The sequence below is a fragment of the Lampris incognitus genome, chromosome 9 (genome assembly GCF_029633865.1).
Source record: "Lampris incognitus isolate fLamInc1 chromosome 9, fLamInc1.hap2, whole genome shotgun sequence".
NCBI classification, from domain to species: Eukaryota; Metazoa; Chordata; class Actinopteri; order Lampriformes; family Lampridae; genus Lampris; species Lampris incognitus.
In genome coordinates this window covers 49,221,072-49,293,160 of record NC_079219.1, presented here as the reverse complement: position 1 = coordinate 49,293,160, position 72,089 = coordinate 49,221,072, and the positions used below count along the sequence as shown (strand labels likewise).

The following is a 72,089-nucleotide window of genomic DNA, read 5'->3' as shown; positions in this document are numbered from 1 at the left end:
CCGTTTTAACATTTCCGAACCATGTTCTGTCGAATGTATGGTCGCATTATGTGTGTGCAGATATGCACACACATTTTGTTGTGTGCATACATATTTTTGTGTGTGCATGTGTTCCCCTTACCTCCCAGACAGAGGGCTCTCAGCCGGCTGTGTGCCAGCTGCACATCGGCAGGCGAAGGCATGTCATCACCCAATTCCACCACCACGCAGAGAGACGACTGGCCCCCAAACAGGATCATCTCAAGGTTCCTACAGGATAAGGAACACACAGACAAGACAGTTGTTAGTACAATGTTACACCGAAACTGGGCTTCATCTAGCAACATGCAAATAATGATAGTCACAGAATGCAGATAAGGATAGACAATTGCCAACTGTACTTAGCTTTAGCCTTTTGGCTAATTTTGGAGGAATACATTTTGAAGAACATTTTCAATGTGACCCATAGATAATGTACTCAATCTTCTAATATATAGGTACAAAAATATGTTTTAATTTGCATCTTAAAAGGTTTACATACACACACACATATATATATAGCAGAGAGAGGGGATGTGGGTCATGGGAGAGCAGACACTTTTGTTAGTAGGAAGACTGATTGACTGATTAGCGATCAGCCTCAGTTGTGCTTTACTGATAGCCTATGCTTTTATAACCAGTGAAGCTTGGTCCTGGGATGACATACAAATATTGACATTGACACAGGAGTGCCACAGAGATTGACAGGAAGAGCCAGACACGACTCTCCAGCCGAGAGAGAGAGAGAGAGAGAGAGAGAGAGAGAGAGAGAGAGAGAGAGAGAGAGAGAGAGAGAGAGAGAGAGAGAGAGAGAGAGAGAGAGAGAGAGAGAGAGAGAGAGAGAGAGAGAGAAAGAGAAAGAGAGAGAGAGCGAGCGCGAGGAGTGAGAGCGATGCTACAAACGGCTCCAGCACCTGAGCATACCAGCTGAAACAGAAAGTCAAGAGTCATTATAAATAAAGAGCTTGTGTTGAATCACCTAAACCGTGTCTGCTTTGCACTCATTCATTTAACCATCTCTCATATGCATACACACAAACGGAAGAACACACACCTGATGTCATCTTTCTCATGGTATATGTTGTTCTGAAAGCTGGCCATCCGTAGCAAGTCACTGCCTCTGGGGTGTCGCCAGCACCAACGCTGCAACACAGAAAGCATCAACGTTTTAACCAATAACACTCCATTTGGACCCTCTATAACAGCAGGTTTCACATATTTGGGATCTTCCAAAGTTATTGAGCCTGAAGTGTGATTAATGCCATGAGAATGATAATTAACAGGGAACACTGTCTCTTTGTGTTTCATTTTCATTCAGTGTAGTCACTCAGTGTTTCATTCAGTGTTTTACTTGGTTAAACAAGGATAATGGTGTAGCACGTTTAATTGAGGCAGTCCCTCCCAATTTTTAATTTATTAGTGTTGTAAGAGATGTGGTGGAGTAGCTCTTATATTCAAGGATGAATTCCTATGCAAACAGACATCTTTTGGAAATTTTACTTCTTTTGAATACCTTTCTGTTTTATTGAGGTGCTCCCCTCAAGTTTTATTATTCAATATCTACAGCCCACCGAAATATTCTGCAAGTTTTTCTGAAGCCCTTGCTGAATAGTTGTCTGTCATCTGCACTGACTATGACTATGACTAACATTCATATTATACAACAGAGGTGACGCCAACTCGGACCGTGAGGACTCTGGGTGTGATCCTGGATGACCAACTGTCATTTGCTGAAAATGTTGCATCAGTTGCTTGCTCCTCTTGCTCCTGCAGATTTCTCCTCTATAACATCAGGAGGATTCGCCCATTCCTCACCGACGAGACAGCACAGGTGCTCATCCAGGCTCTGGTCATCTCCCGGCTGGACTACGGCAACTCCCTCCTTGCTGGTGCCCCGGCGTCGGCCATCAGACCTCTGGAGCTTGTTCAGAAAGCTGCAGCTCATCTGGTGTTCAACCGCCCTAAGTTCTCCCACACAACTCCCCTTCTCATGTCCCTACACTGGCTCCCAGTAGCTGCTCGCATCCAGTTTAAGACTCTGGTGCTAGCCTACAGGGCAGTGAAAGGAACAGCTCCTTCCCATCTCCAGGCCATGGTCAAGCCCTACACCCCCGCCTGACCACTTCGCTCTGCTGCCTCGGGACACCTGGATGCCCCGTCGCTCAGAGGCCCTTGCTGCCGATCGACCCGGTCATGGCTCTTTTCTGTCCTGGCCCCACAGTGGTGGAATGAACTCCCCACTGACGTCAGGTCAGCGGAGTCGCTGCCCATCTTTCGGCGCAGGTTGAAAACTCACCTCTTTAAGAACTACTAGCCTGTTACTTGTTCTTAGCACTTATTGTATTCACTCATTTAAAAAATAATATTAAAATCTCTTCCTTGCACTTTTACTTTAGCACTGGTTTTGCTCTTAGAATGCTTGTTTAGATGCCCTGTAGCGCCGCATTATGTAATAATGTAATAAATTTTCACATCATTATGTAATAACGCCATGTTTTTTTCAAATCAAGACATACATTTTGGTGGTTTATTACATAATGCACCAAATTATTAAATTTTCTTCATAAAAAAGTGTAACATCCGCATTTTTTAATAAGTTGTTACATATTGCACCGGTTATTACAAAATGCGGATGTTACACTTTTTTATGAAGAAAATGTAATAATTTGGTGCATTATGTAATAAACCACCAAAATTTATGTCTTGATTTGAAAAAAAAAACGTGGCGTTATTACATAATGATGTGACAATTTATTACATTATTACATAATGCGGCGTTGTTACATAATGCGGCGCTACATGCACTTATGACCTCTGATGACTAGTAGTTCTCCTGATTTCCTACGTTAAATGATGCACCTATTGTAAGTCACTTTGGATAAAAGCGTCGGCTAAATGATTGTAATGTAATGTAATGTAATGTAATTAACAGTTAGTCCCAACCAAGTCATTTGATTGGACAAGAGGCATACCATGAGTGCTGATATTCAGTATAACAGCACTGGGACTTTTAACTATATGTATCACTCCGCCGCACAGGTGTTCTATTAATAACCATTAATTAGGCTACATTAAAGGTCGTTATCAATATCAGATTGCGGAACATAAAAATCTAAACAAAAAACATATGTGTGTTGCAGGTCTGAAAGCTCGTTTAAAAAGTTACTGGAGACCATCGAGACCACTGAGAGCAGGAAATGATGGCGCAACGTAACGTCTGAATGTTCATCAGAATCACACATGCCACCCAAGCAACTGTCAGTGTCAACAGACTCTTATTTCATTGGTTGCACAATAAATGGAAACATCCAGATTAATGTACATGATACAAAGTAGCTAGCCAGCAGTAATGTGTGTAAATCTATACAAAGTAGCAAGTTGTGCAGGGAAATGTTTGTGTTCAGGTTGCCTGGCAATGGTCAAAGTTCAAGGGCGCAGATGTGGAACTATTTGTTGGCGGAGCTAAATAAATGATTAAATAAAAAACAAATCATAATCTGTTGTTGCTTATTACTGTTAACTAATAAATGGCGATTGTAGAACTGTTGTATAAAAGTGTCTGTGAATATTCTCATTCATCCAGGTCATGGCTACCAAAGGAATTGAATCAAGTGCAACTGGACTTGGTATATATCCGTGAAGACGTTTCGCCTCTCATCCAAGAGGCTTCATCAGTCCGTGCCTTTCTGACTAGACCAAACTAGTCTGACTGGCTGGTGATGAGACTCAGATCTTTATCCTCTTTGGAGTCGTTATCAGAGCTATTGATGTCCATGGCTCTTTGTGTTCCGATGTTTAGCAACGCCCGTCGTTATCCAAGGTATTGATATGCGTGGCTCTGTTGTATAAAAGCAATATCACACTCGAGGTCGTGCTGTTATACTGAATATCAGCACGGCTGTGGTTATCTTCGGTACTTGGCCTGCAGCCTCGTACCTACAACTGAATCACAGCCGTGCTGATATTCAGTATAACAGCACGACCTCGAGTGTGATATTGCTTAATTGACAACCTCAATGACAATCGCACCAAGGAACTTTTTGCCATTCTGTAACCTTTGGATTGGCTCAGCATGTCAAAGTGCCCACACATAGCAAAGGTCATACATCTTGGACTTAATTATCTCTAAGGACCTGTTGATCTCAAAGACTGACATGATGGACCTTGTTCTATCTGACCACTCCTGTGTTTTTTTTCCCCCTGATATGCCTTTTCAGTTAAGAAGGGTTTTATCAATGAAAATACTAATATTTTGTCTTCATCTAGGCAATGTCTATGTTACCAGCACTCGCTTCGACTTCTCTTAATGAGCTCCTATATCATTTTAATTTTAAAACTGAAAGCACGATTGATGCCACTGCACCAGTCAAGGCGACAAATTTCTCTGGCAAGCAAAAGCATTTTGGAGAAATGTTCCCTATGCACCCTTGGAGAAATACTCCCTATTCAAAAAAGGGAGTGCAGAAAGGCTGAGTGTAGATGATGGGAAACAACTTCAAATACACCGTGACATTTATATGGAAAGACGGTGCATACATAACCTAGAACTGAGAATTGCTGGTCCATGCTTTTCCACTAACATCATTAACAAAAATATTAAGCTGACAAATCCCCTAACAACAATACTGCCCGAGTTTCTTTCCATCGAGGAACGGATTTGACACTTGTTATAGTGACAAAGTTGAGAACATTAGACAGGTCATCAGTATCTGCTATGACAGGCAAAAACATTAGGCCACCTGTACATTTGTATAACAATAGCTTGGCATCCATGTCTCTATTTGATGCCATTAGCTACAAATCTCTCAAGGAAATTGTTCTTTCTCTCCACCCCTCCACCTGCTGTCTTAGTCCTATTCCATCAAGTCTTTTTAAAAATGTTTTTAGCTGCCTGGTAACAGAACTATTGCAAATAGTTAATACGTCTCTTCCCTATGGTAATTTTCCAAAGGCCTTAGAAACTGCTGTCATTAAGTCTCTCTTAAAAAGTGTAACCTGGATGCCTCAGTAATTTGCAACTGCAGTCCAATTTCAAATATGTCTTTCATAAGTACAACCACTGAAAAGGTTGTTCTTTAACAAGTCAGCAGCATTTTAATGTCAAATGGATTGCTGGAAAATTTCCAGTTAGGATTTCCGGCCCACCACAGCTCTGAAACTTCACTTATTTAGGTTTTAAATGACATTCATCTAAACACCAACTCTGGCAAAACTTCTGTCCACTTTGTTTTAATTGGCTGCTTTGTATCTGACTGCAAGAAAATGACTTACACGGTCCCCCAAAGCCAGTGCTACTTAACCTGTTAGGTTACGTTCTGTGGCACAGTAAAGTCCCTTATCACAACTATGCAGACAATACTAGAATAAACATAGCTCTCTGGCAGAGTGATTATGGTCTCTTAGAAACATGTTGTTGCTGCTTGGAGTGAATTAATGACTCGATGTCCCAGAATTGTCTGCAATTAAACAAAGACAAAAGTGAGACCATTGTGTTCGGCCCTAGGAAAGAGAGGATGAAAGGTATTGCTCACCTTGAATCTGTCAATCAAGACTGCAAGCCAAGCTAGAAATCTGGGTGTAGTTATACTCGGAACTACATTTTGATAGCCACATAAAGACAGTAACAAAGTCGGCTTATTACCATCTTAAAAACATAGCATGAATAAGAGCATTTGTGTCTAAAGAAGACTTGGAAAAAACATATCCCTGCCTTTATTTCCAGTAGATTAAACTATAAGTCTTTTTTTTTGGTTTCCCAAAAAAGCCATCAACTCATGCAGAACGCTGCTGCTAGAGTTCTGACAAGGACTCAGATCCAGTTCTCAGATCCCATCATTGGCTTCCAGCAAATCACAGAATCCATTTTAAAATACTGCTTCTTGTTTATAAATCTTCTGTATCTTTTTCAATGTCTTTTTATGCCTTTATGTAAAGCACTTGGAGTTGCCTTTGTGTAAGAAATGTACTATATATAAATAAACTTGCCTTGCCTTTTATTTCTAAACATGTTACCACATTGTCTACTCTGCCCACCCAACACTTACTACACGCCTATCTGTCCTGGGACGAGGAGGTTTTCCTCACCCGAATTGAAGGTTTAAGGGTTGAGCGTGTTGTCTGCTATCATTTACTGTAACTACCTGTTTCTCCCTGTGTGAATGTAAGCTTCTGAGACTGAAGATTTGCAGATATTTAAATAAACTCGACTCTGAGATGACTGTAGTTGAGAGGCCGCAAATTGTGAGAGGAACGCTGCCTGTTTTAAAAGCTTTTAAGTCATTTGTGTGTTCTGGGAGAGTCCCCCCATCATTTTGGAGTGTCAAAATCTCTATCCTAAAGGGAGCACCAACACTCAAACTTGTGATGTCAGGGAGTGAAGCATGGGACTTTCAGTAAACAGCATCCAGGATATAATGGTATTATTCTGGTTGATGAAGGACTTCAATTGCGTGTACTCACAGGGATGCGGCCTTCATTGAAATGGGCAAAGGTTTTCTTCAGCTCAGTGTCCAGGACCTTCTGTGGAACCATGTTGAACCTGGGCAGGCTGACAGAACACAAAACCACATGACGGTTGATTTTAAAAGATATGTCAGCTTCATAATAAACTGATACAGAGGAAATGGAGACAGAAGGAAGTGAGAGGTACTGTATAAGAGGGAGAGCAGATGAGGTGAAATGGCGATCAACACTTTTTCTGATTAAATTCCATGATGTTTTTGAGTATGGGAGCGAGCCTCAATTCTGTGACATAACAAGACATATTACAATGTCTTTTTATACTTGACTCTTCCGTCCTTACTATTAGCATTTTTCGTGATTCAGTAGGGTTCCCATCTTTTTAGGAAATCATTTTCCATGACTTTTTATTGGTTTTATATATATATATGATAGCCATTGCTCTCAGAAGGTCATATTAGTCAGTATTACAATAAATGGAAGCCTAAACAGTCTAAATGGACGGTGTAGCTTTCAGCTGGTCCCTGAACAGACCACCTGAACTTCAAGCACTAATGTGACTTTTCAACTGCTAAAAAAAAATGGATAAAATATGCCCTCTCATTGGTTGAAGATACAATTCTATAACCTAACTTTAAAAATTTCATTGACATTTGCTCAATTTTATCACTTTCCAGGTGTTTTTCATGACTGGAAAACAAGTCTATGAATTTCCAGGTTTTCCAGGACGTGCAGAAATTATGTTAATACCGAGATAATAATAAAATAATAATAATAATAGTAATACATCAGATTTATATAGTGCTTTTCTAAATACTTAAAGACAGTACTTTACATCATAGGCAAAAACAACTGAAATAATGATAAGAAATGGTAATAAACTTAGGCAATAAAAACATAGGGGGAGGCAGGGATGGAGGTGAGCTGTGTAGTCTGAAGAGGTGAGTTTTGAAGGTCCTTTTGAATGCAGACAGAGTGGGGGCAACTTTGATGTGGTTTGGAAGAGCTCAACAGAGAGGGGGCTACTGAAAAGGCCCTGTCATCCCAGGTCCAGCGCTTGGTCTTGATGACTTGCACAAGAGGTTGACCTTAGTGGACCTGAGGCAATGGGATGGGGTGTGGTGGTGGAGGAGCCGTCGATATTAAAGGAGAAATCCTGGGTGGTGCGGGTGAGGGAGTCTGGACCAATGATTAAGAAGATACCCAAGGGTTTTAGTCTGAAAGACACCTAGATGGGCATTCAGCAACCAATCCAGCATAAGGTTATTTTTCAGGGCTTTCTGACAGGCTTTTTGGTTTGCACATTATTTGGCAAGTAGAATGTTTCCATGTCTTTCTATGCTTTTAGTGGGGATTTCATGATCAGGCATTGTTATATATTGCAGTACCTAATCTGGTTGAATCATATCAATCCAAAGAGGGAAACTCTAAAAATATATTTGTTCCATTTTTGAGGACCATCCACAGCACAACATAAAGGAAATCCCAGTGGCTGAAGGAAAGACACAAGCTTAGACAGTCTCAGATGGGGTCATTTACTACACAAACACATTGTGGACAAAAACAAAATGGTGTTCTGGGTCTGTGTTGACTGTAAATGTACCTGGTGGCCATCTCAAAACGATCGTTGACCGAGCTGACCCTCCAGCCAGTAGACCCGCACCTCTCCAGTTCCTGCTCCCAGTCGGCCTGTGACTCAAACCAGTTCATATCTGTGTCTCGGCGACGGTTGCTTAGGAACTGCTTCATCTCTGGAGGCAGGAAACGACACAAGAGATTTGTTGAGAAGAGCTACAACTAAGGCTGATGTAAAAAAACTGGTAAAACGATGGAGAAAGATTACTGCTTCATTGATTATTACAGTGGGCCAAGGTAGGATGAAGTGTGGTTTGTTTTGGTTTTTCACTACTATAGGGACTTTAATCAAGAGTGTCTTGTATGATGGAACTGGATTTGAATTCTCATGTGACCATATGCTAGATAGCCCTGTTGCTTGCTCTTGAGATACAAAGTACTAATTTCATATTCTAGTAAACCATGTATGGTAACATGTAGTATATCTGTTGCTGATTTTCACCCCATCCATCCAGCCATCCATTATCCGAACCGCTTATCCTGCTCCCAGGGTCGCGGGGATGCTGGAGCCTATCCCAGCTGTCATACACACACACACACACACACACACACACACACACACACACACACACACACACACACACACACACACACACACACACATTCATACCTAGGGGCAATTTAGTACAGCCGATTCACCTGACCTACATGGTGCACGGACTGTGGGAGGAAACCGGAGCACCCACAGCAAACTCACGCAGACACAGGGAGAACATTCAAACTCCACACAGAGGATGACCCGGGACGATCCCCAAGGTTGGACTACCCCGGGGCTCGAACCCAGAACCTTCTTGCTGTGAGGCAGCTGTGCTAACCACTGTGCCACCGTGCCGCCCTGATTTTCACACACCTACTAATTATCTAAAAATTATAAAATTACCTTTTAGAATGTAACTGTGTTGTAAAAAAAATATTAATATGTCGTAGTCAGCTTCCCTTTTTTAACCTTATTTTAGTCACAGCAGGTATCTCATTCATCTCATAGTGAATATCTCAGTTTAGAATGGATCTAAATGTAAAAATATAAAAAGATATTGGTGGACTGTAAGCAGATTTTTGTTATTAAATGTAGTTTCCATACAATATAGAAAAATGTCAATAAAACAGTAGAACAGTATACCGATTTATGAAAACCAAACGCATGCTCGTGTTCTTTCTTCTTTTAAATCTAATATGGAGATAGATCTCAAACATAACAGAACATCAGGCAGAATCTTTTTTTGGGGGGGGAATTTTCCCCCCTTTTTCTCCCCAATTGTACTTGGCCAATTACCCCACTCTTCCAGGCCATCCCGGTTGCTGCTCCACCCCCTCTGCCGATCCGGGGAGGGCTGCAGACTACCACATGTATCGGAGGAGACATGTGGAGACCACATGTCTCCTCCGATACATGTGGAGTCGCCAGCCACTTCTTTTCACCTGACAGTGAGGAGTTTCACCAGAGGGATGTAGTGTGTGGGGGATCACGCTATTCCCCCCCAGTTTCCCCTCCCCCATGAACAGGTGCCCCAACTGACCAGAGAAGGCGCTAGTGCAGTGACCAGGACACATAACCACATCTAGCTTCCTACCTGCAAACACAGCCAATTGTGTCTGTAGGGACGCCCGACCAAGCTGGAGACAAGCCGGGGATGCAAACCAGCGATTCCCATATTGGTAGGCAACGGAATAGACCGCTATGCTACTCGGACACCCTCTATCAGGTAGAATCATTTTGGCTGCAATTTCTTCACTAGGAACAAGGTTTCACTGATGAACAAACGTTTGTTACATTGGCACGGATACATACTGGCATTTGCCACAGTTTGTGACGCTTACTAACAAAACATTGTCTCATGGCATGTCCCAGAAAGCTGAATCAGTTCATCTGGACACAACGTTTAGTGGGAGAAATATTTCATCACTCATCTAAGTGACCTCGTTGGTCTCAGCTGACTGCAGGTTTGACGGCATACAGTGCTGGACCTGACATGGGCAGTTGACTGTGCGGATCCTTATGCCTGCAACAGTGCTGACTGCACACCATCATGTGGGAACAAATTACTGACCAACAAAGTAACCTCTGAAGTGCTTGTTTCTCTCAGTCTGGGAGATACTATAAGGTATTACAATGATATGGTATCATATTCAGTAGAACAGCAGATAAAGCACTGGCATTATGTCTACACTTGACCCTGAGGGTAAAGTTGAATGGGAGGTCATACGGTGACACCTTTCACAGAGAACTTGCATTATTTATCTGACAGCTGACAGTCACCGGAGGCCTGGCCAACCTAGCATGGACTTACCATAGCATAATGTATTGTACAGGAAGGCTCATGTTTCGCTATATGGTTGCAGTGAAAAGCCAGCCATGTGCTGAAGGCTGTTGTTAAATATTGTAAGCCTTGTGGATAAAACAGAGTAGTAGCGAAAAGTCGTTTCTCGGCTGATGTTTAGCATGTTTTGTGTAATGCAAATGAAAAGTTAAATGCAATATATGTCATTTGTTCACTTAAAACAAGACCTGGTCTGAGCCAAGACAATATTAAAACAAAAAAATGGCACATTTTAAAGACTAACACGTGACTTATTGGGTCTTTGTTCAGTACTATGAAAACCACTTTTCCACCAACTGGATCATTTATAATGCAGAGGATACTAAATGACTCCTTAGAAAATTATTTCCCCCTCAAACTGAGGCCCCCAGCTATTGTCAAGACAGGCCACTGCCTTTTTTTCCACAGAGTCTGGATTTCATACCGCTGAACAAATAAATATTTCACCACATCTGGCCACGGTTTCATTCCAGGAGAACATTTTTATGCCGTCATCACGGCGGAAAATGGTTCTAATTTTGCCAGTTTAAGAAGGGGGTACTCTCTACATCTCATTATGGTCAGCACACAAACCGAAAGACTTCCTGTTGTATTTCCTTCACCCAGCTTCACAGTTTCAGACTGTTTGCTAGAGACCGGAAAGAATGAGAGGAGAGATAAAGACAGGGTGACACAGGGACAAAAATAGACAAGCGAGTAGTATCATGGCTAAGGGAAAGGATGAGCTCAGTTAATGACAGGTCCTGTCAGATGAGCGGGAAGAAACTTCTGAAAGCAGACTTAGCGAAGGCCTGGCCAAGCAGAAAGAGTCATTCTGAGTTAAATAAAAGGTGTTTTTGGAGCATGAAGTCCGTAGTGGAATATGCTGTAGAATGTTATCATTGATGAATGAATGTGATCAGACCCATCCTACAGCTCTGGCCCATGTCGATACTTCATTCAAATATTCAACATAAACACTGTTACCTCTTGGGAATATAGTTTTATAATAGATAACATAGAGGTTAAGTCAGAGAGACAGACTGACAGTCTAACAGACCCCATTTCCACCTGGTTTTGAGTTGCAATCTGTATTTCGATGTCTTAACCACAGATTGTGAGAAACACATGTTAATGCAAGGTTTGCTGGAAGGAAATGTGACTGGAATATAGTCAGACTGGACAGACTACTTCAAGAGGTGGTCTGGGTTGCTTTGCAATTTCAGCCAGAGTCAGCAAGCGTTAAATGAAATCCCTGCAGTGAGAAATACCACACTGGGTGTGGTATTTCTCACTGCAGGTATTTCTCACTGCAGGGATTTCAGCGTCATGACCACAGCAAAATGTAATTAAATACGCTGTGATCCTTTCTAAAGTTTAAGGTACAAAGGGCAAAGGAACGGATCACTAGTCAGCAAGTCACCGTTCCTTCATTCACACAGACCGAGTCCCTCCAGCGACAGTCACAGCAGACTTAAGCATGAAAGCGCCACGAAAGACTTGTAATTTCTATTGCCTCTGATCACAGATGTAAAATACAACACTACAGCGCTAGTCCCACATTTGGTTTTGCTGACAAAATTTCAACAAGACCACCCACTCACCTACCCTCCAGTGTGCATGAAAGAAAACTGGATTCAATTATGTGAGCAGATTTCACACGACAGTAATCAGATTACTCATTAACCAGACAGATACAGACTGCATCTTAATAGCAGGTGAGAAACAGACAAATAGAAAGACAGATGGAGAAATATTTGGACAAAGGGATAAAAAAAAGAAAAGAATAGTAAATAACAATAGATAAACCAGCAAAGAGCAGATGGAAAGACAGACAGACAGACAGACAGATAGAGAGACAGGTAGACTGGTACGCAGATAGAAGGTAAATTCGCCAGGTGGGATGGATTGGTTTGTGTGTGCATACATACATTAAGCTGCTTACCCACACTGCCTAGGGCGGCGTTCTGGAAGGCCAGGACAGTGCCTGGCTTGAGAGGCTGATAGGTCTTGGCGATGGTGTGGGTTATCTGAGGAGAGACAACAACAGGCTGATCAACATGACAGTTGCTGGCTCTCAGCTCTAATCATCTCCTCCAGGCGGACAGCTTCCAGCTACCTGAGGACTGACGTGTGATAGCCACCAAAGCCTTGTATTTCAATCTTGAAAATGTACACAGACAGATACATTTCTTCGCGAGTGTGCGCACACACACACACACAAACACACACACACACACACACACACACACAGATGTAATAGATCCATGCAAGCTCAAAACTGAAACGAAATGTTGAATTTTTTTTCTTTTTCTTTTTTTTTGCACATTTAGAAATGTGAAAAAACGCTCGATTAAAAACCGGGGCACATCGAAATCATTACATAAAATTAAGATTGGACAGTGAATGATGAGGTAGTTCTTTAGATGGAGCGTTAAAAAGCTCCATTTACCCCTACATTTACACAATGGCACAGCCAAGGACTCTGAGGCTGCACTGTGGCTCATGGGAGATGACAAAAGTCTGCGATGTAGTTAGGAATGATCCATGCCCTGTACATGATGGAGATAACATGTCCAAACCAGTGAAGAGACACACACCTCGATGGCCTGTGTTTCTGGGGTGAGACGGTCGAAGAGGAAGCAGATGACCCGTAGGTCGCGGCAGTAGAGCACCAGCTCTTCAGGGGTGAACTTCAGGGAGGAGTTGGGGGTCACTAGCTTGGTCCGCGATGGGCCCACTACAAACCACAACAGAACCAACAGAACCAGTATTACTCATCAAAAAAAATGACACCTCTGGAGGAAGACCAGACGGCGACCAGGTAGGCTTCCATCAACTTGGAGCAACCAAAGTAATTCTCACTGGAGTATTTGAACATCTGTGTGTTTACTGCTTAACTTAACTTAATTTTAGCCACGCTTTGAGCAAAGTGTTTTCATTACTGTCAGTCCCAGCAAGAGATTTAATTTGACATATGACCTTTTTTAGCATCAAAATGCCACCCGAGTCCACTTGATTTAGATCCTCTGCGTTGTTAATCCACACAATCAAAAGCATTCCAGTCTGGATTTTATTTCATCAAGTCTGAAAACACCAAGCCTTTTTATTTTGAACCTTTGGCTCATTATTCCAGCACATTCTCCAGAACTTTACAGAAATATTGGTCAAAGAAGTTGAGAGAGGTCACATAAATTGATCTGAGTGGATAAACTGCTCGGTGACACAAAGTGACGTGTGTCCAGCCGGATGACGGTTTAAGAGATTGCTCACTGCAGCACTAATGGCATTGCTGCAATGTTGCACGAAAGCTCGGCTGACGCCACTTTGTTCCCTTCAGTCAAACAGGCAAACTTTGATAGGTCTTATTCTCTCTGGAAGCCACTGATTTAATGTGTTTCTATGGTGGTGCCATAAAAACCGGGCTTGGGCCGGCCTGGGTGAACGAATACCTTGCGGCTTGCCCGCCACATACACAGCCAGCAGTTACCCAACCTCATTAAGCCCAAAAAGACCACTAAAATGGCTCAGATGCTAATATAGTAGTTATTCTTTTATTTATTTACTTGCTTCTTTATTTTATTTTACTTTATTTATTTATTTATTTATTTATTTTGCTTATCTAATTTTTTTCTTTTGTTTTCTTTTTCGTGTTTATATTTAACCTACTGTCATGTGATTTAATTCTGTTCTGAGAAGGGGCCTGCGGGACGGCGTAGGAGTAGATAGAGGGGAGCAGGATGTGGGTAAATGGGATTTGGGGATGTTAAAATGTTAAAAAATATCATGGAGTCTTTCAACCGTATTTGTTCAGTTCGATTTGCTTTCCTTGAAAAAAAAATAATAAAAAAAAAAATAGGCAAACTTTGGTTGAAATTACACAGCATCCAGTCTTTACAAGCGACGGGTTTAAACGGTATATTTGAAGCCTTAGCTCAGCATTGCAGTATCTTTCAATCACGACAACAAAAACAATAACTGAACCTGATGAAGTACTGAGACTGTAAATGTATTTATTAACTGAGCGTAGGAGTTTAGGCTATCGGTCTTTACTGTTGAGGCATCTAAAACCACGCTTAGCATGTTGTTGTACTTTTGGGCCATTTGAGCTTGCTTATAGCTGCAGAACCGACGGTACTGCAGCAATAACCAAACGGAAAAGCAGCAAAATTAAATGACAGACTACCAACAGGCTGAGAAGCTGGAGCCAACTTCTGCAGCAAGCAAGGACATGGGCCAATATAAGCTGACGTATCTCTGGTCACAGAATGGATGATGTGGCTCCCTGAATTGCTTGCACAGTTGAATTGCTTGCATAGCTGACTACACAGTAAGAAGAGGTACAGTGGAAGATTTTAAAAGCTGCTTACCAGCCACAACCTTCTCAATGGAGGCCAGAGCCACATCGTGGTCCCCAATAAGAACCGGGTCTGCATTGTCCTGCATTGGGAGCATAAGATGATCCCTTTATTGTCCATTCACATGAAAATTTGATTTGCATCACATGCTCCAACATCAATAGAGACAAAAAGTATAGTAAACACACTTAGCAGCATTTGAGAAGATCACATAAAGGTCATATGAAACAGAATAGGGGGAAAAAAAAACGAGAAACATAAACGGAATAAGACAAAACGCCTCTTATTGCACAATGTGTAACCTGGAGGATAGGACAGACAGGGTTTTTTTTTCTTACATGCTTGTGTCCAGATGAACCGATTCAGCTTTCTGTGATACGCACGTGACCATACTGCATTGAATTAACTGGACATATAGCTTATAGGTTGTGTAAGTGTCAGATGACTCACGTCAGGTTTGGAGCTGTCCTGGGGGACGAAGGCCACTCTGAAGTGGGTACAGAAGAGAGTACCGGCCAGCCAGCCTCCTCCCTCCCTGGTGGTCAGCTTCTTCCTCACCAAAACAGCCCTCTGAAGTACACACTCACCTGTGTGTTTGTGTGTGTGTGTGTATGTGTGGAGGGGGGGAGGGGCAGAGAGACAAATGGGACATGAAGTAAGTGGGTGAAGGGTTTTGATTTAGTGCATAGTTCAGGCCTATTCAGACATGTTTAAATAAAGCTGAATCTAACATGGCTGATGATGTACAAAACTTCAAGTCCAGTGACTCCCACAAGACGAGTCTGAAGGACCGAAACATGAGATGACAGCTCCTTCAAGCGACCATCTTCTGTAGACGAAAGAGACTTGGTGACTGACTGATTCTTCTTCATTTAACGGTCTGTCTCGAATGCAAACGTTGGTCAGGTGAGTGTTGTTTGAGAGCCATTCACAATAAACCAGTCACCAGTGCTGTTGTATCAGCACCTTCCCCACCGCCAAACTGAGAAAAAAAAATGGCTGAACCTGAGTTTTATTTACTTACTGATGTTGTACTATCTGTTGGGAAAGGATTTCTACCTGCTTCTTCTGTCATATCTGTTTGTTAGACACGACAACTTCATTTCCTCAAACTCTCCAGGACGCGCCTTCTTTTTTCTCATTTGGCTACAATGACGAAAATGTAAAACGCCATGAGCAGTGTCATTTCTTTCCTGGGAAAGTCGTACCTGACAGTAATCATTAAAATGAACAACTAGAGAAGCAGCACGGTGGCACAGCGGTTAGCGTGGTCACCTCAAAACAAGAAAGTCCTGGGTTCGAACCCCAGGGTAGTCCAACCTTGGGGGCTCATCCCGGGGCATCCTCTGTGTGGAGTTCGCATGTTCTCCCCGTGTCTGCGAGGGTTTCCTCCGGGGGCTCCGGCTTCCCCCCACAGGCCAAAGACATGTAGGTCAGGTGAATTGGCATTACTAAACTGTCCCTAGGTGTTGATGATGATGATGATGTGTGTGTGTGTGTGTGTCAGCCCTGTGATGGACTGGCGGCCTATCCAGGGTGTCTCCCCGCCCGCCACCCAGTGACTGCTGGGATAGGCTCCAGCATCCCGAGACCCGAATTCGGATAAGCAGCTTGGATGATGGATGGGACTACAAAAGCATTTGTGATTTGTGGCTACCATCTTCAGTATGTCAGCGATGGGGAAAGGTTGTTTGTTTGCACACGAATCTTCAGGAGCGTAGCATCAGTATACCTTCATTTGATAAGTTGGTAAATACAGACACATGCAGGTAATCTGTTGGTCAACACGGCATACACTGATAAATCATGATCTTTGCTGAACTGGAAAACAAACGACGAAGAGGGTTTTGAAATTCCCAAATACAACGCCTCCAAACCCAAACCTCCTCCCGTCCTGCACACAAACACAGATGTGCATGAACATTCCCAAAGTAAAAAAAAAAAAATCACAACCCAGTGCCTGCAAAAGCATGCACACGCACACACACGCACACGACTCAAGAATACCACACAGGCATGAGACAGCACATTTGCAAACGGTCTCCCCCACTGGTAACACAAAGCCTTCGCCAGCGAGACAGCGGTTGTCATGGGAACAGAGTGTGGCCTTCAGCGGCGCTGGAGAAAAGGGTCTTTTTGTCCCCAATGGGAGGGGAGAAGTGCTTTACCAGACACACGGCAAAGCCGAGGTTTTCATTTTCCACCGAGAAGTCCACACAGAAGAAAGTGAGCGAGGCCGACGGCACCAGAGCCTCCAAAACTAAAACAACATCCACACGGCACGGCGGGTTCCTGCAAGCCAGATGTGTAAAGGTACTCGAATTTATGTCCTTCCACTGAAAATGACAACTACGAAGCCTCAAAACTGTGATTTTGAAACCGAGTTACATAACTGTTGTGTAACGCCGTGTTTCACCATTACACACTAAACAAGCCCGTCTACAGAAGTAGCCGATTTTAAACGACCGAGTCTTAAAACCCCATGCTGCATAAAAACCCTGATAGATGGTGGCATCATCACTGCCAATTTCCAAAGCAATTTCAACTATTTTGAAAAAGAGTTTCATTATATCTTCATGCCTATTTCCACTTGGTTGCTGCCCGACGCGTCCTGAATTTTCTCTCCAGTCAGCTAAAATGTTCCACTTGTTTCACAGGAAGGAACATTTTGAGAGTGAATTAGACTAAATCCCTTCTTCACCGGGACATTTACTTTTTATTAATGATTTACAGAAGCACTGCAAAAAGCAGCTTCACAACAAGCACGGCCGTATCAGTCTTTGCTTCTCCTCTTCCTGGTTTCTTCACCGTGCGAGAAGAGCGAGGGCAGACGTTGACCATACAGGCCGACATGAGCCACAAGCTCATCCTCCTCACTGAACAGGGATTTGGTCGTGCACTGTCATTTCCCTCTTCCGGCCTGGGTCTAGCTTCAGCTGCACATCACGCACCACACAACACAGAAGCAGGGCCTGGAGACGCTCGGAGCTGGCGACAGGGGAGCCGTGTTCAGCTGGCTTCTCCCGCAGGATTTGCGAGCTTCGCATTTTTGATGCCTCCGCTGGGAACAACGGCTCCGAAAACATTCCTGCGGCTCGCAGATGGGAGCGTCTTCAGAGACGTGAGGCGGCGGACGGAAAAGGGAGTGCTTTTGTGGAGGAGGGAGAAAGGAGTGATTTTGTGGGGGACCTCTGCAGAGCTCGCTCTGCGAGGTAGTTCATGTCCAGCACAGCGAGAGTCTGTGAGAAAACTGAGGGTGTTTACAAGACAGTGGTCCCTTAACGGTCTAAAGCTGTTTTATGAGAGGTACACGTATCATAAATCCCCCCCAAATCATACACACAAACACAAACACATGCACACACACACGCACACACTTCACTGGTTGCCCAGATTGTATTCAGCTCTTGCCCAGAAATGACAGAACAGACAGGACGAATAAGCGGACGACAATTACTCTTCTAGTTTTCCGATGTCATGAGACTGGAATTGGCTTGTATGTGGTTGTGTTTCTTACCGGGATATTCAGATCCACGTTCTAAGGACCCTACGCCGGTATACTAACCTGTGTGTTAACCAACTAAAACATACTGTCCTTGCAACGTGATGTGCTTACAAGGGTGAAACAGACACAGCATCAATCTCTATATAGGGATGATACACTTCCTTTTTTTTGGGGGGGGGCAATTTTTCCCCTTTTTTCTCCCCAATTGTATCCGGCCAATTACCCCACTCTTCCAAGGTGTCCCGGTCTCTGCTCCACCCCTCTCTGCCAATCCGGGGAGGGCTGCAGACTACAACACACCTCCTCTGATACACGTGGAGTCGCCAGCCGCTTCTTTTCACCTGACAGTGAGGAGTTTCGCCAGGGGCACGTAGCGCGTGGGAGGATGATGCTACCCCCCGCCAGTTCCCCCTCCCCCCTGAACAGGTGCCCTGACCGACCAGAGGAGGCGCTAGTGCAGCGACCATGACACATACCCACATCAGGCTTTCCAGCCCGCAGACACGGCCAATTGTGTCTGTAGGGACGCCCGACCAAGCCGGAGGTAACACGGGGACTCGACCAGGGGTGATATACTTCTAAGAGCCCATTTAAAATGTGAGCACACCTGATCAGCAAGTGGTCACATAAGGAACAGTTAAACTACCTTCAGGAACAGTTAAACTACCTTCCCCTGGTGCTAGTGGAAGTTCAGTTGGCATGTCAAAACAACCAACTTAAGCAGTTAACTAAGTACGAGCTGCCCAATAAGATCGACATTATTTGGATGCCATCTTACCCCGCCTACAAAGAAGACCGGAGACACAGCAAATACAAAACACTCTGGCATGATTTGACAGTATTGTCATCACGATTCTCCATCGCCTATCTAAATAAATAAACCTTTTCTCTGTGACTGATGAGTTTAAATTTGCTCGTCTCACTTTTTGTTTCAGCTTCTTGTCGTTGTGGTTGTTGACCGTTTGAGACGAGGAGTGAGCATTTTGGGAAGATCGGCCCAGTGTGATATGAACCACATGCTCTCAGATTCTCTCCTGTTTTTTTTTTTGTTTTGTTTTTTTTTTTCATCCACATTTGGTCCTCATTTTCAGCTAGGATGCGTGCAGAGCCGACGGATTCTGCCCTCCTAAACCTAAAACCAGGAAGGGGTCAAGTTTGGGAATTCACACAGTCCAACCGCAAATGTTTCCATCCTGGACTTTGTCTTATAATATTGTTTTTCAGAACTCTAGAGGAAAAAGTATCGTTAAAAGATTGTAAATTTTGAAAACTGCAGTGCAAAACATCCAGTTCATGTTTTTAAACCACAAATCTTTGGTAAAACGCAATGGTCCAATGCCCCCTGCGCGCACTCCACAGTTACTCACGCAGTGTGCAGGCAGGGGGCAATGTGTTTTGTTTTGCTGTGTTGCAATGCAAATTAAAATATACTCCAATGGGATCTTCTTCTACTTCCTGAAATCATTCTCCACAATGGCAAACTGAAATAAAGTTTTTAGACATCTTCAGAATTATCACAAAATAAAAATCTGAAAACTGCAAAAGCTGCAGAAGCTTGTAAAAAGACTGACAAAGCTTTGAACCTTCTTACAAGCACCATAAAGTCAACTGGAATAACATGGAAAATGACGGCCTGACAGATCCCTGTCGAGGGAGCCTGCAGCAGAAACGCTAGCCATTTAAAACTGCATTTGGAGGAACAAGTGTGTGTCCTTTCCTCTTCCTCACTGCATATTTCTTCGTCTTTGGTCAGCTCCTCAATAAAGATAAGGTGTGTGTTTTCCTCGTCTTTTCTTTTTTTTACAACCCAGAAACTACCAAGCTCACACCATCCTACCAAACTTCACCAACCAAAAAGAGAAACTGTCAGAGAAGTGACCAAAGACCAGCCACAACACACAGCTGCAGACCTCATTGTCTGAAATGAGACAAACTGTCCAGATATGCAATCTCTACAGCACTTCACAGGTTCAGTCTCGCTAGGATAGTGGATAGAAGGAAGACCCTTCTTTTTTTGGGAGGGGGGGGATTTTTCTCCCTTTTCTCCCCAATTGTACTCGGCGAATTACCCCACTCTTTCCAGCTGTCCCGGTCTCTGCTCCACCCCCTCTGCCAATCCAGGGAGGGCCGCAGGCTACCACATGCCTCCTCCGATACTTGTGGAGTCGCCAGCCACTTCTTTTCACCTGACAGCGAGAAGTTTCTCCAGGGGGACGTAGCACGTGGAAGGATCACGCCATTCCCCCCAGTTCCCCCTCCCCCTGAACAGGTGCCTCGACAGACAGAGGAGGTGCTAGTGCAGCGACCAGGACACTTGCCCACATCTAGCTTCCTGCCTGCAGACATGGCCAATTGTGTCTGTAGGGATGTCCGACCAAGCTGGAGGTAACACGGGGAATCGAGCCAGCGATCCCCGTGAGGAAGACCCTTCTGAGAAAGATCAACATTAAGTCAGGCTTGCAGATTACTAGAAACCATATGACAAAATCCGAGACCTTCTGGAAGAATTTGTGATCTAATAAGAAAAAAATTTGAGCTCTGGCTTGAAAGCAAATCATCACAAATCAAACACAACCCAACATCAGATAACACAATTCATACTGTCAAGCATGTTATGGGGTTACTTTTCAGGGCTGGAAAGCGTGTTCCCATCAAGAACAAGATGGATGAAGTCAAATAGAGACAAATCATCACAGAGAACCTGTTTCAGTCACCAAGAGATCTGCGTTCAGGACACAGAGTCATATTGCAACAGAACAACGACCCAAAGCACACAGCAAAAACAACTAATGAATGGCTTAAATACAGATAGTTAATATTCTAGAATGGCCAAACCAAAGCCGAGACTTAAATCCCATTGAAAGTCAGTGGTATGACCTGAAAATTGGTGTCCACTCATGCTTTCCATCTGGTTTGGCAGAGTTTGGACAAATTTGCAGGGAGGAATAGGCCAAAAATCTAAAATCTGTGTAAAACTCCTGGGGACAAACCCGAGAACACTCATACTTTAAATTAATGCGAAGGCCCATCAACAATCCTCCTTGAGAGGATAAATACTATGAGGATGAATATTATGAGACATCTAAGCCTTTCATTTTCAAAAAACCAAATGTTATTGAGTAAATATCGTTTGCTTCATAAATGTGTTGAATTTATTTCACATTTCCATTAATGTGTTGAATTTATTGTTCAACATATTAAAATTTGGACAACAGCAAAAGGAGAAAAAGTTTCTTATGATGTCCATTACTTGACCCACCTGGCAGATAGCTGACAGCTCCCTGATCTCTGGGTAACATAAGACAGTGGACAGAGGGGATTATGACAGTGCTCCGAAGGGGTCCCGGCCACTTAGCATTGTGTGCAGACGGACGGCATCAAGTCCCGCTTTCATACACGCCATTCAAAAAGGTACATGATCCACCTATGGCTTCCTCTCCCCACAGCAGCCCGGCTCTGTTTCTGCGGTCCTGTGTCCCGCTGTCACCCGAGAACCTGCGCGCACACAGCGCTGCACCCGCGGACGTCAGGAGAACGGCACCATGGTCCAAACCCACATGTTCGCTAGGCTACACATGGATGTGTCGCTGTTACCGCACCTGGACATCAGCGTTTGAGAAGACACACTGCTGGGTGCCCTCTCAACACAAAACATGGTGACAGTGACAAATGCTACCGAACTACAGTGTTAGCAATGACTGGACATATATACATGTACATTACCAACATATGTGTTAATAATATACTGTTTTCAACGTCATTCTCACATGAAACAACAATATTTTGATACTGTATCTTATTTAGCACCTCATGTGCATGTGTGTCATGTGGGTGAGAGAGACAGAGAGAGAGATAGACAGACAGACAGAGACCGACAGAGAGAGCGAGAGAGAGAGACAGAGACAGAGAGAGAGAGAGAGACAGAGAGAGACAAGAGAGGGGGGGGGAGAGACAGCGAGAGAGAGACAGAGAGAGACAGACAGGGAAAGAGACAGAGAGGGAGGGAGAGAGACAAGAGAGAGGGGGTGAGAGAAAGAGACAGACAGAGAGAGAGAGAGAGAGAGAGAGAGAGAGAGAGAGAGAGAGAGAAAGCGACAGCAACAGAGAGCAACTGCAACATGAGCCCTTTCACTCGGTGCTGTGATACTGAGTCTCCACTCCATCGTGAAAGTGAATGAGCACATACACACCGTGCACACAAATTGCCCCAACACTTAAGCCCTTACAGTGTCTCTGAAGAGGTGAAGTATGAGTTTCCTGACCAGTAATTACACCTAAAACTGTAACGCAGCCATGGCTGATGGACCGACAGGCATCGTACCTCACACAGGTGCGAATTCAGCAAACGGAGAATGGAGGTTTTCATAAATCCTCCACACTCAAACTCTATTCTCTTCTCTCTGAGAGAGAGAGAGAGAGAGAGAGAGAGAGAGAGAGAGAGAGAGAGAATAATATGACAGTTAAAGGAACAGTTCACCCAAAAAAGAACATTTTATCTTTTATGTACTCACTCTTGTGCAAGTTGAAAACCAGGTGCGGTGTCTTTGTCTACACAACGCACAGGGAGGTAGCTAGCACCGCTCTGTAGCAGCTCTCTTCAAAACAACAGAAGTCAATAGGTAACGCTTTTTAATCATTCCAAAATGGGCAAAAATCCCCCAAATTATTCCATACAGCTCATGCAGCATAATCCAAGTCTTCTGAAGCCAAACAGTCCCATGCCGCGTGGAAAGCTATACCTCCCTATGTGTTGTGTGGACAAAGACACCTCACCTGGTTTCCAACTGGCACAAGACTGAGAAGATAATGATAAAATTGTCATTTTTGGGTGAGCTGTTCTTTTGAATAGACATGTTGGAAGGAAAGACCAGAAGAAGAGATGGAATGAGCAGAGAAACGTGTGCAGCTGTAAAGAGGATTTCTGTACACATTGTCCATGTCCTAGACAGCCAGTAACGGGTTTAATACATGCAATTTACTGAAAAACAAATTGGACTTTAGTATAGAGCGTCTATCCTCATGAGGTGAGTGACACAGCCACAAGAGAAGAGGGTAAATGAGCTCCCACCCCCAACCACTCCCCCCCCCACACACACACACACACAGTGCTGTAAAATAAGTACCGATATGTGATGTTAAACATTAGCGCGTCTGTCGACATTCTGAATGAAACTCGCAGTGGGGTTGACACCAAGGCCATGAACAAGCTCAGATTAGAGATGTTAACGTTTTGAGAGCTCACTACATCGACATACACACCGGTATCCCACAACAAACTGCAAATTATCAACTACAGAAAAGTTTATTTCTGATAGAGCTCACTGGCCAGACTGTAATATCTGGGAACCTTTGTGGAGAGAGAAGTGACCCAGATTGATTAAGAAGGCTCACATTTTGTCAAGAGAGCATAATCATGGCCTGGGATTTAAACTCACGTACATGCAAAACTGCAATCTCAATTCATTTCTCAAAGCATTTGAATCATAAATGGCATCAAATCTGCAGCATCTGCATCTGAAGGACCCGTACATAAAATCTGGCACCCTAACACTTGCTGTCACCACAACGTAAATTCAAGCATGCAACATGTAGACAAAAACAAGCAGACCACACAAGAGTCCTCACAGATGTCCTCTCAAAAACAACATGACCTGCTAGGGCTACCGATTCAGAGTCTCAGCGAACAGTGTGCAAACAACACGACTTGAAAAATGAATGCAACACATACACAAAAGTTGATTTTTCCATCCATCCATTACCTGAACTGTTTATCCTGCTCTCAGGGTTGCGGAGATGCTGGAGCATATTTCAGCAGTCATTGGGCGGCAGGCGGGGAGACACCCTGGACAGGCCGCCAGGCCATCACAAGGCTGACACACACATACACACACAGACACACATTCATACTTAGGGACAATTTAGTATGGCCAATTCACTTGACCTGCATGTCTTTGGACTGTGGGAGGAAACCGGAGCCCCCGGAGGAAACCCACGCAGACACGGGGAGAACATACAAACTCCACACAGAGGATGACCCGGGATGACCCACCAAGGTTGGACTACCCCGGGGCTTGAAACCAGCACCTTCTGGCTGTGAGGCAACCGTGCTAACCACTGTGCCACCGTGCCACCAAGTTGAGTTTTGTGATTTACAATTACAACCTCAGCTATAGTGGTTAACTTCGGGTTAAGGTTAAGTACCAATTTATAGGGATGCACTGGCACCAATACTGGAAATTGGGCAAAATAAATGCATCCCCAACAGACTACGCTACAATCTACAACTTAACGCCTCTGCACACAGAACAATGTTTTCACATCTATAGATTGTATGGAATTTTATTACGCAGAACGACTTGCGGATGTGAAGCAAATCAGAGTTTTTTGTGGATTGTTCTCTGTAGGTCACCTTTATATAAGGACCAGCAAAGAACTTGCCATTCAAAATGCAATGCCCCTAATGTGCAGAACAGGTTGAGAAACAGATTATCTGCAGTAGAGTACTATACGCATCATATTACTGAATGAGTGGACAAGTCTATCACCCCGGGTTTCAGTGATGGCCTCTTCAAACTTTTTCACCTTATTTAGCCACTAGAGGACAAATTGTATTGTTTTTCAGGAACAAAGGAAGCTTACAAAGGTTAAAAAAGAGGCAATGGTTGGTGGTGCAATTCCCTAATACCCTAAATTAGGGAACAAAGTTACATGTCACACACAGCCTTAATTCATGATTAGAAAATCAGCATCACATCATCTATAATCTCTGATAATAGTGGAACAATGATCTTACCAGGTAAACACCGGAGTCCAAACACGTCTCGACTCCTGGCGTTGAGACCGCTGTGACTCAGCATCCTTTCCTGTCAAGCAAACAAAGTTTTCCTCATTTAAATGTTCATTTTCTCTAAAATAGACCTCCCCTGACTAGACATCACTGTGACTGACAGTAGCAGTCCTTTACAGGATAAACTATAGCTACTACTTTGCAGATTGAAAGTAGACATATTAACTTTTGGTAAATGATAAGAGCTATTCATATTTTGATACAGAATGAGAAACAGAAAGACAGTTGCAAGACTACACTTTGCATGTACCTGGATACCTTCAAATAAAAAAAAACAAGCGACGTCCTTTTCAAATGACTCCGTCATTAGTCGAAGCAGTAAACCGTATCTTGTTTATACAGGATGATTACACAACAGATTACACAACAGAGCCAGTATGAAGTAAAAGCGATGCAGGGAGGCTGACTATGAAACCATTTTGACTGTTTTCAGAATTGATTTAGTCTGTTTGTCACATCAGAGTTTTACTCCTCTCAATGAGCCAGTCCCTCAAAACGAAGGTAAAACACACAATTCTCCGTGATTCTTGGTTTCCCGTTGCGGTTTACTTCCCGCTCCCTCTCAGACGGATAAGCAGCTCTCCGGTACATGCCATCCAACCACTGCAGGCAAAATCCAACCACACAGAGCCACAGAGGACTAGACTGCTGCACATATGGATGCATTTACTGCGCCCCCCGCCTCATACTACCCCATTCACGTTTATTGGCAAGAAATCCTGTAATACCCCAAGACGTGCGCTGTGAAATAAGGTTGTGGTTACACAGGTGCTGAACAAGCTTTAGCCCGAGACATAAATAGAAGAACAGCGTTGCGGGCCAGAACTGTGCATTACAGAGAGAACTCCATCAGCAGTCCTTTCTGGCCCCGTGTCGACGCCATCCATCATTGTGTTTCCTTTCTAGAGCTGGCTTTTAATCGCACAATATGGTTATTTCTTCCAGTCAGCAAGGATGTTAACAATGAATGTACTCATTAGGCTACGCTACCCTGTGTTTGCAGCACGATAATGAAAACCTGTGTCCTCTATGGAAAACCAGGCAGCATTTCCACAAAGAGGACCTTTACTCCTTTAACGGGTTGTAAAATTGCAGCCATTCATAGCTGCCTGTTTTCTTAGCGTGTGAAGGTTTCTGGCTGTTCTATAAAGGGATTGACAAACTGTTTACCACTTACATTTGCCTGATGCCACAGCACACTACGGAGACACCGAAAAGCAGGACCCAAAAGTATGTTTGGACCAAATACCAATTGATTTACATTCTGTTTGACTGATTGATTGATTGATTGATTGATTGATTTTTTATTTTGAACATGCTAAAATAACAAAATAAGATACACAGGCAGGAATACAAGAACAAATGGAAATAATAGTGAACATATTTTGCAAACTCACTGTAACAACACATGTAATAACTAGACCATGTTGGAAAAGGGAGTAGGATGAAGTAAAGAACTTTTCTGGTCCTACCCCTTTCTTATACTTTATCAATCAAATCAAACCAAAACCAAACTTTCAAGACAAAACAAAAGTGGAAAAAAGGAAAAGAAATGCCAATGCATAGAGCTCAAAATAAACAAAACAGCACAAGTCAAACAAGGCACCTTACACGTCACGTATCATGCCATGTTATTCCAGTCCACCTCTTTGTTCATCCATCCTATATCTATTCAACATGTTGTTTTTAAAGAGTTGTTTGAACTTACTAATTGATGTACACATCTTCATTTCTTTTTTTCTGTTGGACAGTTACAACACATAAGCCAAACCATGTCATCAACTTTTTAATTAACTCTGAGAGTAAACAACTTTGAAAACTCTATATGAAAAAAACAAAGAGCTAACTGTAAAGCAGAGATAAGCCACAAATGAAACGATGAAGTTGTCCGTAAACATAAACGATTGGTTGGGTGTGGGGAAGGGATATTTGGACATCCCCTTTGACAACTTTGCGTCCCTTTTTGACGGTTTGTACCCCCAATTATACCCGTCTAATTACCCCACTCTTCCGAGCCGTCCTGGTCGCTGCTCCAACCCCCTCTGCCGATCCGGGGAGGGCTGCAGACTACCACATGCCTCGTCCGATACATGTGGAGTCGCCAGCCGCCTCTTTTCACCTGACAGTGAGGAGTTTCGCCAGGGGGGACGTAGCGCGTGGGAGGATCACGCTAGGTTTGCATATGACGTCATGAACTACAGATGGAGGGCAGGAAGTGATTTTCTACATAGGCAGCACTGTCACAAACTTTCGAAATGCCTGTTTGGCGTCATAAACTGAGCAACCACAAGGAGTTTTTATTGAGTACTAAAAGTTGTTGTTCATGAGGGGGGAAAAATGCAAGAAATTGACCGAAAACGCTGGAAAAAATGGCTCGCGAACCGTCGTCTACGGGCGGGAGGAGCGGAGTCGGATAACGCGCGTGTGTGCAGTGACCACTTCGTCAAAAAGAAATCCCTCTTCATAACATAAAGGATCATGTCCAACATATATCTTACCTTCTGTTCATAGCTTTCTCTCATAATATCGTCTAAACTAGCACAGTTCGGGCTAAACTAGCTCCATCTCGTCCATCCTGCCTTTCACTTCCTGCCCTCCGTCTGAATCTCGCGCGTCATCAGAATCACGTGACTGCAAACAAGCTATTCCCCCCTCGTTCCTCCTCCTCCCCCCGAACAGGCGCACCGACCGACCACATCCGGCTTCCACCCACAGACACGGACAACTGTGTCTGTAGGGGACGCCCGACCAAGGCGCGGGTAAGACGGGGATTCAAACCGGAGATCCTCGCCACGCTGCACAGACGCCCAGACAGTCTTCCTTAACGCATGTATTACTCGCTTCTACTCAGCTGAACTTTACTTTAAACTTGGATTCAAATGCAAACATATCAAGAGCCGACTCGGCGCCATGCGGGGCTGTAATGTGAGCCAAAGGCAGAACAAAGAAAAGCATTTTGATCGAGGGGGGAAAGATTATGTTCAGCCACCCTAAATATTTGCAAGAGAACGTTGAGCAGCTCTGGGTGCCAGTCAAATGGTCCTTGTTTTTCTTTTTCCTACGGCCCCTTAGGGGGCTGAAGTCATGTGGTTAATTTCTGCCTGATTAAGCATCAGATAATGGAAAAACTGAAACTAAAAACCCCTCGATAAAAGCACAGAAATGCCTAAATCTAGCTTTGCAGTTCTCTTTCCAAACATGAATGTTAAAAATATGAAATCCCGGGCTGCGTTTGCTCAGAAACCTGCATAATACAGTTCCAGGCCTCGTCCACGAATTCCTAAGTTATGATCGATCCAAGTCTCGAGAGCTGAGTTGCTAAAGACTGGTGGTGAAACACAATGCTTTTCTAAATTATAGCGTGGTACACTTAACTTATTACAGCACATTTGGTTTCCGTTTGTCGGGGCATTGTTTATTTCATTTCAGTCTGGTACTAAATGTCTCAAGCTTTGCCTCCATCTCTGCTTCGCTTCGTCAAAACCCACATCAAACCCGCGGCTGAACTGGGCCTTACTTTGACACAGCATCAGACGGTACTCGCGTTTAACGCCGCCATTCCTGCGGTAAGTCCAGTTTGGATCATCTGAAGATTTGCCAAAACTGGCGAACTATTTTTGTGCCTGTGGATCTTGAGAAGTGGGTGAAAGTAACTGATAACAGAGGCAGAGCAAGATAGCGGTTCAAGTACTACCGTCTTTCCACTGGAAGCCGGGCCATGTATGCGCAGAATTTGATAAGGAGGGCCGACTTTACATGAGGCACAGCACCGAGAACAAGAACCGATTCGATGCAGAGCTCCCGTAAAAACATTAAGTTAGTTGCGGCTTAAACAAGCGGGAATGCCCGCAATGCAGAAAGAGGGGATGAGATAACAGCAGAAATCACTTTAAAAAATGCTTGAACCCAAGAAACGCCTGCAAGCAGATATCATTCAGCTCCAGACGCTAAAGGCTTTTTGCTTCTGCTGAGGCTTCACAATTTCACATTTAATTCAGTGTGAACCACTTCCCCGTGCAGCCTCCTTGCCCCACTTCTACAACTCCTCTCTGGCTCCCTCCTCCTCCTCCTCCTCCTCCTCCCCCTCCTCCTCCCCCTCTGGGACAGCAGCCAAGGCCTACTGCAGTTTCCATTGCTCATGGCTTCCCCTCGCTACTGTGGCCAGACTTCTGCAGCCAGCGAGTCGTTCCTGCGTCTGGATTATTCCTCTACCAAACCAAGAAGAAGAAGAAAAAACGCGGCAGAGGGAAAGTTAATGTGGGGTTAGTGTGGTGGGCTGCCGAATTTGTCCATTTTAAGTCATTTAAATCAAAACTTGTTTCCTTAAGCCCTTCTCTCGTAGAAATGAGAAGGGAAATCGTCATTATCTTTGCTTCAATTATTCCTCTAAAGCCTAACAATATAAACTGGGGAAAGAAAGGAAATAAGACAGACATAGAAAGACACACAGACAGACGGTAGATAGACACACAGACAGACATGAGAGACAGATGGATAGATAGACAGACAGAGAGACAAGACATCGATAGACACAGACAGACAAAGAGACAGATGGATAGATAGACAGACAGACAGATGGATAGATAGATAGACACAGACAGACAGATAGACAGAGAGACAGACAATTATGCTACAGATCAATCTGTTTTCAGATTGTCACATGAAATTTCCTCACATTAATGCCATTTCCCCCCCACCTCTTTCAAGAAAGACTTCATTCAGCTGCTCATCACAAGATTGGATTGCATGTTTACAGGGGTATTTTTTGCAGTGCTATCCAAACGGCATATAAACAGCACACTGTGAAGGTTTAACACTCAAGAAACATAAGCAATCCCGTTTCGGGGCAAGTTACAGAAATATACCGACAACACGGGGCTGGTACGGTATGCTGCTGGTTGCTGATGTTCACTGCACTGAAAAGGTCACTGCCTGTTTCCTCACATGAATGGGATAAGTCGTATGGGAATGGCTTCAGAAATAAGGATGTGAGATAGGTTTGCTAAACACGGACTCCTTTTGAAGTGTTTACCCTCTTGTTCCATTCAGGGCTACTTCCGAAATGTGCATTTTTCTATCGACAAAGCACGGAACGAAACGCAGAACCGTGTTTTTTAATAGCCATGACTTGTGGCTCTAATTTTGTTCCAACTATTCTTGTTTCAAAGCAAGTCTCCAAGACGTCATCCATTAGCAACAAATGCATGACAAAATGGTTGCTGATACCAAACAAATTCATGTACTGACAGTGAAACATAACAAAAGTCTTAAATATGTAAATGGGACAAGGTCCTTGGTGGTGCTCTATTATCAATGAGCACTACAAGATATTTTAATTGACTTGAAGCGTGGCACCGGCTACATTTCAGCTTCAATATGAGCAGAAGAGACGGGGAGAAACCAAGTTGGTTGTATTGGGGGAAGCATTTTATCAATGTTTAATGAATCGGGAATTCTCATCTTTAATTCTTAACGTTTAATGTGAAGATCACTGTATCATCCAGCAATGCAAATCTGCTGCCTTTAACCCCCATTTCTTAAACAGCCCAGAGTCATTACCACGATTCTCCCCATTGCAATGTGTTATTCATTCTGGATTGTGAGAAATGGAATATTAAAAGTAGTGCCTTTGGTCACCGCTCTTCCCCATTATGGGAACATCAGTCTAAACCAGGCATGTGTCAAATGACTGATGGACTAGGTTTTTTCCCAATGATTCGAAACAACTTCACTGTCAGTGTGCAGAGCACAAAGAACAATAGCTTGAAAAGTTGAAAAGCAAACTGATGTGAGCATCAGGAAGTTCAAAGGTCAACTGCATTGGCTGCATTTGGCTTTGATGAAATTTAGGCACATGTGGTTTGAACCAAGAAGTGCACAGCCACTAACTGCAAATAACTTTTCCTTGCACTGCATATTCCAAAAGTAATTATTCAGCAGTCAGTAAGATTTTAACCCAGAATTACTTTCCCTTTTGATTTTTCCTGGATAAAAAGGTGGTGGGGAGGTTTAGCAGACGACCATCCTTCCTGTTGAACTGTATAGGCCTACATGGTTGAAACACTCTGAAACCTTCCCATTTTCCATCTACTATATAGGCCCTGAGGATCTGTTTATTGGTGTCATCTTAGACAAGAGGCCCGGATTGGTTGCATGAGCAGCACGGTGGCGCAGGGGTTAGCACTGTTGCCTCACAGCAGGAAGGTCCTGGGTTTGAACCCCGGGGTGGTTCAACCTTGGGGGTCGTCCCAGGTCGTCCTCTGTGTGGAGTTTGCCTGTTCTCCCCTGTGTCTATGGTGGGTTTTCTCCGGGTGCTCTGGTTTCCCCCACCATCAAAAAGACATGCATGTTAGGGTTAATACTCCTGTCTGTGCCCCTGACCGAGGCATGGCAAGATGAACTGGAGTTGGTCTCCGGGTGCTGCATGGCGGCTGCCCACTGCTCCTAGCTACACAGCTAGGATGGGTTAAATGCAGAGTGTGATTTCCCCATGGGGATCAATAAAGTATCTCAAAATTTAAAAAAAAAGAGTTAGTTGTCATCAAGGATAATTAAAAGTTGCAAAAACAAAATGGCGTCAGTGGGCTGATTGGAGTGTATGTTGAGACTACTTCAAGGTGTTACAAGACGACTGGGCGGGTGTTTCTTACTTTATTTTTCCAACACCGGTGTGGGATTGTACTGAGTGAACTTGTGCATTAGAGGAGACCAGAAGGGAGCGCTCACCTGACCAGCAGTCTCCCCTGCTGGCGCTGTTTGTGCTTTGTCTCTCTCTACGTGTGCATTATTTCAAGAATCTTGTCATGCTAATCTCAGTTCTTTGCAGTTTTCTTTAGGTTATGGTCCGACAAGCTGAACAGATCAGATTTGAAAGACACAGGAACCAAAGTGGCGGTGTGCTCAGGTTATGTAGTGGAGTAGTATACTACTGTAACCACGCTGAAGTTCATGGTTTGAGCCTGGCCTGCCTCTAGTTCAGCCAGTTGTTGAACACTATTAGAAACCTTACTGGGAAGTCAGTAAAGACAATGTGTCCCACCAAGACAGTTATTGGGCTGAAAAGGGAAACACATCCTTCCAAAAGCCCAAAACCCAAGGTGGCTATTAACAGCCTTGGCTTAGCCTAATCTGCCCTTTCTTTGGCACGGCTGTTACTACTGCGCCCATACCTAATTAAACACCATTACGACTGAGCACTTTTCTACATGCACTTGACTGCATAGTTTGCCCGTTTTGTGACTTGTGGCAACGTAAATCTGCTTTGTATTTTGATTCTCTTATTCACAGCCCCTTAATGATCTAATGCACATCGAAACTAAATGCACTCGACTTGACACACTCTTGGCTATGATATGACTACCATTTAGCAAACATACTACTACCCCTTCATATAGTACTACTATGATATGATTACTATGATGCCAGCTGGCAACACGCAAATTTATATGTTATATGTGCTAATTGCTCACTTTCTTGTGAGTCGTTTTAGTTAGATGCATCTGTTAAATGAGTAGGTCTAAATGTAAAGATGGCGCTTGTAAATTGAAGGTTGCCGGTTTGAATTTCCAGTCTGCCTCAGGAAAGTTAACCAACAGCAATCTCTCTTCCCGCCACAAATAACACCGAGGTGGCACTAAAACTAGAACTGCATCAGCGGAATTGCTCAACAGCCAGCAGTAAGAGACTACGGTTGCTCCAAGTGTTCAGCCTGGGGTAAAGGAAAGTCATGTGTCCTTGCCTGGATCAATAAACAGAGTGATTACACAAAAAAGAAACACCTCATCTGCTCATTCTTTGGAAGTCACTAGGTTCCTGCAGGCGAAATGCCTAAAATAGTCTGACACTAAATTTTGACATCTCTCACTGGCTATTTACTGACTTGTTTGAAATGCAATGCAGTTCCCAGGAGACAGCTCTTCTCTTTTAAAGGGTGTTATCAAAACCATTTCATGAATTCAGCAACAGACAAACAGCCTGACCCCTTGAGACCAAACTGTTTCTTCAGTGAATGGCTGTGCTGGTTAATTATCACTCCATGCCTGGTCGATACACCTTATAAAAGGGATATAAATCTGCTCTGGCACCAAGAGGAGCCCATTGTTTAGGTGTGTTTCAGTGTGGGCAGCCTCAGTAGCCTGGAGGCTGCTACTGAATGTGACGTCTGGTCCTGTGGGAATGGGTGTGGAAGTTTGTACCAATTTAGCCCATTCCTATCAGGCCCTGATCTCCAGGTTGCTTTGAATGGAGCTCAGCTCAACTCTCTGCTGACATTTTTCCTTCTGTTGGGCTTTGTGCTGTCAGCCTTTCATGCTGACTGCTTCAAAGCCTGCAGAGGGACTCGGACAGGGTCAACTCGGGGAGGCGGGGGGTTACAGCTGGCCAGAGCAAGCTTTATTATACTGGCTCATTGTAGGACAAAGCAGCATTCCATATTTATCAGAGATGACATCACTGTTTTTTAATGCTGAGTTCACACTTTGCAGGATCAAAAAGGACCGTGTTCATTGTTAGCACTGACGGTCCACAGCAGAAAACATCTGCAAACCTGAAAGATGCAGAGGTGTCAGGTCTGAATTCAGCCTATGGCTGGATTCTCAAAGCATGATTATAGAATTCATAACCTGCCAAGTGTGTGGGAGGGCTGTGGGCATCACCAACAGAGCTTACCGCTCTACATAACCAGATCTTATGAAGCAACATTCATCATATCGCAACACAAGGCGTCATGGCTGTAAGCCCTGCACTTCCCATATTGAGTTAATCAAATTCAAAACTGTGTTGCTGTCTCCATGGCAACAGCCAGATGTTGTACACCCCCACACACACACACCTCACATGCGAGGGCAGAGTGGAGAAGCATCTGTTACTATTTCCCCATGTGACTGCTGAAAATAACTGCATGTGTGGGAATTCATTTGAACACATTCATTTGTGCCGTTTATCAAACAACAGAGTTTACCTTCATTCTTCCAGGCTGCTTCCTGTTTGATGAGGACTAGGACGATATCTAATAATGGGAAATACAGCAGCCTCAAGTCAAGTCAATTTTATTTCTATAGCCCAATATCACAAATTACAAATTTGCCTCAGGGGGCTTTACAGCAATACAATATCATGTCCTTAGACCCTTGCATCGGATAAGGAGCAACTCCCTAAAAATAAACGACTTTAACAGGGAGGAAAATATAGGGAGAAACCTCAGGTACAGCAACGGAGGAGGGATCTCTCTCCCAAGACAGACAGGCGTGCAATGGATGTTGTGTGTACAGAATAAAGAATAATTTACAGAATACAGTCGTAGTTCATCTTGGGTAATTCAAGGCAGTTCATTGTGGCATTAAGTGGCCTTGAAAAACCAGTAGGATCTCAGAATATCCCCCATTTCTCTTTATACAAAAAAATTATCCTGACCCCCTTACAAGCGACCCCCCCCCCCCGTGTGATTAGAGATCACCGAGATTAGCAAACCATTCCTCAGTGAGGAATGGTTTGCTAATCTCATGCAGGTTGAGTTACCAGTCAAGTATGATGCAGCAGACAGTATTTTTCCGTAATTTATTTGGGATAAAACAATAGCCAAAAAGCTATTTCAGCTCATTTCCGGTTCCGGTTGCCAGCTGTGGCTTTTTTGTTTGCGGCTCTGCGTACTTTTTAACTTTCAACAACTCCTTGAGACCTTTGGATTATTTTAATTAATTTTATATTTTGCCCATTTTATGGATTGTTTACCCGATCATTGATTGCTGCACTGACTCCCAGCACTCCTGGTGAGAACCATGTGGACTCAACCCTCAGCTGATGGAGCTAACGGAGCCAACATTCTTTTCTGTGAACACTATTCAACCAGTTTAATATTACCATGCCTTGCGAGGACTGCCGAAAAGCAACAAATGACATTACTAACCTCAAGGAATGCATCCAACGGTTCTCAGATGAACTGCAAAAAAAGGACTCTCTTTTATGCTCATAGTCCAAAACAATCCGTTATGAACTTAGCCATCTCCAATACCATCCTCTGGGACCCATCATCTCGTTGCAGGCTCTCGTCCTGCTCTACTCCCAGTTCACAGGCTACCTGGTCAGAGGTGGTGGTCAGACGTGGCAAGACGGAAAGACCCCAAGCTGCCTCGCCTCCGCCCATAAACCTCCACTTCCCGCTGCCATCACAGGTCCTCCTGCACGGATCCCCCTGCTCTGTCCTCCCTGGCGTTCGAGCAAGTTGGTCACTCCCAGTCCCAATGCCACTCCCTCAGGTCAACAACATTCATCCCCGCCCAAGACTGTCCTTGACAGTGCTGTCATTCAGCCTCATTCTGAATGACTTTATAACTGAGAGTAACCCTTATTTCCTCTGCCTCACTGAAACCTGGCACAAACCCCTGGAATATTTCTCACTATCCTGTTCTGTGAAGCACTTTGTAACATTGTTTAGAAAAGTGCTACATAAATAAGTTTATTAATTATTATTATTATTATTATTATTATCATTAAACCAGACCACACCCACAGGATTCACAAACCTCGTCTTGAGGGGCGGGGAGGTGGTGTTGCTGCTGTTTACAGAAAGGAAATTAAAACAACCACCATTTACATTCCTGCGGCTATTTTCTCTGACCCATCTATGTGCCATCTCACCTTCCGTCCTCCTCCTGGGGGATTTTAATATCCACATTGATGACACTGACTGTAAATCTGCCATAGAATTCCTGGGACTGCTACAATGCTTCAACTTCACAATATATCAAGCTTCCCCACTCACAGTCATGGTCACATACAGGATTTGGTCTGCTCCACTGGTCTCACAATACATCAACTCTCTAGCCTCAACCTCGAAATCGCTGACCACCTGGCAATCACCATGGACAATGACATCCCTTTCCCAATCCCATAAATCAAATGCATAATATCCTTCAGAAATCTCATCTATCTCCCTCTCACCTCTTTCTGTCTCTCTTGCCAGTATAATGTCTGCCTCCCCTCTGCTGCTGTCTGATAATCCCTCTGATCTTGTCAATTATTATAATAAACTCTCCTCCTGTCTTGATCAGTTGCCCCCATTACAATCAAAACAGTCTCAATCACACACTCAGTACCCTGGTATACTCCTGAATCCCATCAAATGAAATCCCGTAAGCGCCAGCTTGAAAGATTCTCCAAGAAAACTGGTTTAACAGTGCATCTCCAAGCCTACACAGACTACCTTCAACAATACAAAATTGCTCTCATCACAGCCCGGTACACCTACTACTCACACCTCAGACACTCTGGCTCCACCAACCCCAAGGCTCTTTTCTACAATAAACAAACTTCTCAAGGGGCACCCTGGTGGCTCGCTGGTAGAGCGCGTGCCACATGGGGCTGAGTCCTTATCACAGTGGCCTGGGTTCGAATCCGGCCCTAGCCTTTTGCTGCAGGTCACCCCCCCCCCCCTCCTGCCTTTCCTGTCTCTCTCGACTGTCGCTATCGAATAAAGGTGGAAAATGCCACACAAAAAAAGGCATTTTTCCTTTGATTTCTTTAAACTACAATTTACACCATCTACAGCAATCTGACCACCTCCCCGCCCTCTTCACCTCCCCACCCCCACCCCCCCTTTGCCACTCAGCCCCTGTCAAAGTTCTCCCCTGTGCCTCCAATGGAGCTGTCCAACCTTACGATAGGAATGAGAAGCTCCACTTGTCGTCTGGATCCCATCCAATATTGTTAAGAACCATCTTCCAGCCATCTCCTCACTCATCACAGAAATCATTAACGCCTCCTTCAGCTCTGATTCAGTCCCCCATACACTTAAACTGGCTGCTGTTGTCCCCATCCTCAAAAAACCTGGACTCAACCCTGATACCATGAGCAACTTCCGGCCCATCTCCAATCTCTGCTTTTTGTCATAAATACTGGAATGTGTTGTCGCCTCCCAACTCAAAGCTTACCTCAATGTCCAACAACCTGATCAAACCATTTCAATCTGGTTTCCATTCACAGCACAGCACAGAAACAGTCCTCCTTAAAGTCACTAACTACCTTCTCCTCTCCTCAGATTCTGGCCATCTCAGCATTCTCATCCTCCTCAACCTCACTTCAGCTTTCGACACCATCAACCACACCATTCTTCTATCCCGCCTTGAATCCTCCCCCAACATCACTGGTACTTCCCTCTCCTGGCTAAAGTCATATCTCACAAACAGACAACAGTTCATCAGCATCAACAACTGCACCTCCTTCACTGCTCCTCTGTCCCGAGGTGTCCCCCAGGGTTCGGTGCTTGGTCCTCTCCTGTTCATCCTTTACATACTCCCCTTAGTAACATCATTTGTCGTCATGGTCTCCACTTTCACTACTACGTCAATGATGTCCATCTCTACATCTCCATTAAATCCATCACCACTACATCTCCAGTCTAACCAACTGCCTCAGTCTGAATGTCGCTAAAATTAAATCATGGCTGCAAGCCAACTTACTCAAACTAAATTGTGATAAATCTGACATGATTACCATCGGTACCAAATCCCTTACCAAAGCCACTTACAACTTCTGCCTCACCATCGATAACTCATTCGCAAACTCGGAACTGTTTTCAACAGTAACCTCTCCTTTGAACACCATATCAGTCAAATCACAAGAACTGCATTTTTTTTATCTAAAACACACAGCTAATCTCTACCCATCACTCTACTTCTCCGCTGCTGAAAATTTGATCCATGCCTTCATCAGATCCATAATTGACTACCGCAACAGAATTCTCTATGGCTCATCATCCAAAGTCCTAAAGTATATCCAGAACTCTGCTGCCCGCCTGCTCAGCCATTCCTGCTGCTGTGACCACATCACCCCAGTTCTCCAGAACCTCCACTGGCTCCCTGTCCCACAACAGATCCAATTCAAAGTCCTTCCCCTTACACAAAGCTCTTCATAACCAGACCCCCTCCTACCTCACTGACCCACTCCAATACCATACTTCTTCAATGCCAACCTCCCGTCTCCAGCACATAGGACCAAGCACTGAACCTGGGGCGACAGGGCCTTCTCCATTGCTGCCACCTCCCTCTGGAACTCCCTCCCCAAACACATCAGAGACTGCACTGATTGTCCACATTCAAATCATTAATCAAAACTGGCCTTTTCAACATTGCTTTTAATGTGTGATTAATGTTGTGTGTGTTATATGTTTTTGGTGTGTTGCTTTTACGTTTATTTGGAGATTTTTATTATATGTTTATTATTCCTTATGTAAAGTGTCTTTGTGTACCTTGAAAAGCGCTCTATAAATAAAATGTAGAATTATTATGTACAGCTTGTTGCACCTTGCAAAGCTGCATTCTTGGTTATGCAGAAAAATGCCAGGCAGTCCACAGTCTAATTGTGCAACAAAAAAAAATCTCGTACATGGAGAATCAACAAAGATCTAAAAATCTCGAATGCAGTCAAACTCCAAACCACCCGAGGTTCAGTGTCTACATTTACAGCACATCAGGCGTTCCCTGTGTCATTACTGACTTCCTGGCCACCCTCGCCTCTCTAATCACATGAGGAGGGTTGACGAGTTATAGTGCAACAGGGTAAAAATACTTGTATCAACACCTAGCTAAAAATTCATTCATTCACCTAACACATCATAACTCGTTTGAAAATATAGACACGTACACATCCCCACGGTGAGGTTTTTGGACGTTTTGGCAGAGAACACGGTGGGTTCAAATTAAGCTCAATACCACAGGTCAGCCAACGTGTGTGTGTGTGTGTGTGTGTGTGTGTGTGTGTGTGTGTGTGTGTGTGTGTGTGTGTGTTGTGCGTGCGTGTGTAGAACGTATATAAACAATGTTTGAAGTAAGTGAAGTTCTGCTGTGCCATATGGGTTATTGTAAGGGCAGTCTCCATACCTTCATATCTGGAACCATTTGCCTCACTTTGAACGTCGTTTTGGATCCTGTTAACATTTTCACGATGACGAGTGGCCGGAAAAATAAGAAGAAGAAAAAAAATCTGCGTGAAAACTGAAACGGTCTACTTTTTGCGAGGTACGGAGAGGTTCATTCCTTCTTCCATTTGGGAGAAGTGAGGATGAGAACAGACGGCAGGCAGACTGTCTGGCCGGCACCGCAGACGCGCTCAGCGCGGACGGACAAACCGCTGCCGCTTGCTGCTCATTTCACTTTCCCTCGTGACAGCGTCCGGGTCCTGACAGCGAAACAACGAACACATCAAGTCTTTCCGCGGGAGGTTAGTCGGCGCTCGGAAAGCTGTGCGTCGCTGTAGATGGAGACGGGTTCATCATTCCAGCTGTCCGTCGCTTTCCGTTTGTTTCTTCCCTCGCCATAGTGAAAATGACGCACGACGCGCAGCGGAGCTTCTTAAAGGGACCGCGCACCCACACCCGCAGTGTCCCCCCGGTGAAAACACACACACACACACACACACACACACACACACACACACACACACACACACACACACGGTCCAGCGGACCGGGTTGATAATCCCAGTTATGTTCAGTAATCCCTGTGTATTAAACAGCCCCTGTTACTTAATAACTGCTAGGTATTAATAATTGCTGGGCTGTGGCGTGCCCCTATGTGGGGCCTGTAGGCCCACCCACTTTGGCAGCCGGGCCCACCCGTTGATTTTTCAGCGGATACTTTAGCAACAAAATAGCAAAGATTTCATTCATAATCATCCAATTTCCTGTTATAATGCCAGGAGGGGAAAGCTTTGTTCCTATTCTCGCTTTTCAACGGGAAGGTTTTTGCTCCATCCTCAAATGCCATACAGATACAATTAGCTGTTCTGTACATATACATGAAATAAACTGTACAGATAACATCTCCAACAAAAAAAGGAATGGTAAAGATTCCATTTCTGATTTTTAACATTTCTTTATTTTGTGTCTTTTTATTTTTTGTTCGTTTTAAAATCTATCTGTACTCTTCTTCTTTTTTTTGCTTGCTATTGAGGACCTTGTGAGCGACCAGTTAAAAATGTTGGTAAAATGTTGTTCAATTCTTTACAAGCTACTTTACATACACGACTTAGTACATAATGCATGGCCTGCTGGGCCAAGTGTAAAAACTTGCCCTTATGCACAGAGTAAAAACTAAATGACTTCTGCACACTACTGATCACTTTTCTACTTCTCTTGCTTTGTGGGATTCGGAATTGAGATGTTTCACAACATACATATCTACTCACATCATTCAGCCAAAAAGAGTAGGATGTTCTAGAAACATCAATGCCACAGACTCTCTCAACTCTTAGGTTTGTCATGTTACTAATTCACCAAAGACACTAATGTGAAATAAAACAATTTGTTTAGAACACCATTTACTAAAGCCTTTTGTGAAACGGTACCTTGTGGTGATCCTTCAGCACAGTCTGTACGGAGGTAGACTCCCTTTCACTCTCATCCAAACTGCTGGCCGGAAACAGCCAAGAGCCGTTTTTAGACCGAGAATATTGGATAATACTGGAGGCAAAGTCTGTGGAAATTCCTCCCAGTGAGGGGAGAGAGAGCCTAAATAATCCGGGAGTCTCGTCGACAGGTGGGGAGACTGTGTCCCTGTGAACCATAATAGAGAGAGGTCTGGATTTTTTACCACATGGGAAACTGTTCAATATTACATAAGGGTCTCCGATTTCTCTAATACATAAAACAGCCCCAGACACAGGACCTTGCATCATCTGAGCTGGAGATATTCTACAATGCATAATGCAACGGGGTTAGGCTACTTCAGAAAGGCCTACAACAGAACAAGTTTAATGGGGAATCTTTGTCAAAGCTGCGAATTGTGTTTCCATCTCACATGTTATCAGATTAGTTTCACTGCTTCTCCATTTTACTGAGCCTTAACTTTTACATTTGTGCAGCTTTGCCTCTGTTTTTATACTTTGGTCTACTTATCAGCAGATTTGGATCTGTATTGCGAGAATACAGCACATAAATGTTTAACAACATGACATCTCCCCTTGGGTTAACACACACACACACACACACACAAAGTTCAAAAGATGGCCTCCTGATTTGAATACATGTTGCACCGATTCTTATCCTGACCTTTATGAGCGGGCCAAATCACTGTGGTGCACATTGAACATATTAACATATGGCTGTGCACTGCATAGTAATATAAAGACAATGGATTTAGCATCACGATTAAAATCAAACAGAATTGTTCAACTTTGTCATATGCATTTACCTTATTTGAGCATGGACCTTTAAAAAAATACATCTTTTCTACAGTTTTCCAGACTGAGAGAAGAATAGAGACAGGCAGTGGTCCTGAAATACAATGAGAATTTATTCAAACGGTGCAAAAGGAATTCAATAATTATAACCTCACATAAAATCAGATGTTCTTTCTGTCCAGATTGCACAGTCACAAAGCCTGGGCGGCTCTGCTCTCCAATAAACAATACAAAATAAAACCCAAATATAAACAAGGACCAAAGTCAAGTCAGAATAATGCACACGTTTTGTTCAATGGGTTGCCATTTACATGCAACAGTTCCAGTCCCATGCAACATAAAGTAGCCCATGTCAATGTTGCCTATGATGACTATCCTCTCCCACACAAATGACAGTTAGTGTACAATATGTATATATTTATAAAGAAAATATATTGGGTGAGTTGTTTCATTAAATTCTCAGCTGCTCTGGATGAACGCATGTGTTCAACAAGCAGGAGGCTCCAAAACACCACAACCTCGTCTTTCATTATTATGGTCATGATTTAGCAGAGCACGGATCAGTGGCTGTAAATCTGGAAAAAAAAAATATTGAACACAAATAAAAGCCGGTCTGCTAGACAATTTGCCTTGTGAAAAAGAAAATTCAGTTTTGACTTAACATTCCACAAGGAAACATCTGGAAAAAAAAAGAATAAAAGAAGGCTATAAATATATATTCTCAAATGGATTCCTGTCTGGTCAGAGACGAGGACCCGCGCAGGGTTTGGGTTTTGTCCTCGATAGCCAGGTTACAGCCTACAAAGATGTCACTCCAAACTCAGGCTCTCTTCCTTTCCCGTCCGACTGTACACATTCATACCTTTTTAAAAACACTGTAAAACTTTGGAGTTACAAAAATAAATCCAACATATTTGTACAACTTCTCGTTTTTTTTCTCTTCTCTTTAATATCTCTACTGTACAAAACAACGGTGTTTCTTGTCAGTTAAGTCTGATGGTCAACAAGATTTGTCAGACAATTTCAATGCAAAAAAAAATAAAAATAAAATAAAATTATAATAAATAAATAAACTTGTGAGCCGATTATACCACCGGGGAGGGTCAGCGTACCCTCCTGGCATTCAAAGATGGACATCACCTTGCCTCTCTGCTCCTCATCTTACTTGAAATACTTCAAAGCAAATGGGTTTAATCAGCATTGGCGCGCATGAACACACGTCAACACACAAACACAGCCCTCGTTAATGTGGTCTGGGGCACGGCCTCGTGGGGGGGGGGGCAGGACTGGTTTCCATCTTACAGTGTTATTTTCCTTGGAAGCCAAGCATTACTTCAAATACACTGCAAAAATATATGAATATGCATAAAAATATGAATTAAAAAAAAAAACAAAGACTAAAAATAAAAACTCACTTATTGAACAATTTTTTTTACAAAACTGTCGATAAACATTGTCCGAAATCAATAAATTATCCTCCGTAACTGTTCTACTCATTTCGAGTTAAGGGTTTGACAAAGGGCAAGAAAAAAAAAAAAACTGGAAAAAAAAGAGTGCCATCATCTGGGCAAGGCAGTGAATTGCATACTCAATTGTGCTTTGAAGTGTCAAACGACCAAGTCTTGTGATTGAGAGCATAAAGTGAGAAGAGTAAAGGAGCTATAATACTAGAGGATCTGCTGTAATCATGTAAAGAGAAATGCATCGCATGGTTTACTCAAACTTTGGGGAAATTAAATCCAATGCTAAAGGCTGAAGAGACAATTTGACAGGAGCACTTACACAGCTCCTTATTAATACAGCCTTAAAGAAGAGAGGAAGACTGGATGAAATAGCCTCGGCCAAAGTCAACATTGACGTGCCTTATCTAGAGTATGAAGGCTTAAGTTCAATAGATTTAACATAGGAAAAAAAATGGAAAAGTTTTCTTCATTTTATTTCAGGGAGGAAAAATAAAACCGACTACAGGCAATAAACGTGACCTGTATACCTGGTGCTCATCCGGCACAACATACAAACAAGATTGTAATGCCACATGGACAAGGACTGAAAAAGGCAACTAGGAAACTGAGTTAGACGGTGACACTGTGGCACCAAAACGCTGGATCTCCACAGTAATGGGATCCGTCTAAAAGAGAAAGTTCCGGCTCATGCGGCTGCCCTTGAAGGTGGCAGTGTCTGCAGTTCAGACATGAGCAGCGGACGAACAGTCAGGCCCCTTCAGAAACAGTAACAACATGTCTATGGACATCAGGAAAAGTGCTTCAACTTGTGCAGAAAGAGGTTAAGAAACTGCTCCTGGTGGCTTTGAGCGCTCGTACTGGTAAAAACGCCCTGGGTAAGAACCTAATGGATTGGGATGAGCTATCGTTAGAAGAACCCCCCCAGTCGAAATACGACAGTACAAGATAGAAATACAAGTATGATCATGACACAGGTAAGTCAGGAGATTGTGCGACAGTGACAATGAGGCCTTAGTTGTGTCTTCCTTATTGAGAAAATGCCAATGCAACACAGATCATATTACTTTTCAGTGTCAACAAAGGAAAAGCGATAGGTCACACGGGAACTTTCAGACAAAAAGCAGAGACAGCTGTCACAGCTGTTCACGTCAATTTTATATTCGCAACTTCATAAAAGTTCTTACTGAAAATCTAGAATTTAGCTCTTCAATAACCCATCAACCACACAGACATGGTTCTCTCTTTTGCTTTGGACAAACAGTGAAATGGCAATTTAACAATTTAATAGTTAACAGAATAGCTTGCCGTTTTAATCAGACTGTCTCCAAATCTTTTTAAAAATATTTAGGATGGGACGTGTTGACTTTTGTTGCAGATAACCCTCAGTTGGCCACAGTAAGGGAATAAACCTACACTCCTCATCGACAGAGGGCGAAAGACCCACGTGAGCAACAATGACATCCTAACACATGTATGAGATTCAATGAGTCAGACCCTGGGAACGGCATCTACTTCAGCACTCTGCCACCTTGCAACACCTACCCAGTACTCCATTTTGAAGCGGTGCCCGAGAAGCTGACATACTGATAACGTCTAGAAAATGTAAGCTATATGCCATTTGAACACCACATAACAGTTTGGAGGCGATGTACAAATGACACAGAATAAATGGAGATTTATCTGTTGCATTCTGGAACCAACAGCACCACAGCAGCCCACAGAACTCTTACTAGCATAGCACACGAGCTCCCGTCTGTATTACGCAAACGGTCAGCGACAAAAAACAGGCTAACTCTTCTCTTTCCCCAAAGGTACATAACATTAGCATCCAGTAACAGTAGTGTAAGATGTATATATCCTTGGAATAATCCAAACTAAAGAAGTCTTCAAAATGCTTAAACACTTGTCAGCTTTACCAAGCTAAAATGTTTAGCTTACCACAAAGTGGAGAGTGGAGATATTCATGCCACTTCTGTTTGTGCTTACTTCCCAGTATTTTATGTTTATGTATATATATATGCATGTGTGTATATTTGTATGTATACGTGTGTTAGTCAGTGTGCATGGCACCTGTCATATACATTCTCTCCACCAGGAGGCATTAAATGATAAGTAGAGGGAAGCCTGCAGTTTGCTCACACACACACACACACACACGCACACGCACACGCACGCACACGCACGCACGCATGCAGCATGTGTAAGAGCCACAACAAGAAGTAAGAGAAGTGCAGTTGGTTAGTTTTACATAATGTATGTGCGACCCAGTCATCAGCATCTACACAGTCTCTACTGCAGTTAGCAGACAGCGCCTCCTGCAGGCTGTATGTGTCTGCCAGTGTTGCCTTCCCCAACAGGAAGTGACTTAACTGAGAACAGGGAGCGCTGGCCATGCCTCTCTCTTGTTCTTCAGAAGCTGGCCCATCTCAGCCTTTTTATCGTTGTGAAAAAAGCCATTCCCACAACCTAATTCTACCCACAGTGAGGTCCATTCAGAACCTGTGGATGGCTGGTTCTGTCTCCCTCCTCTTCAGCTCCTCCCGGTAGCAGTAGGAGCAGTAGTTGCCCGTCTCTGGGTGTCCATAGTAGGTGCAGCTTGGGGTCCGGCAGCGGCTGGACTGCAGATTGGCCAAACCACCAGCACTGCCCAGCGAGTAGTGTCTGACCGGTGGTGGCCCACTCCGAGAGTCCAGGCTGGAGCGCGTGTCCCGGAACCCATTACTGTAGCTGCCACCCACCGGATCAGCAGCAGGGTAGTCTGGGGGGTGGTGCTCTGGGGGGTAGGAAGAGTTGAAGGAGGAAGAGGTGAGACGAGAGGGGGTGAGGGAGGTGGGGGCTTGCAGGTGGTTGTACTGGGGGAGGGCAAGACCCTGTGCTGTGGGGCAGTGGCGGGGGAGAGTAGCGTATGAGGGCAGGCCAGGATAAGAGGATGCTGGGGAGCCACCAGCTAGCTGGCGCCTTGTCTCCATGTAGCCATGCATGTGGAGGTGCTGAGTGATAGGCACCGAGGCGGGGGGCTGTTCTATGAAAGAGGGTCGAGGGATAGGTACGACTCCAGAGTACATGGAGGGGCTGAGGGGAGCTGGCTGAAGATGGTTATAAGAGGGCGGAGAGCTCTCAGATGGCTCCTCTTTGTTCTCGTAGGAGCGATAGCTCAGCTCTGGACCAACACCTGTCTCCTTCTTGGGCAGCTGAATGCCGTTGGTGACTGCTTTCCTCTCTACCTCACGGCGCTGCTGTTCCTGTTCAGCCCGGAAGCGCTCCTCGGCATCTGCCAGATAACGCTGTATCATCTCCTCCTGGAAGGGCTGGCGGTTGCTGGTGGTGAGAAGACCAGCAAAGATGAATTTTCTCTCGCCCTGCATGGTGGCACGCAGAATGCCCAAGCTGGCTTTGACGTCAGCGCTGTACTTGTAGGGATCGCTCTCTGTGCTGCTGCTGCTACTTGTCCCGTTTAACCGCTCGCTGCCCGAGGAGGGCGAGCCTTTCCCAGAATCCTCGGAAGTATGGGTAGAGGGCGAGCTATCCTTGCTGCCCTTCCTACCCCTCAACGAGCCTTTCTTCTTCTCTCCGCTCTCCTGCTTGGCTCCTCCTGGTCCCACATTCTTCCCAGTCATTAGTCCTCCAACGTTCTTCTTCAGTTTACTGCCAAGGCTCTTACCAAAGCTGCCCAGTTTGTTGGCCACAGAGTCAGCCCTCTTCTTCTCCTTCTCTTTGTCCTTCTTGCTCTTGTCTTTGCCTGCCATCCCCATACTTGCTGAGCCATTACTGGAGGAACTGGATGAGGAAGAGGAAGGGTTCTTGGTTGATGCCCCGCCTCCGTTGACAGTTGCTCCCGTAGCAGTGTCTCCGTTGCCATTGGAGTTGCTACTGACAGACTCTTTGTCAGACTCTCCAGAGTCTGGAGGGGTGCGGGCGTCCTCTCCTGCAGATGCAGTGGGAGACTCTGGCTGGGCCAGTGGAGCTTGCTGGAGGGGCACAAAGCAAAAACAAACCAAGACTGTGAACCTGGAATATATATCAGGCCCCTACTAGACCATTCCAATACTAGCTACAGTCAATCACTACATTATACCTGTAGATCAGCAATAGGCTAAAAAGTTAAACTGCAAAAAAATAACTGCAATTCTTTTGAAGAGTTTGATTTTAGTGTCATAAAAATAAAAAGATACCACTAGAGTCATTTGATATCGAAAGGTATAATATGACAGTTTTAGAACCCCAAGGAAGAAGCTCAAAATATGGGAGTGGGCAAAATGACAAGACCAGAATGATAAAATATTATTCTGAATGCAAAGGACAAAACCTTCTAAAAATCAGATATGTAGCCCCAAAGCTATTACTTCTGTAAATCTTCAGTGTGCCTTCTCAAAGGCAACTTCAATACAGTCACCTCAGCTGCCACCATGATTTCCATGGTTACATTAAACTTGTTGGCCTTCATAGCTTTCCTAGCATTAGTGTGTGTTGTACGCAAAATTGCCGATGACATTGTATCTGTATTTGTTTTAAAATGTGGCCTTTAAATAAAGAAATAAAAAGACCCGGTTAAAGTAAAAACTGTAACCCGCCAACAAGAACAGAAAAATGGTCCAACTTGTTTCTCGCAGACCCTGGACAATTTTTTTTCGGAATACCACTTTGGGAGAGTAAAACAGACTCAATCAGACACTACTGTTATATGCACAGCACAGAAAATTCTGCAAACAGACTTTCTGACAAAAAGCAATACAGTATATGCGTACATTTTGGATACGTAAGACATTTGTTGCAGTTATCTTTCAAGTGACAGCAAAATGTTTAATGAATTTTTAAAACAATAGGCGTTAGGTAAATTGCAGCAGAGAGGTGCAATATTTAAATGGTAAATCAACACTGACTTATAAAGGATAGAAAATTGCTGCTGGAGGAGTTTTCCATCAGAGGTCAAAGGCAAAACACCCTGCCATAGCATCACTGATTAGTCTGTGGCCATGCAGTGCAACATGCTACACCCAAAGAGATCAGTGCAGCAGCATTGTTAAGCCCTATGTCAGTCATTGTTGATTTATTCTTTAAAATAATTAGAATCGGACCCCTTTCATTCCATACCTGACTTATTATCACATAACGTGGCTGAAACAATACAGGCATTGATACTTTGTTTGTCATCTATATTATCAACTCCAAGAAAGAAATTTTAATTTACCAATTATGTTAGCAAGACTGAAAACTTTCACAAAGTTAATATTTACTGACTAATTGACTTTGCCATGGTTAAGCTAATGTTAATAAAAATCAAACACTTCCTGCATATGCTTCACAATAAAGGTCTCCTTTATTGTGCATACTTTTATGTCAGCATACTTTGATGTCAAAATGCGTACATGTTGGCAGGTCTGTTATCATCAGGGCAGAAAATTAACACAAGCTACAAAACAATTTTTGATGGATCTTAGCATTCATGGCTGGTTTGCCTACTCTATCAGTCACTTTGATATCTATACAGTGATTGTAGGATTTAACAGGAATTCATGTGGTATTCCAAAACTGTATTTGGCTGGTAAAATGAATGGTAAAGTGAAAGGGGCTCCACCACCAGCTGCTGCGCCCAGGTTAAAATATAATTTCTCCCACTTCTCACTGCAATTCATTTGGGCTGCCTGTGTAGGTACATGTTAGGGAAAAATCATAATACTGACCACAGTCACATCAAACACTTTTTTTTCCGCTACGAGACTATTCTCTGAGCTGGACTTCTATCCTTCCAGTCCACAGACTGGGCAAAGGTGACTCAGGATGGTTATGTGGGGTTTTGTCTTTACCTCACATGGTAAGGGGAGCCAGGTGACTGTCATGTAGCTGTGTAACATCTGGAGCTTGGCTTCCAGCGAGAGAGCCACACTGGGAAAAGGTGGGAGATGTGGAGAGAGGAGAGTGAGAAGAAGCAAATTCAGCAGGGAGTGAAAGTCCCCTTCTGTCACAGCTGCAATTCAATGTTGGCTGAATTATAAAGAGAATTATAATTATTGTATTGGTTTAAGATCATTTTTATGGCATTCCTGTGTCTACTGGAGAGTGAAGTGATGGATGTGAGGGGGATTCTACCCCTAGATGTAAATGTAATATCCCAGAGGACAGCTATAAACATTTACAAGGGTCAGTAACATGAAAGTGCCAATGAGTGTTAGTGTAGAGAATAAATAGTTGTCAGGTAACATTTAATGTGAAATTTACATAAGAAATTAAAGCAGCAAGAATATGAGTCAATTGCTTTGAGATATGGCATACTTAAATGAAGATGTCTTTTTCTCTATATATATATTAACAGTTATCAACTAATCTTGTAACAGTTTTTGACAGTGATCACAGATTATGTGCGGTCAACACAAGAATGAGGTTTGTCAAGCACTTGACTTTTGGATGCTGGCATTTTATATACAGCATTACATTTCGAATTTTAACTGATAAATGTATCATAAATGTATCAGTTATGTGAAATGACTAAACTGCCAACTTTTACAGTTAATGTAAATGCTCACCGGAACAGTTTTATAGCCATCACATGCACCATGTTCACCATCATGATGTATAGATTTTATGTCACCTTTCACCAAATATTATCTTTATCCACTGTTTCATCTGGATAAGACATGAATGCCATCATCAACTAAAGAAGCTAGCTTGGCTGGTTATTTTTATAGAGTTGTTATTTTGGTCTGCCCTCCCCTGGTGCATTCATAGAGGGCATTTAGAGCTAATGTCATTGTCAGGCAGTGAGTGCCACTAATCTGGAGTCAGAGATCAATCCCTTTAACACGAACACTCGTGCCTGAGGGGGCAGACGTTTGTGTGTGTGCATGCACATGTGTACATCCAAGAGACAGATGCAGGAAAAAAAATGAGCGAATGATGTGCCTGTTCTAACCATACAGATAGGCTACTGCACTCAGACCAGTTGATGTGTGATCCTTAAATAAAACATCTATTCAAAAGAATGTTACACTAAACAGCAAAAATATTTTAACAAATTTTAATTGTATTTATGAAAGAATGTTTCCAATATGGCTTTTTTTTTCTTTTTTGATTTTTCTCTTTTTCTCCCGATTTAGTGGCCAATTGATCCCTATTTTAGTTCAAACACCCACTCTCGTACTGCATGCGTTCGCCAACTGCATCTCTCTGGCCGGCAGTCTCGAAGAAGACGCCTCGCCACTTTCGTGACAAGACGAATCCAGGCCGAACCACTGCTTTTTCCGACACACACAGAGGCGCATTCATTTGACGAACACAAGCCGACTCCGCCCCTCCCGAAGACAGCGTTGCCAATGATTGCTGCTTCAGCGAGTCCAGCCATAGTCGGATCTGACAAGACCGAGGCGCGAACCCCGGTCCCCAGTGGGCAACTGCATCAACACAAAGCCGATGCTTAGACCGCTACACCACCGCGGACTGCCAATATGGCTTTCTTCATCGTCTGTGGATGACAGAGCTATTTGGCTCTTAAATAGGATGTATGTGTCTCAGGCGAACTCATTTAGTTCATGTTTATTTACAACATGTCATCTCAATAATGTTCATAAAATGTGGCGTCTTCTTTGTTTTCACATAAAAATGCTGATCAATGTGCCGTAACATATGGGAAATTAAACAAAGAGATGTTACCATGCCAACATCACATTGTCCGTGTCATCTTTCCCCCACTCCCAGTCCCTCCCTGGGTCCACAGCAAAGTGCACGGGCAGCATCTTGTGCTCTGAGTCTGTGAGAGGAATCACTACTGCAATAAATGAAGAGAAGAGAAGAGAAGAGAATTTCAGTCTTCTTAAAAAAAAACAAAAAACAACAACGTTCTAATCCAGGAAAAATTTAAGCTTAGAATTTAGGGTTCAACCAATTATTGGCCTGGCCGATTCCGATATTTAACATTTTTATAATTATTAGAATCGATATTTTTGTATCCGATTACCGATAAAATAAATCAATTTAAAAATGTGCTACTTTGGCTGTGATGCAGCCGCCTCTGTAGTCACCACTCTGTGGTCTTGAGCAATGTCCAGCCCACAGCACTATCTGATTGGTTACATGTCACAACACTGAAGGCTACTATGCCACAGACAGCACAGACCAATGCTTTTGCAGACTGGAGCAGCGCCGGTGAGCAAGCGGAGTTATGTTTTGAGGGTAAGGCAGCAGCTATTGCCGAAGTTGTAATAAACATCATAATCATCTACACTGAAGTTGCAAAAACACCACTGTCTTATATCCAAAGGAATTGAATCAAGTGCAACTGGACTTGGTATATATCCATGAAGACGTTTCGCCTCTCATCCAAGCGGCTTCCTCAGTTCGTGCCTTTCAGACTAGACGCGAAACGTCTTCACGGATATATACCAAGTCCAGTTGCACTTGATTCAATTCCTTTGGATAACCATGACCTGGATGAATGAGAACATTCACAGACACCACTATCTTATGAACTATGATGACAAGCATGCCAAGTTTCCCAGTTACACCACTGAAAATTCCCGAATAATGCACATTGTTACAGTGATATACAGTTAATTATACCGAAATAATGGAGTTTATTTATGTAGCAATAGCTATATATTTGCGTATTGTTGGTGCCAGTGCAGCTGGAACTTATTTTAGCTACCATATTGCGAACGTAACATTACCCACCCATATGAGTTGGTGTTTTACATGTTACAAGTGCAGTACCGGTTCATCCAAACAACTTCACACTCGACACTCCAAGGAATATGGGTGTAATCCTCCCTCTGACCACAATGTGGGTTGAAAGGCAGAGTGGCACTGTTTGTGTTTCTGCTCGCTGACTCCACAAGAAGTGAAGAAGCAGAATTTACTATGGCTAACTTTGCTGAAAACTTTTACTACTTGCAGTTTTCTTGAGAACCGCTCATCTAAACAACCTCACACTCGACACTGCATTTCCTAGCGTCCTCAGCAATACACCTGCCAAGTGTGAGGTCGATCAGATGAACGGTTGTTGAGAAAATCCCGTCCCTTATAATACGGGATTGTCCTGTATTGGAAATAAAATGCTGCATCCCGTATTGAATCAATAGGGGGCGTGATTTGTCCTGTATTTCCGTACACGCCGTTTCATATATACTCCAGCAAAGTGCTGAGAATAATATAACATCAAGTAAAATCAAACCAGATATACAAGCGGAGTGGAGAAGTTTAATTTCAGTGGTGAGCTACAGACTGACAAATTCTCCGTGCTGTGTGAGAAGCATGTCAGTGTCATGCTGTCATCGTTGCCATTAGGCCTTACTCAGTGGTTGCCTTGTACAGTCATAAATAGCACCCTCAGTCACTTGCAGTTACTGATGGTTTCCATTTTTTGGGATGGACACAATGTTATGCTTGTGACGTTTCAGTCTTGTTTGTGTCAAACCAATCAGTATTACAAATCCAAAGTATAATAGAAATATTTTTGTTACACTTGTAATTCTAAGTGCTTTCGTTATTTTGTCTTGCAACAAAGCACTTCAAACAGTGTGTATTGGCGTATTGGATTCCCAAAAAGCCATTACATCAAGAGGGGAAGAATGTAGGACTTGCGGCGGGGAGTGGGGAGCTTGCAGGGCATCCCTTATTTTTCCACACAGAAGGTGGCAACCTTAGGACAGACATACATACAGACAGACTCCTTCCATTTTAGTTAGATAGGTAGACGATGGTCATAATAACATAAGCTAATGTTGAGTCTCGAAGAGCTAACTTAAACGTGATAGTTAATGTCAACAAGTTCATTTATTGATCCATAATTTAGCCAGCTGTCTAGCAAAACTAACTGACTAGGATAATTGATAGGCTGTGTTATTTCTTGCTGCTGGGAGCTCCCTGCACTTTCTGTTTTAAGATAATGCTGAAAAGTTCTCTTTTAATTAAACAAATCACTGCAGACCCCTCACACCCTGGACAAAACCTGTTCCAACTTCTCCCCTCTGGTAGGTGTTGCAGAACACTGTACACCAAAACCACCAGACACAGGAACAGTTTAACCTCCCTTGCCGTCACACTTATTGCACAGTGCCACAGTGAGTTATTGGTTCATAACCCTGGAACACTAGCTGCCAGGCAAGAGGAAAAAAGGAAGGCCAAAGAGGAGGTTCATGGATGTGGTGAGGGAGGACATGCAGGTGTTTAGCGTGACAGAGGAAGACGCAGAGGACAGGAAGAGATGGAAACGGATGATGCGCTGTGGCGACCCCTAACGGGAGCAGTAGTAGTAGTAGACTATAATACCCACTCTACCTACAAATCACATATTTTTATTTTAATCTAAAATACAAATATGCAATATATTTCACTCACTACTGTATATCTGAATAGGTTGTATACTGTACATTAAAAATTTCACCTACTATATGTATATAAAGTAATTTTTTTTACTGTTTAATATTTATCTCAGCAGTCCTTGCACACTTCATTTCTTTGCACTATTTGTTTCATGTTTACAAATAACAGAAACAGTTTCACCTGTATATAGTCACTCCTTGTATATATTCCTCAAGACTGCTGTGTTATTATTCTGTGTAAGTACATTGAGAGCCGCTAAACCAGAGTCAAATTCCTTGGATGTGCAAACACACTTGGCCAATAAAGACAATTCTGATTCTGAAATATATGCTTAAAGGCATTTCAACGAAGTTTTGTGTTGGGGTTTGTGTTATTCTAAATTTTGACACAAAGCTATTTCTAGCAGACCTAATCAGTGAAGATCAAACTGGATTTATTAGAGGGCGCCAAACACAGGACAATATTAGAAGAACCCTCCATATTGTAGACAATGCTCAAAAAAGGGTGCAAGTACAGTTCTGGTTAGTTTGGATGCAGAAAAAGCATTTGATAGTGTTAGTTGGGTATTTTTATATGAAGTACTGAAGAGATTTGGTTTCAATGCTAATGCAGTTCAGTGTATTAAAACTATTTATCATGAGCCTACAGCTAGGATTAAGGTAAATGGAAGCCTGTCTAATAGGATTCAACTGCAAAGAGGTTCAAGACAAGGCTGTTATCTTTCTCCTACTCTCTTTGCTTTATATGCCGCACCCTTAGCACAAGCAATACGGCAGAGTGAAGACCTGCAGGGTGTTAACATAGGGGGGAAAGAACATATTAGTCTTTTCGCAGACGATGTTATCATTTTTCTTGAACAACCAGATGCATGTTTCTCAAACCTAATGAACCTACTTGAAATATATGGACAATATCCAGGGTATAAATTTAATATAAGAAAAACACAAATTCTTTCATTTAATTATTCTCTATCACAACAAATCAGATACATATAATCTGAAATGGAACTCTGAAACAATGAAGTATCTTGGTGTAACTATAACTAAAACACTTTCCAACATGTTTGAAACTAATTATAACAAAACTGATGAAAACATCCAAAAGGACGTTGAAAGGTGGTCTCCCCTCCCTTTAGACTTCAGTGCCAGAATACAAACAGTTAAAATGAACATCTTACCTAAACTATTGTATTTATTCTAATCTTTCCCAATTAATGTTCCCCAAAACAAATTCATAGCCTGGGATAAGATGATCTCTAGATTCATTTGGAACAGCAAAAAGCCAAGAATAAAATGTACAACACTCCAAACTGCCTAAAAGTAAGGGGGGAATGGCTTTACCAAAACTTAGGGAATATTTTTATGCAGCCCAACTCAGACCGCTGACGTGTTGGTGTAGATCTGACTATGAATCTCGGTGGAAAGAAATTGAAAGGGAGATACAGGGTTACCAGACCCAGATTTTGGTGGGAGACAAATACTTAATAGGGGCAATGAAACATGTTATGAATCCAATAGTAGCATTTACATTAGAAATATGGAATGTTATAGTAAAAAAAAAAAAAATAAAGGGAGGGGTTCACACACTGAGGTGGTTTGCATATGACTGCGTATGAAGTTTAAGCCAGGCGTGTCTGATCCAACATTCAAAGAATGGGCACAAAAAGGCATTACGGCAATGTGTACAGATATAGAAATTGGTGAATTTATGAGCTTCCAAGATTTAAAGGCAAAATATAGTCTCAAAAACAACGATTTTTTTTAGATACATGCAAATAAGAGACTACTTTACAAAACAGATAAGGTTGGAACCAGACGAAACTTCAAATAATGTGATTGGGGCGATTGTGGATGCATACAAACAGAAGGGGCTTAGGGTCATCTCTGTTTTGTACCAAGCTTTGGTACAAAACAGACGCCACTGTAGAAGGCCATCCTTTTAGTATATACTCATGCACATGTGACAGCGTCACATCTTTTGCTGTCCAATATTTTACTTGTTCTGTAGTCACTGGTGCATCATCTATCAAATCCAGCATCAGAACTTGATCATCCTCTCCTTCTGCAGGGAGGGACTCAGGCAAGGGGAGCCGATTGAGGGCATCTGCATTGGCATGCTGTTTTCCAGGCCTGTATACAATGCTATACTCATGTAGCCCCGTTTAAAATCTGACATTTCAGACAAATATATATGACTTAATAAAATTTAAAAAGTATTTCATTAAAATCAGTTAAGATGAATATTTAATACAGTTCATGTGAATAAAAAAAAAAGAAAAAGAAAAGCAATATAGGCTGATAAATGTCATTGCATTACGTTCATTGTAGTGTCAATAAAGTTGATTGAAATTTAAATAGTTTGTTTGGTTATACAAATCAAGGGGAAAAACGTGGGCAGTTCACAAACTAACTTTTGGCAGTATTTGGTTGTCTGTCATAATATTTTATTAATTGCATTGGTTGTTGCCAACTTAAAAGCCAATCAGAATGGCGGAGGGGTGGAAAACTCAAGTTGAACCCGTAGGTCCGATTCAGAGGGTTAGTCAGACGACAAGCAGACAGCTATGTGAAGGACGTACTGAAAACACCAAGAGAGAGAGCGGAGCGTAATGTACTTTACCCGGTGAATGCAGAGTTTTCCAATGTGTAAAGGACGTGTACAATCTGCCGAAGGTAAATATCTCAGTGTATGTGTTTTGTATCACTCTGTAACAATGCTATATCTGAGTAAAGAATTGTCATGCTAGTCACGATTAGCGTAATAGCCTGTGTTTCCTGTAGTAGCAGCTCATGTTACTGTGTGTTAGCATATATTGATGTTAGCAACCCGCTAAAGCTTAACTGAACTCAGTATGAAAAGTAATGAGTTTCATGACGAGTACAGTGACTGAGAAAAAAACTGTCATGTACACTCAGTAGAATGAGAGGATCAGGAAGTACTCCTTGGACCTTAAAGACAAGTAGATGTCTTCCACTCAGCTTTTCCCTTCATCCGGACATGTTGACGATTTCCCGCCTGTGTTTCACTCGTGGTTTTCATCGCCTTGACTCGCTTCATTCATCAGCCATCGCCCTATTTCCAACTCATGGTCTGTGAGTAACAATAATCAATGCACGTGCTATTTTATTTTGCTGCTTGACGTAGTCAAGTGAAACAGCCATTTGTTTTTGGTCACCACGCTCCCAAGCATCGACTCAGGCCTGCAACGTTTTATTTTGAAAAAAAAAAGAGACATTCTTTTGTTTTGTTTTTGCAGTATTGAGGATGTGTGAGAGTGTGTGTGGGCCCTTTGGATAGGAGGTATATAGGTAACGAAATAAGAAAAGGTTTTAAAGTCAAATGGAATTTAATTAGAAAGCCCATTATCAAAAGGTCAATACATTTAAGTGATGTGAAGTATCTTGTCCTTTGAATAATTGTTATTTTTATTATTGATTTAGATATTTGTTTTTACATTTACTAAATTCATTTGCATTTAAAGTATTGTGTGTGTCATGTTTACATTTCATGAAGGTGTATTTTGGGTTAGAAGTATAAATAGTGATTAAAGAAATTGTTCATTAGGGAACAAATACTTTAAAACATAATTCTTAGTAGGATTAAACAAAAGTAGTATATCTATATTCCTGCTAAGTGGAGGCACCGTCACCAATTAAAATTCATTTTTGTATAAAAGAAAAAGGGTTAGCTTAGGAATTTCATTTATTGTGCACAGTTTAGCATGGTAGCCATTTGTTAAAAGTACCCAGGGCCCCGCCCTTCGTACTACAAACCACAGTTATGCAGTGAAAACTATATAGCTACGTGAGATGGGTGTTACACTCATAAGCTCTGAGCCATACAGCCCAACGCTGCACACGTGGTGAGACCATCTGAGGTACAGGTTTAGTCTCACTGAATAATGAGATCGGGGGCTTGTGATGAGTTACTATAGTAAAGTTCCTGCCATAGATGTATTTATGGAACTTCTTTATTCCAAATATCACAGCCAAACCTTCCTTGTCCAGCTGTGAATACTTCTTCTCTGCAGGCATCAAGGTTCGAGATACAAAACCAATTGGTTTTTCTGTTCCATCTTCCATTTTGTGGGACAGTACAGTTCCTATGCCATATGGTGAGGCATCACAGGATAATATTAGAGCCTTATCTCCAGAGTAGTGCCCTAAAACATCTGCTGACTTCAATAAGTCTTTGGACTTCCCGGAGACTTTGTCTTGACAGTCACTCCATCTCCAGACTACATCCTTCCTCAACAGGTAATGTAAGAGGGCCAGCAATGTTGGGTTGGGAACAAGCAAGGTTGGGAAGGAAGTGATTGTAATAATTCAACAAGCCCAAGTAAGCCTTAAGCTCTGTCACGTTAGTTGGGGCTGGAGCATCAACAACAGCTTTTACCTTGGCTTCCACAGTGTGCACTCCCAGGTACTGAACCTCATCACCAAGCAATGTGCATTTGCTTCTCTTTAGACTGAGACCAGCATCTTCTAGCCTGGTCAACACCTCATCCAGGTTCCTGAGGTGCATCTCTCTGGTTGTCCCGGTAACCAGGATATCATCCAGATAAACAGTGACTTGGGGTATCCCCTGGAGAACCCCCTATATGGTTCTCTGGAAGATTGCAGGGGCTGAGGACACTCCAAAGGGAATCCTGTTGTATGTGAACATTCCTCTGTGTGTGTTCACAGTAAGATACTTCTTAGATGTTATCCATCCATCCATTATCCAAACCGCTTATCCTACTTAGGGTCGCGGGAACGCCAGAGCCTAACCCAGCAGTCACTGGGCGGCAGGCGGGGAGACACCCTGGACAGGCCGCCAGTCCATCAGTTAGACTGTTCATCCATTGTATTTGCTGATATGCATGACTCATGTCAAGTTTGGTGAATGGTTGGCCTCCAGCTAACACAGCCATCAAATCCTCGACTTTCGGTATGGAGTATTGTTCCAAGGTGGAGACTCTGTTTACAGTTAATTTATAATAATCTCCACATAGGCTACAGTCACCATCAGGTTTGATCAAGGGCATGACAGGAGCTGCCCTGTCACAGCATTTAACTGGAGTGATTATGTCCTCTTTTATCAACCTGTCAATCTCAGCCTCAACTTCAGGCGTCATAGCACAGGGAATGGACTGTAGCCTATAGAAGCAGGGAGTAGCATCAGCAGGGACAGGGATAGTGGCTTTAAAACCTTTAAAGGTTCCCAGTTTTTTAAATACTCCCTCATGCTTTGAGAGCACATGCTGCAGGGTCAGTGACTGTGGGTGGTTTGTAAATGTGCTTTATTTCTGTCCTTTCTAGTTTAACATGCTTCAACCACCATCTTCCCAATAAGTTTGGGACGAGCCTTTAACTACTACGATGGGCAGTATCTTTTCCTGCTGGCAGTATTTCACTTTCACACAATTCTTCCCCAGCACAGGTATTTTTTCTCTTGTATATGTTCTCAAATCAAGGTGGATTTTTTTTTTTAATTAAGGAGCATTTTTGACTTTTTCTTTGAAAGTACTTTCATTTAATATGGTGAAACAGCATCCAGTATCAATCTCAAATGTCACTGGTTCCCCATTTACACCCATGCACACTATATAGGGTGGCCCTCTCTCATCATCATCTTCACCTCGGACAATGTATAATGAAAACACTTGTTCCTCATCAGAGGTATCACTTCCCTCGGCCAATCTGTGAAAACAATAGTGTGCACTGCACTGCACTCCTGTGTGAAGTGTCTCTCTCTCGGGGTCTTCTGTCAGCCCTATTTTCAGCATTTGCCCTTTTCTTATTGTGACATGCTCTGGCTGTGTCCAGTCATTTCCACATGCATAACATTTTTTCCTTTTTTAAACGACAGTCAGTGGGTGCATGTTTCCCTTTGCAGCAGTAAGTCTTTATTACCATCGCCAGCACTTAGACGGCTCTCTTCTTCTGTCCAGTGCTCTCTGACCCACTACTCCTCACTGCATTATGTGACATAGCTCCTGCTTTTGTCTGTAAGTCCTGTACATGTTTGTTTGCCGATTCCATGGCTTGGGCTTGAGACAGGGCATGATCAAATGTGAGATTCGTCTCTGACAATAATTTCTTCTGCATTTGGTCATCATTTATTCCACATACCAGCCTGTCTCGTAACATCTGAGCCAGTGTCTCTCCATAACTACAATCTTATGCTAGTTTCCTTAATTCTGCAACAGATTCAGTGGGCTAACTTATGCAGGAGTCAGACTTAAATCTCTGGATGATTTTACTTGGTTTGAGGTTAAAGTAGCTTTTTAATAAAGTTACCAACTGTGCAAAGGTCTTATCTCCAGGCTTTGTTGGACTTAGGAGGTTTCTCATCAGACTGTATGCTTGTGCACCCACCACACTGAGCAATATGGATTTCTTCTTATCTTTATCCTCAATGACATGTGCAGTAAAGAACCGTTCCATAATTTCACAGTATTCCTCCCATGCTTGCACTTTTGAATCAAATGGTGGCAGCGTTCCAGTTGTTTCCATCTCACCTACAAGCATCTTTCCCCCTTCATTAAGTATTTTGTCCTGCTGAAGTCTTCAGCTATCAAGCAATCAATCACTCGGTCAGTGCACATTGGCCAGGTTGCTGATTATCTCCAGATTATCCTTGTTGCGAATGTAACATAGTGTATCTAAAAAAACATCAGTGAGGACTCAGGACTCCAGAAGTAGCTTTTCTTTAGCTTTACTTGTCCTTGGCAGCTTCAACAAACAAAATGAGAGGGAGAACAGACACACCCATCTTCTTCTTCTTTATATAGACTACCTGGACAGGTAAAACACCTGGAGCCTAGAGCTCGCTCTAGGTATGTAATACTACACGTCCAGGATAGTACAGGATCCATGACTGGCTGTGTGAGCTACTGACGTTTTGTACTTCAAATTGTCAAAAGGTCATCACTTAACATTCTAAGGTCATAGGAAAATGTGTTTCTAATGTACTGTCAATGTCCGATAATAATGGTAAGAGATGTGATTAACCTGCATACCCAAGAGCCAAATACACCATCCTGTTAAGATAATATACAAACCAAGTTGCCTGTATTAAATAATCAGGATGCTGCGGTCCTGACTCTTGGGAGTCATCACTGTTTAACATTGGGGCTCTAAAGTATTAAGATTATTCTACCATCTACACTAGTGTCATTTCCTCTAATGTGACTGTCAGCCTAACACTTAAAAGTGGAAATTGTAAATCAGGGCCACGTATGACAGCTAAACATGTTTTCAAAGGTCTAGTTAGTTTACTTTAATTTGTAAGCAAACCAATACAAAACAAGTTTGTAATAAAGTTTAACACTAGAACGATGGGGATTTCACTCCTACCTAAAACAACCACGGGCGGTCAACATGACTGCCGGTTTTTAAACTCTATATTCGTCAAGATAAATACCCACTTGAGATATTAATGCATTGCATATGTTAGTATGTCTTTTAGGAAATGACTGACACCAAAATTAACATTTTAACAACTATAATACTATTTTTAAAAAATTTAAACTTCGGAGAGACATGGTCGAACTTGAATAGCAAAATTGAAAAAGTGAAAATATTACCTGAAAAACAAAACGGAAAACACATATTGCTAATCTAAAAAACATAACAAGGCGTATAAAATGTGAAATGTAAAAAAAAGTACTGAAAATAAATATTGAAATATACCCAATTTCCCCTCGGGGATGAATTTTGATTCTGATTAAAACAGTCCCAAACAACAGCTGGAACTTAAAAACTAATAAAACGACTGTAATTCTATATTCTGTCAAGATAAATACCCAGTTGAGATATATTAATGCATTACAAATTTTAGTATGTCTGTTAAGAAACTGACACCAAAATTAACATTTTAATACCATTTTTCAAACAATTTAAAACAGCCGCTGTCTAACGTCTGTAAATATTGCAACGCCTCGGTGGTAGTCATGGTGCGTCTGAAATGGCGTCTGTAACCAGATATGTTGGTAATAATCACAAATCAAGTTTAGACTATTTCTCTGCACTGGAGAACGCTGGTGTGTTTCTAGGACAGAGAAATGAACTTCACGAAAGAAACTGTTTGACTTACACACGTCATAGATAGTGACATGACGGGCACGATCACGTGCAAATTACAAGCGGACATTTTGACTGCTCGTGGTCGTTTTAGGTAGATCTTATCGCAACTTTTTTTTTAGCAATTGATCTAAAACTAATTTTAATGCAAATATATGCAATTTTAGGAGCATTCAGGGGGCGGCAGGGCTGCGTCTTTTTTCCCCCACAAAGTTATTAAACTTTGAAAATCCAAAATGGTCATAATGACCATCTTGGTAGTTCTAGTGTTAAGAATGGCTAATTTTCCCCAAGCAAAGCAAATCCAAAAATAAATTCTCAGCCAAAATATCCTTACTTGACATACCGCAAAGAGGAGCTTGGAAATGGTTTGATTGTATAGTGGCAATTAAAACCTTCCAGATGCAGCTACTGATGATGAATGATTATTTATGACATTACCTTGCTCTTTGGAGCCGTCTTTCTGCTCCATAGAGACCAGGGCAGAGAAGTGAGCCTGATCGTAGGCCAAGACCAGGGGGGAGCGATGGCACTTGTTAGCAGGAACCTCTAGCGGCAGGTAGATGCCTCCAAATGGGATGGGAGCAAAGGCTGGGGAGAGGAGGAGAGAGGAGTAATGAGGGCATGACCTTAGTGCTACAGCTAAGCAGCTAAAGGGCACCAGGAGGAACGGAGCCCAATTCATTAAGAGCTTTCAGCTGAACTCTTATTATCAATAAATCAATCGATCCTTTGTCTTGTGGGAGAAAAAATTACACCAAGGACCAATTTTCAACTAATCCCCTGTGGATGCAGCATATTAGTCAGCCCTACATACAACTACTTTTTTTTAAGGCAAATTGACAGCCGCCGCTATTTTTCAAACAAATTGCCTTACACTGTTGCTTTTGGAGGAGTGCTGTAGAACAAATATTTGTGTGTGTGTATGCATGTGTTTGTAAAGTAAATGAAGTAGATGAACTGGGTCTAACTACTATCTTGGAGTAATTTCAATTGTTCGTTTTAATCAACTTTAAGAACCTGACGGGTGTTGTTTACTTCATCCGCACAATTTTGGGTTAGGTAAGTTCACAATCAATTGAACTCCTAGTAATAGACTTGCACATGCTTACCTGTTAAGTTCTAAACTTTCTAGCACCCACTACATTGTACTATGAAACTAACAACAACCATCTGGGACATCCAAAAGCCTACAACAGCAGACACTGACAGTATATGTAAAAACCCTTTAAATGTAAATATATTTCAACCAGTACTGACAAGTACTACGTTTCAGATAGACTCACCCTCTCCTCCAGAGTCCCTGAGCATGGTGTCAGCCACCACTACTATGGGTCTTCTGAGGACATGGGCCAGGACAAAGACATGGAACTCCTCTAAGCTCTCATACACCGGTTCGTCTGAGGACTCTGGCCTGCCAACAGATGGACAGAGACGGGGTTCACTTTGTAAACAAGCTACAATGCTGGAGCTCAGCTCTAATTTACTCTTACAGACATGCTCAAATTTGTTGGCACTCTTACAGCGCCATTGAAATAATGCTTAATGCCTCCTGAAAAGTGATGAAATTAAAAGCTATTTTGTCATGTATACTTGCATGCCTTTGGTATGTCATACAATAAATAAAGTTGAGACCCTGTGAAAAGAGATGACTTATTGCTTATTCTACAAAGATACTGTAGCAACCGGGGGAGGCAGTCACGCTGACTGTCGGTGGTTCTGTACTGGGGGAGAGCAAGGGCTGATGGGACTGTTAACGTTCATGTTAAAATTGTGTTTTAGTGATACTGTGTTCATGTTGTGCTTATTGTTGTGTTGTTTGTTTGGGGGTTCGACTTATACCCTTTTCCCACAGGCCAAAAAACCCTGCTAACATCCACCTTTTTACATTGACCAAAGGCGGACATTAGGGGATTTTTTGGCCAGTGGGAAAAATATATTAGACTAAGTAGAAGACTGTTACTGACTGACTGACTGTAGGACCATGACTCAGACTAATGTGGCTGTAGTGACCTCGGGGGGGGGGGGGGGGGGGGGAATCATTGTGTTGTTAGTTCTGTTCGGTGTGCAAATAAATGAATAAATGGGTACTCCCAGGGTTGTGCCGTGTATGGGACACAGAAATGGCCTGCACACATTTTTTGGTACCCCTTAGAAAAAAATAACATATGATTGGATTATAACGATATTTCAAACTAATTAGTTTCTTGAATTAGTATCACACGTCTCCAACTTCGTAATCAGACATTCAGCCTATTTAAATGGAGAAAAGTAGTCACTGTGCTGTTTCGTATCATTGTATGTACCACACCAAACAGACTAGAAAGCAAAGGAGAGAGATGTCTGAGGAGACCAGAAAGAAAATAATAAGACAGGCATGTTAAAGGTAAAGGCTACAAGACCATCTCCAAGCAGCTTGATGTTCCTGTGACAACAATTGCAAATATTATTAAGATGTTTAAGGTCCATGGAACTGTATCTAACCTCCCTGGGCGCGGCCGCAAGAGGAAAATTGACCCCAGATTGAACAGAAGGATAGTGTGAATGGTACAAAAAGAATCAAGGATAACAGCCAAAGAGATACAAGCTGAACTCCAAGGTGAAGGTACATCAGTTTCTGATCGCACCATCGGTTGCTTTTTTTTTTAATATAAATTTACCCTTTTTTCTCCCATTTAGTGGCCAATCGATCCCTATTTTAATTCAAACACCCACCCTCGTACTGCATGCGTTCGCCAACTGCATCTCTCCGGCCGGCAGTCTCGAAGGAGACCGCCTCCCCATTTTCGTGACAAGGCGACTCCAGGCCGAACCACTGTTTTTTCCGACACACACAGAGACGCATTCACGTGACGAACACAAACCGACTCCGCCCCCCTCCTAAAGACAGCGTTGCCAATGATTGCTGCTTCATCGAGTCCGGCCATAGTCGGATCTGACGAGACCGGGGCGCGAACCCCAGTCCCCAGTGAGCAACTGCATCGACACAAAGCCGATGCTTAGACCGCTACACCACCGCGGACCCATCGGTTGCTTTTTGAGTGAAAGTGGGCTCCGTGGAAGAAGACCCAGAAGGACTCTACTTTTGAAAGAAAAATATAAAAAATCCAGACTGGAATTTGCTAAAATGCATATTGACATGCCAAAATCCTTCTGGGACTATGTCCTTTGGACAGATGAGTCAAAACTGGAGATTCTTGGCAAATTACATCAGCTCTATGTTCACAGACAAAAAAGAACACCATACCTACATTGAAACATGGAGGAGGCTCGGTTATGTTTTGGGGCTGCTTTGCTGCGCCTAGCACAGGGTGCCTTGAATCTGTGCAAGGGACAAGTAAACCTAAACTTTCAAGGCCTTCTGTTGTGAAATGTACTGCCTAGTGTCAGAAAGCTCTGTCTCAGATACAGGTCATGGGTCCTCCAACTGGATAATGACCCAAAACACAGAGCGAAAAGCACGCAAGAATGGATAAGAACAAAACAACTGACTATTATAAAGTGGCCTTCTATGAGTCCTGATCTGAATCCTATCCAACATCTATGGAAAGAGCTGAAACTTGCTGTCTGGAGAAAGTGCCGATCAAACTTGAGACATCTGCAGCAGTTTGCTCAGGAAAAGTGGGCCAAAATACCAATTAACAGGTGCAGAAGTCTCACTGAGAGCTACAGAAAACCTCTGATTGCAGTGATTGCCTCTAAAGGTTGTGCAACAAAATATTCGGTTCAGGATACCATCATTTTTGTCCATGCAATTTTAATTTGTTTTATTATTTACAATATTATATTGAATAAAAAAAATCAAAATCAAAATCAAAGTCGGATTTCTATGAAATAGTGAATAAACAATGGTGAAGTCCAATTACTTTTGTCAGTTTCAAGTTATTTCAGAGAAAATTGTGCATTCTTCATTTTTCTGTGGAATGGTACCGACAAATTTGAGCATGTCTGTAAATCTTGACTGTGGACCTAAACCTCACCTTGACCTCACTGGAAACCTTAACTTGAACAGAGACAAAAGGATATGGTGATTACTGACTTTGGTATGGGCAGAATGCAAGAGCCCAGAAACATTCCCAGGGAGCAACACTGGCAGATGCCTGCCTTCCTTCTAGAAGCGGTTAATGTAAGCGTTATGTAGCTTCGTAAATAAGACATCAAACACTCAGTTTATGTGAGGCAACAAAATCAAACAAGTGCCTATTGATTTGTTGCGGTAAGCAACAGACTAAAACCATCAGTTGCAGTCAATCCCTAATACTATCTCTTTTTGTTTCTCTGCAAATAACAGCACGAGTGTGACTAGCTGTGGGAGAACAATCCCTCTATTGTCAGACCCAGACATTACCCGTTGGTGCCATTGGTGCTGTAGTGGATTCTGGGTTCGCTGGATGCAAGCTTCAAAAGCTCATTCCACTCCTTCTGCCACTCCTCCTCTGTGTACACCAGGCCAGACTAAGGGGAGGAGAAAACCATTTAAAGAGAGAAAGCCAAACATCACAATGCCAGCTTATCAGATGGCTGACTCTTGGTGAGAAGGTAATGCAATTTAACTTATATCAAGAGGAACTCGTGTGTTTTGTGCACTGCAGTCAGACAATCCACATGAATGCGTTTTAATTCCTTGATGGAATGATTGTGGTTTTTCTTTGGTTCTTGCAAGATTTTGCTAATTCATATTAAGACAGTGACTCAATCATACTGGGGAGTGGCCTAGTGCCATCAGTCATCCAACAATTTAGACAGTGAATAGTTCTAACTGAAACTTGTACAGCATAATTCATCCACTTTCTCCGTAGATATTATTTAAACCAGTCTGGGGTATCAAATGAATGACCTTCCCTTTTAATGTCACAATCATCGTTCTGTAGCCCCCTTAATTACTGACTTCTTTGTTCTGCTGAGTCTGCTGCCACCTCCATCTGCGCTTCAGTGCCTCCCTCTCCTGGCCATGGTCCATCAGCGCATACAGGGATTTCCGTAGCATCAAGTCCCGGTCATGGAAGCCCCACATACCTGCATTGGACAGAACCTTCGTTAACACCTCACGCTCAATGAAAAGGCAAGTGGGCAGTTATTGACGTCAAAGTGGTTGACATTGACCCTTTGTTTCTCTCTACCCTCCAAGACATTTTGGAGTTCAAGGAGCTTTGGGAGCAGAGATGAAAAGGTTACTGGTTTCACGGTGAACCACGGTAAAATTCCCCACGGTTAGTATTACCGTTTCAAATTCCAATTAAAACTGTGTTTGATTATGTGCTTTAAAAACTCATGGTAAATACTGTCCCGCATCAACCAAAGTTAGCAACAGTCTCCCAGATGCAGGGCTTCTTCCTCTTATTTAGTGTTTACTGGCAGTTGGCAAACCAGCTTAGAGGTGCATTACTGCCACCAGCTGAACTAGAGTGTGGAACCAGGGGCACAGGTGCAGCATACAACGTGGGTTTGTTTTGCGTCAATGAAAACATGGCGGAAATTAGTGACAGCGCTCCGGCGGAGATTTGTTTACATGTGGTTGTGTTGTTCTTACGTGCACATTGCTTTGCTTATAATGGCGGTGTTGATTTTATACGACTATTTGATTTGCCTACTTAAGGTGTTCATTCAAATTTTCACGAGGGAAACGTTTTATCAACAAAACAAAACAAAAAACAAAAAAAAATCGCTTCTTTAGCAAGCTAAATCACAGAGTTGGGCTGAACAACAGAAAAGCCCCCCAACAGCAATGTATGAAACAATGAAACTGCCCTTACGAGCACTTCTGGTCAGGCACGACCAGAGCTGCAACATCTGTAAAAGATTATATCTCATTATTAGAGCACAGAATGTGAAGATATATCTTTTTGGTTGCCATTTTCTTATCCGCAATGTGCATAAAGTGCAATTCCTTCTCACCTCCACATGGTGCCATCTTTAATGTTAAAACACATTTGATATGGTTTTCATATGTTTACATAAGGCTAGGTTATTATTTTAATGTTTATGCGAACAAAAAGTACATAATGCTGCTAACTTTATTTGTGGTTTTCAATATCAAACTTGGTGAAATGATTTCAGAGCGCATATCAGTACTTTTCAAACACATTCAGCACATCTTAACAATACTGCAATAATACTGATAACCAAGATAATTTTGCTAACTATAATCGTGATAAGAAATGTTCATACCATTTCATACTGGGAGTGTTTTAGGAAGTAGGTGGGGGCCAATAATACCAATCACATGCTTAGTATGCACAGCGTAAAACAACCAAATAATGGAAAAAAAAAAAAAGAAATTCTGGCATCTGCCTTCTCCTGTTGACTCTGTGCTTCAGTGTAGTCATGGTTAGGTACATGACAGCCCCTCCATCAAAAAGCAGCAATTGGCTGTAGGCAGGGGAACATAATGTGTTTCCCTAATAAATTTTCTGAGTGTGAGAACTCTGATATATTAATAAGATATACTATACTGTTGTTTGGATGCAATTACCATCTTTGTCTAATCTTAATGGTTGTCTTTCAAGAAAAGGCAATGTAAATATGTTAAAGGCAGCAAAGAGGGGCTGGGAATGGCTGTGGCTTGGTTGTGGTCTACAGCCCTAATTCGGGAGTACATCCCAGTGTGAACTGATTAGGAAGATAAATATTACTTCAAAATCTGCTATATGCGAGATGTATTACAAGGCTTGGAAGAATGCCTGCACAACAGTGAGAGCCTGATTAATTTTCCGGGCTAGGGCTCCTCTGTGGGTTGTTCACTTCACTGCTAAGTGAAATTACACTACAACATGGTAAAGTGCAATTAGCTCTTGAGCAAACAATGAGGCTCTTATAATGAATGCTAATGGAATGTGAACTTGCAGCGTACTGGGGTCTTGTTTGAAACATCTGTGATGCTCACCAAGCGAGGCTGCGTGTAACAGGCAATTTCCATCCCCGCTGGTTGCCAGAGGTAACAGACTCTGGCAGTTAGGTCCCACCCGCGTCCACCAGTTTAGTCGCCCTACGGGAAAATAGGAAAGACGTGACGTGAATATTTGGAATAAAAATATTTCCCAGCAAGAATCCAAAATAACTTGTGCCCTTTCCTTTTGGAAAAAAAAAAGAGAAGAGAGTGACATGGGTGCTGTTATGCAGCCAGACCTCTGTATTCTCTTTAATGAGAAACGGTCACCCGACATTTTTGTCTTGCATGTTAAAAGGTGTTAATGAACTTGTTCTGCCATATCAGCATTTGGCACAAAAGTCTTAATTGGCACCAACATATCTGCCATATCAGACAGGTTTTATTTTTATTTCAGTAGCCATTTGGTAAGCGTAAATATAATTTTGTTGAAATGGTGGACATTCATTTTTGAAATGAACCAACTGCTCCTCCCCAAAATGGAACCCTTCAAACTAACAAAGTATGCAAAAACTCCTTGACTTAGATTGACTGCAACAGATGTGGCATTGGTAGTCAGCTCCGCTCACCAGCTTGTTCCAAGGACACCATCATAGACTGTTCGATAAGGTCCCTTTCAATGAAACCCCGGAAGTCATCCCGGTACACAGTGAGGTCTGGTAGTTGGAAAGTGCAGAGTGGTGTGTCCAGAAGGAGCTCACTGCTGCTAGCGCCCGTGCTAGAGACATGAGACCGGGCCAGGGACACAATGGTGGAGCTGGCATGGGAGATGCCCCTTGACAGACGCTTTTCTGTAGCTGCAGACAGACAATGACAACAGAGAAAAAGAAAGGAGAAGCATGAGATTTGTTGAGGAGGTGCTTCTGCTGTTTCTTTTCACAGAACACACTGGAGAGGAACAGGACAGATGGGACAGAAATAATGTGCAACACACTGATAGTTGAGCTGGATTCCTATCCGTAAGATTCAGAGTATGTAGAATGCTCCTTAACTTGTTGATACAAATGATCAAACAGAATCAAATAGAGTCTATTTATACATGCTTAGCCAAACAAGTCTGGGAATTATTAAGGCCAGTAGAAGTAGAAGTCTACCCAGCTTTTCACTGACAATGTTTTTATACAAAGTGGATCTTGGCCAGGTCAAAAAGAATAAAATTAATACAGTGACATGTGACATTTAACATGGCAAGGAAACAAAATATTACCAGAAATAAGTGTATGAAGGAATTTAACAAGTGTGTTCACATTAGTCTTTTTTAACAGAATGAATACACTTTGTTGTGACCAGTACTTTATCCTGATGTATCTGTCAAACTAAATTACTGCAGCCACACCTGGGGACAAAAACACATGACCTCTAGCCTCACCTTGCACCACCTCATCTTGGCGGTGGAGAAGGGGCCGTCCCACCCTAGCCACCTCCCTATCAGGGGGAGGGTAAGTTCTCTCTTCAGCAAACGAGTATGGCAGGTTCCCAGCATGCACCTGCCGCAGCTGCTCAAAGTCGCTGAGGGCAGCAGTGAAATCCCAGTTCTTGCCTGCAGACAGAGGAACGAGAACAGCACCCATGTGAGCCAATGTGTCCAACCTGACAGAATGGCCTAGATTCTTCACGAAGCGGAACGGTCCAAAAATTCCTTTATGAGTTTAAATATTTACCACAAGCCAACAAAGCCTTGGGCTCTCTCATCTTATGCAAAAGGCCACTGGCACATTCTCAGAATATTGAACTAGTCTTGGATCAGTGGCTCACAGTGGCAGGCTGCATGCATAATATTTTAACCACATATGCTTATGTATCTGCAACTGGTGTTGCTGCTAGGCAACGAGAACCAGGTTAGGTCTGAGCTGTTCTTACTTTCAGTTGGTGTGTGAAATTCTTAACAAACCTGAGATTTGGAGTCAGAAGACAGTCACCTCTCCCCCTATCTGATAAAGCGACACTCATTAAACAGTGGGTGAGGCATGGATACTACAGGTGCAACCTGAAAACTGGAAGCCTCACCATATATTGCTATCGCATTGCAAAACAAACAACTGCAATATTGATTTGTTTTTCACATTTGTTTGACATGGAAAAAAGTTACAATGCCAAAAAATTATCAATTAATAGGGACAACAATCACAACTTTTTTTTCTAGGGGGAAAAAAAACAAATCAACATACTTTTACAAAAATGTGTCCCTTCACCACCACCACCACCAAAACAACAATGGCATAATGAAGTCCCTAAATACTTTGCAACTCACCCTCCAGAAGGTCTCTAGCCAGTCCCGGTTCAGCTCCAGTGGATCGGACAAAGTCGGACAGGACCGCGTCCATATCCACAGTCATGTGATCATGAATTTAGAGGGCAATGGGGGGCATCAGGGCGGCAGGGAAATAAATACAGGGGATCCGTTCCCCCTGAAACAGGATCAGACAATCAGAAGGAAGGGGGAAGGGAACGGTTCTTTACCCCACGCTAGATTTCCAGCTGCACCTGGAGAGACAGCAAAGACAAAACAAGATTAAACCCTCATTCCACATCAAATTGACAAAACATGGACACATTTTGATAGAAAGGTGTTACAGAAGCTTGAGACAAGAAATTAAAGGCTTTTTTTTAGGGTTCAACCAGTAAAACAACAAATTTGACAGATATAATGACCCCATGACCTCGTTCACCAAGCTTTTCATTTCCTAGCCCCTTTTATCGAGGGCACCTGCCAACCATTGACCCTTCTTGTCACATGTCCCACCCAAGACGACAGATTCTGCCCATGCCATCAACAAGTTTCACAAAAAAGTAGATGCTCATATTTGCATGGGATCACAGTTAAACTCATGTGACAATATGTGCAGGTTAGCTAGCACAAAGCACTGGTGTTTGGCAGAGAGGAACACTGACTTCATAGATGATATCCTCATCCTTTTCTTTGGGTGCACTTGGTGCACACTGGTACTACCCCATGTAAGCTAAAATAAACTGTCAGGACATATTACACTATTTATTTTCGTTTTAAAATAGCTTAAAACCAGTTGAAAGTAGGAAAACAAATTTAGTATACATTTCTGAATCCTGACCTTAAACACATCTGACAGAATTCCTCAATGGTCCTGTGACCGGAATTAGGAATTCTCACTTCAAACTTCATGCTCACAAAAGGCTTGGCCTCACATAACTGCTTAACCGTGCAGAGGTTTTCGTAAAGATCTGCACAAAGTATATAAGAAATCTTTCTTTTTGGTGGGGGGGGGGATTTTTCCCTTTTTCTCCCCAACTGTATCCAGCCAATTATCCCACTCTTCCGAGCCATCCTGGTCGCTGCTCCACCCCCTCTGCAGATTCAGGGAGGGCCACGTGACTCTTCCGATACATGCAGAGTCGCCAGCCGCTTCTTTTCACCTGATAGTGACGAGTTTCACCAAGGGGACGTAGCGTGTGGTAGGATCACGCTATTCCCCCCAGTTCCCCCTCACCCCCGAACAGGTGCCCCGACAAACCAGAGGAGGTGCTTGTGCAGCGACCAGGACACATACCAAAATCCGGCTTCCCACCCACAGACACGGCCAATTGTGTCTGTAGGGACACCCCATCAAGCCAGAGGTACACAGGGATTTGAACTGGCAATCCTCGTGTTGGTAGGCAATGGAATAGACCGCCATGCTACCCGGACACCCAAGTATATAAGAAATCTTGTAGCATTCACGATTTTTCTTTTTGGATTTATTCATCGATAGAAGTAAATCTGAGAGCGGCGCAGACCTGTCCGAAATGTTCAGCCTTGTTGGTCAACTATGTATTTCGAAGGGGAAGATGTCTACAAAATGATTAGGACAATCTATATGTAGGGACAATACAATAACATTATTCAGTTACACTTTATTTTAGGAGGCTCGGAAATTATCTAGTTATTTCCTAGTAATAAGGTGCTAAATATCATGTAATTTCTCAGAAAAAAAGTTGAAATTACCTTGTAATTTGGGTTAGGGTTAGCTGTACAATTACCTGTAAAAACGTAATACTAGGAAATTACAAAGTAATTTCAACCTTATTTCTAAGAAATTACGTGACAATTACCACCTT

The 72,089-nt window shown here is 42.8% G+C and overlaps 2 protein-coding genes across 2 annotated transcripts in view; both read right to left on the bottom strand.

Annotated features, from left to right (window-relative positions):
• The window catches only part of mtmr11 (myotubularin related protein 11), a 67,502-nt gene extending 28,088 nt beyond the window's left edge, over window positions 1-39,414 (bottom strand). Inside the window, exons 1-10 of the mRNA XM_056286266.1 lie at window positions 38,994-39,414; window positions 25,066-25,135; window positions 15,218-15,354; window positions 14,780-14,849; window positions 13,010-13,149; window positions 12,355-12,439; window positions 8,081-8,228; window positions 6,478-6,565; window positions 1,073-1,161; window positions 122-249 (exon numbers count right to left, since the gene is read on the bottom strand). Coding sequence (XP_056142241.1) covers window positions 122-249; window positions 1,073-1,161; window positions 6,478-6,565; window positions 8,081-8,228; window positions 12,355-12,439; window positions 13,010-13,149; window positions 14,780-14,849; window positions 15,218-15,354; window positions 25,066-25,135; window positions 38,994-39,050 — 1,012 coding nt within the window. The 5' untranslated portion in view covers window positions 39,051-39,414. The remainder of the gene's footprint in view (window positions 1-121; window positions 250-1,072; window positions 1,162-6,477; window positions 6,566-8,080; window positions 8,229-12,354; window positions 12,440-13,009; window positions 13,150-14,779; window positions 14,850-15,217; window positions 15,355-25,065; window positions 25,136-38,993) is intronic.
• Window positions 39,415-45,247: 5,833 nt separating this feature from the next.
• Window positions 45,248-70,384, bottom strand: otud7b (OTU deubiquitinase 7B). The gene is made up of 11 exons (XM_056286726.1): window positions 70,270-70,384; window positions 69,388-69,558; window positions 68,588-68,815; window positions 68,016-68,117; window positions 66,021-66,148; window positions 65,481-65,587; window positions 62,419-62,546; window positions 61,574-61,723; window positions 50,400-50,514; window positions 48,560-48,638; window positions 45,248-46,723 (listed from the first exon to the last, which is right to left on the bottom strand). Exons 1-11 carry the CDS (start codon window positions 70,352-70,354, stop codon window positions 45,248-45,250), a joined length of 2,769 nt encoding a protein of 922 aa, XP_056142701.1. The 5' UTR covers window positions 70,355-70,384.
• Between the last annotated feature and the right edge of the window lie 1,705 nt (window positions 70,385-72,089).

Bases quoted from the DNA above. Each gene is read 5' to 3' on its own strand.
- otud7b (XM_056286726.1), bottom strand. From the start codon at position 70,354: ATGACTGTGGATATGGACGCGGTCCTGTCCGACTTTGTCCGATCCACT. The intron at 69,559-70,269 runs GTGAGTTGCAAA...CTCTGTCTGCAG, and splicing joins GGCTAGAGACCTTCTGGAGG to GCAAGAACTGGGATTTCACT. The intron at 66,149-68,015 runs GTGAGCATCACA...TGTCCAATGCAG, and splicing joins GTTACACGCAGCCTCGCTTG to GTATGTGGGGCTTCCATGAC.